General features: G+C 61.5%; 1 protein-coding gene across 1 annotated transcript; it reads right to left on the bottom strand.

The window, feature by feature from the left end:
• Positions 1–19,169: 19,169 nt before the first annotated feature.
• On the bottom strand, positions 19,170–65,705 carry LOC142823508 (DNA (cytosine-5)-methyltransferase 3A-like). The gene is given in 18 exon segments (XM_075914575.1): positions 19,170–26,001; positions 26,742–26,860; positions 28,332–28,401; positions 31,135–31,220; positions 53,991–54,139; positions 54,237–54,327; positions 56,390–56,535; positions 58,825–58,909; positions 60,005–60,126; positions 60,129–60,187; positions 60,927–61,039; positions 61,576–61,604; positions 61,607–61,654; positions 63,413–63,457; positions 64,681–64,758; positions 64,761–64,829; positions 65,027–65,183; positions 65,519–65,705. Coding segments are annotated over 18 exon segments (1,641 nt in total). The 5' UTR covers positions 65,552–65,705; the 3' UTR covers positions 19,170–25,859.
• Between the last annotated feature and the right edge of the window lie 9 nt (positions 65,706–65,714).

Below are 65,714 nucleotides of genomic sequence, written 5' to 3'. Positions count from 1 at the left end.
CCAGAGCCCCCTCTTCCCCATCTCCCCCTCCCCCCCAGAGCCTCTCCTTCCCCTCCACCCCCCCAGAGCCTCCTCTTCCCCATCTCCCCCTCCCCCCCAGAGCCTCTCCTTCCCCTCCACCCCCCCAGAGCCTCCTCTTCCCCCACCTCCCCCTCCCCCCCAGAGCCCCCCTTCCCCTCTGTGTCCCCCAACCTCCCCTTAGCCCCTCCTGTGTGCCAGGCACCCCTCTTTGCCCCCCCTTTCCTCCGCCCCTTCACCCCAACCCTCCCCTTCGCCCCACCGCTCCCTTCCTCCCGCCCCTTCACCCCAACCCTCCCCTTCGCCCCACCGCTCCCTTCCTCCCGCCCCTTCACCCCAACCCTCCCCTTCGCCCCACCGCTCCCTTCCTCCCGCCCCTTCACCCCAACCCTCCCCTTCGCCCCACCGCTCCCTTCCTCCCGCCCCTTCACCCCAACCCTCCCCTTCGCCCCACCGCTCCCTTCTCCCGCCCCTTCACCTCCAAAAGAACTCGAGTGGGAAATGTGGAACTACTACCTGGTTTGTAACCTGTCCTTTAATCGGCTCTGTACCCAATGACTGGAAGGTGGTGCAGCGGGTTGACTCACTTTCACCTGGGGTGGCTTGTGGGGAAGTGACCGGCTGCTCCGACGCCGACGCGCCCCCTTTGGGTGAGGTATTCTCTTCACGGCACTGCCCTCCAGCAGTGACACTCCGGTCTTGATCTGCACCCCCTTCCAGGGGTTCCTCCTCCGCTCCTCCTCCAGGGTCCTCCCTACTCCCTAGGGCCCCCAGTTCTTCTCCCACTCCGCCTGCCCGGTTGCTTCCTGCAACCCTGCCTTGCGGACTTATGGCCTGGGGCTTCCCTGGCTCAAACTCTCCCAGCCTACTGCAGCTGCCTCCTTGCAGCCCAGCCTTTAGGGCTGCCTCCATGGGAGCCCCACCCTCCATGACTGCCTCCTTGCAGTCCTGGGCCTCAGGCCAGGTAGCCTGGGTTTGCTAGGCTGAAGCCTCCCTCACTGCAGGCAGGCAGGTCCCTCTCCTCCTCCCAGGAGCTGCTCTATATGGCCTCCAGCTGGGCCCTCCTTAGCTGCCTCAGCTGGGCTTCCTCCTGACTCCATGTGTTGTGCTTAAAAGAAGCACTCGGGATCTTTTTCAGGGGATAAGGCAACCTGCCACATTTATTGATCATCCATAGATCAATCAATACTTATATGCATATGATACATCACACTTATGCACTCTCCCACACGCAAGCACACTCCCTCTTGTGGTTACCAAAAGTTGCTCCCCCTAACTGCACTGGCCAGGTGAGTTAGATGGGGGAGGGGGGGAGCCGGGCTTCTGCCAATCCGGATCGATGCTCCCATGTTGACAAGAGGAAAACCCGGGGTCCCTCTACAAGATGCCTATTTATCCCTCTCATGCAGCCAATTAGTCATCACCTTGCCTTTCCTAATGCTGCTTCAGAGAGAGTTCTTCCAAGGGCGGGCACTTGCTGCTTGACTCCCAAGGTGTCTGTATATCCAGTCTTCTTAATGAACTCACTTTACAGGTATTGTCTTCGATCTAGCTCCCAGACCTTCTCCACCCTTGCAACTGCTGCTGGAGGTGCTCATCTTTCATTCTCCATTCACACCTCATTCATTTCAATAGGACAATCAAGGAAAGGGGAGAGCTTAAAAGACATTTTTTCTTACAAGATCTATATATCTTAATACAAAGTTATAGGAGAAATGTTACAGATTCTATAAGAACACTTAAAGATCTTGTCCTTTTAGATATATCTTAATACAAAGTTATGAGAGTGATAATATTACAGGGATTTATTCACACAGGTCTCAGCCCCTTAAAGGGCCAGTAGAGAGCAACGCCCTGCCACAGTAGCTAATGTGACATCAATATTTAATAAGGGCTCCAGAGGTGATCCTAGCAATTACAGCCAATAAGTCTAACATGAGTACCGAGCAAATTAGTTGAAACTATAGTTAAGAACAAAATCATCAGACACACAGATGGACATAATTTGGTGGGGGAAAGTCAGCATGGTTTCTGTAAAGGGAAATCATGTCTTACTAATCTACTAGGCTGCGTCTAGACTGGCATGATTTTCTGGAAATGCTTTTAACAGAAAAGTTTTCCGTTAAAAGCATTTTCGGAAAAGAGCGTCTAGATTGGCACGGACGCTTTTCCGCAAAAGCACTTTTTGCGGAAAAGTGTCCATGGCCAATCTAGACGCGCTTTTGCTCAAAAAAGCCCCGATCGCCATTTTTGCGATCGGGGCTTTTTTGTGCAAAACAAATCTCAGCTGTCTACACTGGCCCTTTTGCACAAAACTTTTGCGCAAAAGGGATTTTTGCCCGAACGGGAGCAGCATAGTATTTCCGCAAAAAGCACTGATTTCTTACAGTAGGAAGTCACTGCTTTTGAGGAAATTCAAGCAGCCAGTGTAGACAGCTGGCAAGTTTTTCCGGAAAAGCAGCTGATTTTCTGGAAAAACTGGCCAGTCTAGACACAGCCCTAGAGTTCTTTGAGAGGGTCAGCAAACGTGGAGAAGGGAGATTTAGTGGATCTAGTGTAGTTAGATTTCCAGAAAGCCTTGGACAAGGTCCCTCCTCAAAAGCTCTTACGTAAAGTAAGTTGTCAAGAGGGAAGGTCCTGTCATCGACTGAAAACTGGTTAAAAGACAAAGGGATTGGAATAAATGGTGAGTTTTCAGAATGGAGAGAGGTAACTAGTGGGGTCCTGGAGGGGTCCATACTGGGACCCATCCTATTCAACTTATTTATAAATGCTCTGGAGAAAGGGGTAAAGAGTGAGGTGACAAAATTTGCAGATGATACTGAAGATAGTTAAGACCAAAGCAGACTGTGAAGAGCTTCAAAAGGATCTCTCATAACTAGGACTAGACAACAAAATGGCAGATGAATGTTAATGTTGATAAATGTAAAGTAATGTGCATTGGAAAACATAATCCCAACTGTAAATACAATATCATGGGGATTAAATTAGCTGTTACCACTCGAGAGAGAGATTTTGGCGTCATTGTGGACAGTTTCCCAAAAAGCCACTCACTGTGCAGTGGCAGTGAAAAAAAGCAAACAGAGAATATCTTATTGCCTCTGTATAACTCGATGATACGCCCATATCTTAAATCCTATGTACTCTACATGACAAATTGGAGAAGATCCAGGGAAGAGCAACAAAAATGATTAGAAAACATGAGCTATAAGGAAGACTGAAAGAATTGGGCTTGTTTAGTTTGGACAAGGGAAGACTGAGGGTATGTCTACACTACCCTCCTAGTTCGAACTAGGAGGGTAATGTATGCATACCGCACTTGCTAATGAAGCCCGGGATTTGAATTTCCCGGGCTTCATTAGCATAAGCGGGGAGCCGCCATTTTTAAATCCCCGCTGCTTCGAACCCCGTGTAGCGCGGCTACACGGGGCTCGAACTAGGTAGTTCGGACTAGGGTGCCTATTCCGAACTACCGGTACACCTCGTTTCACGAGGAGTAACGGTAGTTCGGAATAGGACCCTAGTCCGAACTACCTAGTTCGAGCCCCGTGTAGCCGCGCTACACGGGGTTCGAAGCAGCGGGGATTTAAAAATGGCGGCTCCCCGCTTATGCTAATGAAGCCCGGGAAATTCAAATCCCGGGCTTCATTAGCAAGTGCGGTATGCATACATTACCCCGCTAGTTCGAACTAGCGGGGTAGTGTAGACATACCCTGAGAGGGGACAAGAGTCTCTAAAAGGGTATGTCTACACTAGTCCCCTAGTTTGAACTAGGGTGGCTAATGTAGGTATTCGAACTTGCAAATGAAGCCCGGGATTTAAATATCCTGGGCTTCATTTGCATGTTCCCGGGCGCCACCATTTTTAAATGCCTGGTAGCTTGAACTATCTGCCCGCGGCTACACGCGGCATGGGCTAGGTAGTTTGAATTAACACTCTTAATTCGAATTACCATTACTCCTCATTGCAGGAGGAGTAACAGTAGTTCGAATTAAGAGTGTAGCCGCAGGCAGGTAGTTCAAGCTACTGGGCATTTAAAAATGGCGGCGCCCGGGAACATTCAAATGAAGCCTGGGATATTTAAATCCCGGGCTTCATTTGCGAGTTTGAATGACTACATTAGCCACCCTAGTTTGAACTAGGGTGGCTAGTGTAGCCATACCCAAAGAGACAAGGAAGAAGGAGAAAAATTGTTCTCCTTGGCCTCTGAGGATAGGACAAGAAGCAATGGGCTTAAACTGCAGCTAAGGAGGTTTAGGTTGGACATTAGGAAAAAGTTCCTACCAGTCAGGGTGGTCAAACACTAGAATAAGTTGCCTGGGGAGGTTATGGAATCTCCATTTCTAGGGATATTTAAGAGCAAGGTAGACCTCCATTTGGTCTTCAGATCTGCTCCTGACCCCAGATGCGGCCTCACAGGGAATCACGAGCCAGGAAGAACTGTGGACCCATCCGGATGTAGGATGTGCACCAAGGACTCTTCTTGCTCGCGATTGAAACACGGCAAGCAGCGTGCACAGACCACTAACAGGGTGGGGTGTGGGGAACATTAGTGACCAGGAGGGAGACGGCGTCAAGGGGCGGGGGAGAGGCCCCCCCACCCTGGACTCAGTCACACTGTGTCCTGCTGTATTGGTCTCCCGAAAGATGTCAGGGGGATTCAAGTTCCCCATGAGAAGCAGGGCCTGCAATCTGAAAGCTTCTCTCAGTTGTCTGAAGAAAGCCTTGTCTACCTCATCCACCTGATCCGGTCTATAGCAGACACCAACCACAACATCACCCCTGTTGCTTCCACCTCTAAACTTAACCCATAGACTCTCAACAGGCTTTTCTCTAGTTTGAACTAGGATTGCAAATGTAGGCGACCAAAATTGCTAATGAAGCAGGGATTTAAATATCCTGTGCTTTGTTAGCATGATCTCACTGGCGCATTACTCTGCTCAACAGCTGTTTTGAAAGTGAAAGTGCGCACTGGGACGCGTTAGTTCAAACCAAACCCTTTGTTTTGAACTAACGTTACTCCAATTTCTGTGAGGAAGTACCCTTACAGAAATGCAACTCTTCCTCCTTTTCTCCCCCGCCTGTTCTTCCTGAACAGTCCATACCCTCCCATGACAGTGCTCCAGTCATGCGAGTCATCCCACCAAGTCTCCATTAGTCCAATCAAATCATAGTTCTTTGACTGGGCCAGGGCTTCTAATTCTTCCTGTTTGTTTCCCAGGCTTCTTGCGTTCATGTACAAACACCTTAGATAACCAGCTGATCGCCCTGCCTTATTGATTCGAATCAGGGGTCCCCCTTTGTTGCTCGTTCCTCCTTGTGTTTCTTCCCATTATCCCACTTCCCTCAGGGCTTTGGTCACCGTCTCCCAACAATCCTAGTTTAAAGCCCTCCTCACTAGGTTTGCAAGGCTGCCCGCGAAGATGCTCCTTCCTCTCTTGGTTAAGTGAATCCCATCTCTTCCTAACAATCCTTGTGCCCGGAACAGAGTCCCATGGCTGAAGAAACCAAAGCCCTCTCTGCGACACCACCTGCGCAACCATGCATTGACTTCCTCAATTCGATGATCCCTACCTGGACCTTTTCCTTCAACAGGGAGGATGGACAAGAACACCACTTGCGCTTCAAATTCCTCGATCCTTCTTTCCAATGCTACATAATCTGCAGTGACCCAGTCTAGGTCATTCTTGGCCGTATCGTTAGTTCCTACATGGAGAAGCAGGAAGGGTAGCGATCCAAAGGTTTGATCAATTTGGGAAGACTCTCAGTCATATCCTGAACGCGAGCTCCCGGTAAGCAGCACACTTCTCGAGATTGCAGGTCTGGATGGCAGATGGGCAACTCAGTCCCCCTTAGGAGGGAGTCCCCGACCACCACCACCCGTCTTCTTTTGGGGGTGGTGGCCATGGAACCCTCATCCCTAGGACTGCACATCCCATGCCTTCCAGTAGATGGTGTTCCCTTCTGATTTCTTCCCTGAGAGGTCCCTTCCAAAGCATTCCCCACCACAGTGCCTGTGCAGAGAGCCTGAAAGCGATTACTTACCTCTATAGGGATGGGGGATACCTGAGTTGGCTGCTTTCTTCTTCTAGAGGTTACATGCTGCCAGTTCTCTTCCTTGTCCTGTGCTGCCCTGACTGGCTCTTCAGCCTGTTGTGCCTGCAGGATTAAATGCTGCCTTCTATCGAGGAAGTCTTCATCCTCTCTGATAGAACGTAGGGTCTCAAGTTCTCTAATGTTTGCACTTAGTGCAGATAATACCCCTTCTTTCTTCTAGGAGGAAGACACACATGGCACAGTAAGAGAGATGTAGCCGTGTTAGTCTAGTCTAGCTGAAACAAAAGACAGGCCTATGCAGCACTTTAAAGACTAACAAGATGGTTTATTAGGTGATGAGCTTTCGTGGGCCAGACCCACTTCCTCACATCAAATTGTGGAAGAAAATTGGCATGACCATATATACCAAAGGGATACAATCAAAAAAAGTGAACACATATAAAAAGGACAAATCAAATTTCAGAACAGAGGGGGGATGAGGTGGGGAGGTTAATGTCTGTGAGCTCATGATATTAGAGGTGATAATTGGGGAAGCTATCTTTGTAATGGGTAAAGTAATTAGCATCTTTGTTGAGACCCAGGCGTAAAGTGTCAAATTTAAGCATGAATGACAGTTCAGAGGTTTCTCTTTGAAGTCTTGTGTTAAAACGTCTTTGAAGCAGGATGCAGGTAATTAAGTTGTTGAGACAATGCCCTTTCTGGTTGAAATGGCAAGAAACTTTTTTCTTTGTGATACTGTCTCATCTCTGTTGTGTGGCATTGATTCTTTGGCGAAGTGTCTGAGACGTTTGTCCAATGTACATAGCAGAAGGACACTGTCGGCACATGATGGCATAAATTATATTTCTGGATGAGCAGGAATATGTGTTCTTGATCTTATAACTCACTTGGTTAGGTCCAATAATGGTATCAGCAGAGTGAATATGAGGACAAAGCTGGCAACGGGGTTTGTTGCAAGGGAAGTTTCCAGGGTTGGTATTAGTGTGGTATGTCCTGTGGTTGTTGGTAAGAATCATCCTGAGGTTAGGTGGTTGTCTATAGGAGACTATGGGGCTGTCTCCCAAAGCCTCTTGGAGTTTAGTATCCTGTTCCAGTATAGGTTGTGGTTTATTGATAATGTATTGGATGGGTTTAAGTTGGGGGTTGTAGGTGATGACAAGTGGTGTTCTATTGTTGGTTTTCTTGGGTCTGTCTTGAAGTAGATGGTTTCTAGGTATTCGTCTGGCTCTTTCAATTTGTTTTTTTATTTCTCTGGGTGGGCAGTGGAGGTTTATAAATGCTTGGTAGAGATCCTGAAGTTTCTGGTCTCTGTCAGTGGGATTAGAGCAGATGCGGTTGTATCGAAGAGCTTGGCTATAGATGATGAATTGTATGGTGTGTTCTGGATGGGAGCTGGAAGCATGTAGGTAACTGTATGAGTCGGTGGGTTTTCTGTAGAGAGTGGTGTCTAACTTTCCATTGCTGATTAGTACTGTGGTATCCAGGAAATGGATCTCTCGTGTAGAATGGTCCAGGCTGAGATTGATCGTAGAATCATAGAATCATAGAACTGGAAGAGACCTCAGAAGGTCATCAAGTCCAGCCCCCTGCTCTAGGCAGGACCAATTCCAACTAAATCAACCCGGCCAGGGCTTTGTCAAGCCGAGACTTAAACACCTCTAGGGATGGAGAATCCACTACTTCCCTAGGGAACCCATCCCAGTGCTTCACCACCCTCCTAGTGAAATAGTTTTTCCTAATATCCAACCTGGACCTCTCCCACCACAACTTGAGACCATTGCTCCTTGTTCTGCCATCTGTCACTACTGAGAACAGCCTCTCTCCAGCCTCTTTGGAACCTCCCTTCAGGAAGTTGAAGGCTGCTCTCAAATCCCCCCTCACTCTTCGCTTCTGCAGACTAAATAGACCCAAGTCCCTCAGCCTCTCCTCATAAGTCATATGCTCCAGCCCCCTAATCATTTTGGTTGCCCTCCGCTGGACCCTCTCCAATGCGTCCACATCCTTTTTGTAGTGGGGGGCCCAGAACTGGACACAATACTCCAGATGCGGCCTCACCAGAGCCGAATAAAGGGGAATGATGACATCTCTGGATCTGCTGGCAATGCTCCTCTTAATGCCCCCTCATATGCCATTAGCCTTCTTGGCTACAAGGGCGCCCTGTTGACTCATATCCAGCTTCTCATGCACTGTAATCCCCAGGTCCTTTTCTGCAGAACTACTACTTAACTGGTTGGTCCCCAGCTTGTAACAATGCTTGGGATTCTTCCGTCCCAAGTGCAGGACTCTACACTTGTCCTTGTTGAACCTCGTGAGATTTCTAGTGGCCCAATCCTCCAATTTGTCTAAGTCAGGGTATGTCTACACTACAGCGCTAATTCGAACTAACTTAGTTCGAATTAGTTAATTCGAACTAAGCTAATTCGAACTAACGCATCTAGAACTAAAAACTAGTTCGAATTAGCATTTTGCTAATTCGAACTAGCATGTCCACATTAAGTGGACCCTGAACCGGGGTTAAGGATGGCCGGAAGCAGTGCCGGCAGGGTATCAGATGAGGACTTAGAGCGTGGAGCTGCTGTCTCAGGCTAGCCGAGGGCTGTACTTAAAGGGACCCGACCCCCACCCCGGACAGACAGTTCTCAGGGGTGCCCCGCTTGCAAAGCAGTCCTGGCTTGGAGTGCCCTGAGTGCCCATACTGGGCACATCACAGCACTCAGCCATCAGACCGGCTGCACTTGCCGCAGGCTGCCATCTGGAGAGAGGGGGCAATTGGGGGGCTGCAGGAGAGCTTCCACCCCCAGAAGCCCACAGAGCCAGCTCAGTCCTCCCCATCGGGGGCTCGTACCCCATTCCTCCCTCACCTCCTTCCACTTACCCTTCCCTAGCCTCCCTTCCTGATGTACAAAATAAAGGACACGTGTGTTCAAAAATAGAATCTCTCGTTATTGAACAAAACGGGGAGACTGGGAAAAGGAGGTGGGAGAGGGGAAGGCAACTAAAATGATCAGAGGTTTGGAACAGGTCCCATATGAAGAGAGGCTAAAGAGACTGGGACTTTTCAATTTAGAAAAGAGGAGACTGAGGGGGGATAGCATAGAGGTCTATAAAAGCATGAGTGGGGTGGAGAGGGTGCATCAAGAAAAGTTCTTCATTAGTTCCCATAAAGAAGGACTAGAGGACACCAAAGGAAAGGAATGGGTAGCAGGCTTCAAACTAGTAACAGAAAGTTGTTCTTCACAAAGCAAAGAGTCAACCTGTGGAACTCCTTGCTGCAGGAGGCTGTGAAGGCTAGAACTAGAACAGAGTTTAAAGAGAAGTGAGATAAAGTGATGGAGGTTGGGTCCATGGAGTGGTATTAGCCAGGAGGTAGGAGTAGTGTCCCTGCCCAAGGTTTGTGGAAGGCTGGAGAGGGATGGCACGCGACAAATGGCTTGGTCACTGTCTTTGGTCCATCCCCTCCAGGGTCCCTAGGGTTGGCCGCTGTCGGCAGACAGGCTACTGGGCTAGATGGACCTTTGGTCTGACCCAGGACGGCCATTGTAAGCTCAGGGCTCAGGGTCGGGGGTCTTATTGGACCACCCTGATTTTCATGCACACCTGCTCCTGGGTTGCCAGGCTGGCAGCTCTCCTGCCCTAGACGGCCACTTCCCTGTGCCTAGTGCGGAGGTCGTGGACAAGGTCCACGATGTCCGCACTTGCCCAGGAAGGTGCCCGCCTCTTGCGGTCCCGGGCAAGCTCCCGGGAGCCGCCGGCCTGGTCCCAGGAAGAGGGGGAGGGCTGGGGGGCATTGGGTGGCTGGCTCGAGCCGTGCCAGGTGCAGGGTCTGCTAGCGTGGTGCTGGCAGGCTTGCACCTGGCACGGGCATCGTAGCCAGCCCGTGCCCCTTTAAGGGGTCTGGGTTCCGGGAGGGGAGCAATAGAGTTTCCCTGGTGTTGGCCAGAGTGGCCACCAGGGAAAGCTGGGGAGGGCTAGCCTCCCACTAGTTCGAATTAAGGGGCTACACACCCCTTAATTCGAATGAGTAAGTTCGAACTAGGCTTAGTCCTCGTAGAATGAGATTTACCTAGTTCGAACTAAGCGCTTTGCTAGTTCGAATTAAGTTCGAACTAGCGGATCGCTAGTGTAGCGCCTATCAAAGTTAATTCGAACTAATGTCTGTTAGTTCGAATTAACTTTGTAGTGTAGACATACCCTCATTCTGTACCCTATCTCTGCCCTTAAGCGTATCTACCTCTCCCCCCAGCTTAGTGTCATCTCCCCCCAGCTTAGTGTCATGGTAGGGTATAGGTTTTTAAAATCTCTATGGAATACCTCCAGTGTTTCTTGGCCATGGGTCCAGATCATAAAGATGTCATCGATGTAGCGTAAGTAGAGAAGGGGTAAAAGGGGACGGGAGTTGAGGAAACGTTGTTCTAAGTCAGCCATAAAGATGTTAGCGTACTGTGGGGCCGTGGAGGTACCCATGGCTCTGCCGCTGATCTGGAGGTATAAGTTGTCCTCAGACTGGAAATAATTGTGAGTGAGAACAAAGTTACATAGGTCTGCTACCAGATTGGCAGTGGTGTCCTCTGGGATAGTGTTTCTAATTGCTTGTAATCCATCTTGTAATGTGGGATGTTGGTGTAGAGATCTTCTACATCGATGGTAGCAAGGATGGCGTTATCAGGGAGGTTATCAATGTTTTGTAGTTTTCTCAGGAAGTCAGTGGTATCTCAGAGATAGCTGGGAGTGTTGGTCGCGTAGGGTTTGAGAAGAAAGTCTACATAGCTGGATATTCCAGTGGTGAGCATGCCGATACCTGAGATGATGGAGCGTCCGGGGTGTCCAGGTTTATGGATTTTGGGAAGCAGATAGAACAATCTGGTCGAGGTTCAGAATGTGTTTCTGTGTGGACAAAGCTGGCCTTTTTATACGTGTTCACTTTTTTTGATTGTATCCCTTTGGTATATATGGTTATGCCAATTTTCTTCCACAATTTGAGCTGAGGAAGTGGGTCTGGCCCACAAAAGCTCATCACCTAATAAACCATCTGGTTAGTCTTTAAAATGCTGCATAGTCCTGTCTTTTGTTTCAAACATGGCACATGCTGTGCAGGTAACAACAGCAGAGTGATCACCATCCATCCCTGCCTTCCCTCGGAGAGATTCCTCAGTTGTTATTCGGTGCCTCCCAGAAGGGCAGGCGTGTAGTGAAAAGATTGTAAAGAATGGTGAGTGTATCTCGCCCCCTTCCCAACTCCCTCTCCAGACTCCCTGTGAGCAGCCCCTGTTCACAAGCTCCCTGGTCGCTGGCTCCCTCCTGAATAAAGCCCTGGACTGCCTGATAGCCCCTGCCCCTGATTAAGGCTCAATCAATGAGCAGAGGCTTCTAGATGGCAAACTCTGATTAGAAGCTCACAGCACACACTCGGGGGGGAGGCAAAGGGGGGGGGGAATGGAAGAAAAAAACCCCAAACAGCCAAACACAAGCTCAGCACACAGCAAGATAACCCCAAACACACACTGCCGACAGACCACGTCCCTCAAGGGTCCTGTATCAGCTTCCTCCTTCACCTGGAGAACTCCCTCTCCAAACTCCAAACTCCTTGTTTGCGGTGGGTCGTTGGCCCTGACCCGCTTACTGTTGGCAGGGCTGCCAGCCAGCTCAGCACTGCTCTACGGGAGGCCGCCCCCAGCAGCAGGGGACGGAGATTACAAAGGCGGCAACTTTTTACAGACCAAGCAAGACAGCCAAGGCACAGTCCTTCATCTCGGCGCGCCGTGCGTCCTCTACAGAGGACGGTCCCTGCGCGGCGGCACCGTTAGCAGCTTTCCAGGCTGCCAGGAGGAAGGGGAGCAGACATAGAATCATAGAATCATAGAATAATAGGACTGGAAGGGACCTCAAGAGGTCATCGAGTCCAGCCCCCCGCCCTCAAGGCAGGATCAAGCTCCGTCTACACCATCCCTGACAGATGTCTATCTAACCTGTTCTTAAATATCTCCAGAGAGGGAGATTCCACCACCTCCCTTGGCAATTTATTCCAATATTTGACCACCCTGACAGTTAGGAATTTTTTCCTAATGTCCAATCTAAACCTCCCCTGCTGCACTTTAAGCCCATTACTCCTTGTCCTGTCCTCAGAAACCAAGAGGAACAAATTTTCTCCTTCCTCCTTGTGACACCCTTTTAGATATTTGAAAACCGCTATCATGTCCCCCCCTTAATCTTCTTTTTTCCAAACTAAACAAGCCCAGTTCATGAAGCCTGGCTTCATAGGTCATGTTCTCTAAACCTTTAATCATTCTTGTCGCTCTTCTCTGTACCCTTTCCAATTTCTCCACATCTTTCTTGAAATGTGGCGCCCAGAACTGGACACAGTACTCCAGCTGAGGCCTAACTAGTGCAGAGTAGAGCGGCAGAATGACTTCACGAGTTTTGCTTACAACACACCTGTTGATACAACCTAGAATCATATTTGCTTTTTTTGCAACAGCATCACACTGTTGACTCATATTCAACTTGTGGTCCACTATGACCCCTAGATCCCTTTCCGCCATGCTCCTTCCTAGACAGTCGCTTCCCATCTTGTATGTATGGAACGGATTGTTCCTTCCTAAGTGGAGCACTTTGCATTTCTCTTTATTAAACCTCATCCTGTTTACCTCCGACCATTTCTCTAACTTGCTAAGGTCATTCTGAATTATGTCCCTATCCTCCAAAGAAGTCGCAACCCCACCCAGTTTGGTATCATCTGCAAACTTAATAAGCGTACTCTCTATCCCAATATCTACATCATTGATGAAGATATTGAACAGTATGGGTCCCAAAACAGACCCTTGAGGAACTCCACTTGTTATCCCTTTCCAGCAGGATTTAGAACCGTTAACAACCACTCTCTGACTACGGTTATCCAGCCAATTATGCACCCACCTTATCGTGGCCCTATCTAAGTTATATTTGCCTAGTTTATCAATAAGAATATCATGCGAGACCGTATCAAATGCCTTACTAAAGTCTAGGTATATGACATCCACCGCTTCTCCCTTATCCACAAGGCTCGTTATCTTATCAAAGAAAGCTATCAGATTAGTTTGGCATGACTTGTTCTTCACAAACCCATGCTGGCTATTCCCTATCACTTTATTACCTTCCAAGTGTTTGCATAGGATTTCCTTAATTACCTGCTCCATTATCTTCCCTGGGACAGACGTTAAACTGACCGGTCTGTAGTTTCCTGGGTTGTTCTTATTCCCCTTTTTATAGATGGGCACAATATTTGCCCTTTTCCAGTCTTCTGGAATCTCCCCTGTCTGCCATGATTTTTCAAAGATCATAGCTAAAGGCTCAGATACCTCCTCTATCAGCTCCTTGAGTATCCTGGGATGCATTTCATCAGGACCTGGTGACTTGCTGACATCTAACTTTCCTAAGTGATTTTTAACTTGTTCTTTGTGTATCCTATCTTCTAAACTTACCCTCTCTCTGCTTGTATTCACTACGTTAGGCATGTCCAAAGGACGGCCCCTCCCACTATTGTCCTGCCTTCCCGGCCCCGCCCGGGTGCTCATCTCCCAGCAGAGCTCTGCCTGCAGCCTCCCTTCGTCGCCTCAGCCCCCGGTGGGGAATCCATGTCGGCGAAGGTCTTCCCCACGGACACCTGAATCCGCTCGCCTCAGGGCCCAGATGGACGGTGTGGCCGGCCGAGAGCTGCAGGCCAGCCCGAGGGCTCTGCTGCTGGGGGATTTTCAGTGATGCCCGCTGGGTGTGGGTCCCCGAGACAATTCAACTCAAGGCCTTTCCGTCCCCGGGCGGGCAAGCCGGGTGCGTGCAGCCGTCCCTAGGGAGAGGTCTGGGCGTCCGTTCGCTGGGCCCCAGATGGACATTCACTGCTGCTGGCACGGGCCTGCCTCAGAGGGGCCCCGCAGCGGGCCGGGAGCACGGCGTGACTCTAATGGAGCGGAACGGCCCGTGTCCAGGATTCTCGTGGCCGGAAGCAATTGGAGCCCAGGCCTCCGGCAGACAGCAAGGCGGCTAGCAAAGGAGCTGCGTGGGAAGGGGCACAGCTCACCGCTGGCTCCAACGGGCTCCAGGCCGCTCCTCGGGCCTTGTCCGGCCCATTGCGGTGGCTCGGGAGGCTGCAGCCACGGAACGCCACGCACAGCAGCGGGGGCAGCCACTGAACGGGCCACAGGGACTGACGCAGACACCGGCACCTGCAGGGCTGGAGGAGCCACGGCCTGGCCTCTCCCGGCGAGTCGGGGGTTCCCCAATCCTGCAGCAGCACGCACAGACTCCAGTAGAACAGGGGGGTTATTGCCCCTTCAGGGTACAGCCCAGCACAGACGGGATCTGGTTACAGGAATTAGGGCCAGGATGCCCCAGACCCCTTGAGATGGGTCCCTGGGCCCCTACAACCCCAGCCCTCTCCTCAGTCTCTCTCCTTCATGGCTGCAACTTAGCCTCACTCTCCCTGCTTCCCCCGACAGCCACTGCCCCTTCTCTGGAAACCTCCTTGGTCTCCACCCCCCTCCCTTTGTCTCTCCCTGGGAGGCTGAGCCTGGGTGTCTGGGTTAATCCACATTTGGGAGAGTCAGTGAGAATCTCCCCTCCCAGCGCAGGGGCCCCGGGTCACAGAGCAGACACCCCCACTGCGTCACACTTGTGCCCAGGGCGCCCAGACCTACAAGATCTTCACCAAGCATTCTGTAAACCACGATACCCACACGAGGAAGTGAGGAGACAGATCGACAGAGCCAGACATGTACCCAGAAGCCTCCTGCTACGGGACAAGCCCAAGAAAGAAACCAACAGAACACCACTGGCCATCACCTACAGTCCTCAGCTAAAACCTCTCCAACGCATCATCAGTGATCTACAACCCATCCTGGACAATGATCCCTCGCTTTCACAGGCCTTGGGCAGCAGGCCGGTCCTCGCCCACAGACAACCCGCCAACCTGAAGCATATTCTCACCAGCAACTATGCACCGCACCATAATAACTCGAACTCAGGAACCAATCCTTGCAACAAACCTCGGTGCCAACTCTGCCCACATATATACACCAGCAACACCATCACAGGACCTAACCAGATCCGCCATACCATCACTGGTCCATTCGCCTGCTCATCTACTAACGTAATATATGCCATCATGTGCCAACAATGCCCCACTGCTATATACATCGGCCAAACTGGACAGTCCCTACCTAAAAGAATCAATGGACACAAATCAGATATTAGGAATGGCAACATACAAAAACCTGTAGGGGAACACTTCAATCTCCCTGGACACACAATTGCAGATCTAAAAGGAGCCATCCTGCAGCAAAAAAACTTCAGGACCAGACTTCAAAGAGAAACTGCTGAGCTACAGATCTGAGGAAGTGGGTCTGGCCCACGAAAGCTCATCATCTAATAAACCATCTTGTTAGTCTTTAAAGTGCTACATTGTCCTGCATTTTAGTTCATCTTCAAGTTTGACACAATCAACTCAGGATTAAACAAAGACTGTGAATGGCTCGCTAACTACAAAAGCAGCTTCTCCTCCCTTGGAATTCACACCTCCAGATCAGCTACTAGAAGTGGGCCTCATCCTCCTTGATTGGATCCACCTCGTCATCTCCAGCCTGATCCTGGCCTGCATATTTATACCTGCCTCTGGATATTTCCTGCCTCCAGTCGAGCGGTGGGGGGGCACCGGCCATAGCTGGTGAGGAAGAGGATGTCTCCGCCGGGGGAAGGGCTCTGCCAGCTGCAGATTTCTTCCTCCTGGCCCTGTTGTCCGGCGGCTGCCCCATGCGCCCCTCGTGGTGTGGCACAAACATCAGAGCAGCCCAATGGGCCGGCCAGCCCAGCTGTTCCACGACCTTGGGAAGCAACCTCTGGGCAGACTCTGTCCTGCCACCCCAGGGAGCCTTACGTCCAGGATCACAGCAACACCCGGGGCCTGGCCAAAGGCCGGTCACTCACCGCAGCTCGCCTGCGCCCAGCAGGGCCAGAGGGGATCCAGGTGAGTCTGTTTCAGCAACCAGGAGAAGTCTGGTGACGCCTCAGGGACTGATCCACTTGTCTGGGAACCCGTGGTGGTTTGCTGGAGCCCGTTTCTGAGTCTGCAGGCTCAGCCCAGCCCCGCGCAGGGGCGCATCACAACGGGGCGGCCACGCTCAGAGCGGGCGCGTCGCAACGGGGCGGCCACGCTCAGAGCGGGCGCGTCGCAACGGGGCGGCCACGCTCAGAGCGGGCGCGTCGCAATGGGGCGGCCACGCTCAGAGCGGGCGCGTCGCAACGGGGCGGCCACGCTCAGAGCGGGCGCGTCGCAACGGGGCGGCCACGCTCAGAGCGGGCGCGTCGAACGGGGCGGCCACGCTCAGAGCGGGCGCGTCGCAACGGGGCGGCCACGCTCAGAGCGGGCGCGTCGCAACGGGGCGGCCACGCTCAGAGCGGGCGCGTCGCAACGGGGCGGCCACGCTCAGAGCGGGCGCGTCGCAACGGGGCGGCCACGCTCAGAACGGGCGCGTGGCAACGGGGCGGCCACGCTCAGAACGGGCGCGTCGCAACGGGGCGGCCACGCTCAGAGCGGGCGCGTCGCAACGGGGCGGCCACGCTCAGAGCGGGCGCGTCGCCACGGGGCGGCCACGCTCAGAGCGGGCGCGTCGCAACGGGGCGGCCACGCTCAGAACGGGCGCGTCGCAACGGGGCGGCCACGCTCAGAGCGGGCGCGTCGCAACGGGGTGGCCACGCTCAGAGCGGGCGCGTCGCAACGGGGCGGCCACGCTCAGAGCGGGCGCGTCGCAACGGGGCGGCCACGCTCAGAGCGGGCGCGTCGCAACGGGGCGGCCACGCTCAGAGCGCCTCTCTGGGCAGCCAGTTCGTGGTACCAGCCCCTCCCACCTGGAGTCGCAGATGCCTTTAATGCATCGGCTGGGCCATTACCTCGCCCTGGGGCACAGCCACTGGGCAGGCGGCTGGTCCTAAGCCCCTGCTGACATGGCGTTAGGGTGAGCCGGGCTAGCTGCCTTCCATGCTCCGCCGACCCATCCGCTGCCGAGACCAAGCCCTGGCGTGAGCCTGCCCCACTTGCCAGCGGCACACCCATGCGGGAGGGGTCTGGCCCATGTGCTTTCAGCCCCAGAGGCTCAGGGACACCCCGAGCCGTGGAGGTGCCCCCGTCTAGCCTGGCTACGGGCCACTGTCCACCAGGATCTGAGCTAGGGCTGGTCTCCTGCTACGGCCTGGGCTTCTGCACCAGCCCCCTCTGGGCTGTCTGAAACTTGCTGCCTGTGCCCAGGACGGGGCCCGGTGCTGGAGTTAGGGGAAGAGCAAACAGTCCTCGTCCCCCCCTTCATGGACGTGCAGGGCCCTGGCCTGTCCTGCCGGGCGGGGTGATCCGGCCTTGCTTGGTACCCGTCTCAGCCCTGTCCTGGGTGGCACCGTCCGGCTCGGCCCATTCCCTCCGGGGCTGCAGAGGCTCCGAGCTGGTCCCTGCTGGGCTGGCTCAGCCTTACGGCCAGGTCCCCCCACCCCGTCCAGGGCACCCAGCCCGGCCTCACAGACAGGGCTGCCATGGAGGGGGGGCTCTCGCTCTCCACGCCCCCTCCTGCCTTCAGCGTGTGCAGGGGCTGCAGGGAACGCTGCCAGCCTGGGCCCGAGGGCGGCTCCGGGCAGGCTGGGCTCTGGCAGGCACGGACCAGCCTGTTGGGAGCCAGGCGGTGCCCTCTCTCCGGGTCTGGGGTGCCACGTTGCTCTGCCTCTGCCCCAGTGTGCGTGGCCCAGTGCCGGGGCAGGGCATGCCAGCAGGAGGGGGCAGGGCGCTGGGCCGATGCTGTGGGTACCTGGGGGCAGGGCTTGCTTTGCTCCCCTCCAGGACCTGTCCGGGCCAGACCTACCCCCACCCAGGCCCTCATGCCCCAGGTCTCCCATCCCAGGGGCCGGACCTGACCCCGCCTCTGCCCCCCCCACCTTATAGGGTTCTTTCCCATCCAAGCTAGGCTGTTTGCTTAAGCTCCCATTTGCTGCGGGCGGGGGGGGGGGTGCTCACAGGCTGGCTGAGCCCCCGGTGCCAGGGGACCCTCACATCTTCAGGAGACGTGTGGAGAGCAAAGGCGCCCCAGGCCAACCCGTGCCAGCGAGGGCGCCCTGGCAGACAGACACGCGGAGGCCGGGTGGCGCTAGCCCGGGCGGAAAGCGCCTGTGGGGGGCAGAGCCCCACGCCGCGGGAGGGCAGCGCCGGCCGTGCGCCGCGGAAGCACGACCAAGGCAGACGGACCCGGTGACGAGGAACCTCCAATCACTGAGCAGCTCGCAGGGCGGCCGGATTCCCCAGCCCTGCCCATGGCTCAGGCCAGCCGGGAGGGCCACGCAGGGCTCCCTGGCATGCTGGGAGAGGTGGCACCTGCCAAGTCCGGCGCCGGCACCTAGGAGAGCAGCCGCCCTGGCACAGGCTGGGGCCGCATGCGACCTACCTGCCCTCTGCAATGGGGGGCAGGATAACCCCCACCCCTCCCCCTTCCTCCGCACCAGGCTGAGCTCCGATGCCGAGACCGGCTGCAGCCCCGCTGCTGGGGGCCCTTTCTGTGCCGCACCCCCAGTCCTGCGCCCCATGGCCGGGGCAGGGCATCGCCCCAGTGCTGGCTGCAGGAGGCCCCACCTCCGGGAGGTGGCACATGCCCCAGAGTGCGCCAGCAGCGGCTCTGGGACCCTGGCAAGGGGCCAGCCAGGTGCTGCACCGGGGCCAGGTTCCCCTCCTAGTCGAATGCCCGAAGGCCTCTTCCCATGCCAGGGTCTGCAGCAAGTGCCACGAGGGGGAGGGGCAGAGCAGGGCCCTGCTGTCTGCCCCTGACCAGCAGGCTGAGGGACTGGAGCCCGGGCACTGGCCGGCCCAGCGGGTGCCCACTGGCAGCAGCCTGCTCCCACCCCACGGGCTCAGCTGGGCTTGGTGGGGCAGGGCCGGGGAGCAGCGCCAGTGTCCCTGCTCAGCCTCGCACAAGCCGGCACTGCAGCTGCTGGGGTGTGCGGGCTGTCGCGCCAGCGGGCGGGGCCAGACCGGGCGGCCCAGCCGTGCCGAGGACCGGCGCCCGGCGGCGCGAGGCGGCGACACAAAGCACAGGAGCGCGGTTCTCTTTTCTCTTTTTTTTTTTCTTTTTTTTGCACAAAAACAGTACATTTATTCAAGTGTTCTCCAGCACAAGTACATTAGAAAGGAGCTTTTCTGTCGCAGATTCTTCTGGGCACCAAAGAAAAAAGAAACGGGATGAAGGCGAAACGGACAGACTTCCTACATCTGCTGCACGCATTGACCTTTTTAATTAGTTCATAACAGCTATGTCACGAGCAATACTTACACAGAGATACAACAGAACACCAGGGCGGGGGGCACAGGGCCCGCCCGCCAGGCCGCAGAACCATACTGTGAAATGTACATTATTTATTGTCAATAAATATAGAAGCGACCCTAAAAAACCAAAGAACAGTGGCTGAAGGATGCTAGAACCAGAAACCATAATAATCATAATCATAAAAAAGGAAAGAAACAAAAACCAACCCTGGGGCGAAAGGGGGTGTTAGCTGCATGGAATGTAGACTAGGGAAGTTCTAGCGCAGGGACAGAAGCCAAATCATGGGGACCAGTAAACGTTATTACCAAATTCTCTACAGAGTTTATTCTTCAGTATGAATAAATGATTTCCCACAAATAGTTAAGCATCAGCTACTTCAATGCCTAGGCTAAAACACATGAAATCTCTCATTTAGTTTTCAAGTACAAAGTTAAAATGCCTTTTGTTTTTTTAATAATAATATATAAGAGTAAAATAATAGTGCTCTTTGAAACTCCACAAGAAAACAAAACAAACAGTCATTGTCCAGACAGCAGACTTAATTTAACAATATAGATTTTTAATAAAATGTTTTAGCACCTTGTTTGTCACCTACGCCCTCGGCGGATTTTAAGGAATTTAGGCTTTTTTTTTCGATCTAGGGCTGTGCAACAAAATTTGCTTTTTGCTTTTGTTAAAAAAACGTGTGTTGGGTATTTTAAAAACCTCAATTCTGCCCGTCTGGGTCCCGAGGCTACGGGCTGGGAACCGGTGGCTTGTGTCAGGCGGCCACCTGGGAGACAGAGACCGGGGAATCTGAAACACAAACTGCCTGAAACCGCTGCCCACGGGCCAATCCCAGAGTTTCCAGTTTGTGGAGCAACAGAACCGGCTCTGCCACGGGGGCCCCTGCACCCCATCCCGGCCGCTCCCCCACGGTCCCACCAGCCTCCCTCGCAGCCGGGGGGTTCCTGGGAGAGGCGGTGCTGGGCTCAGAGCGCAGGGCAGGCGGGCAGGAGCCTGGACCCACATCCTGCCACCTTTACAAAAACGTAAAGATCCACGAGCCAGTGCTGCTAACGCGGCGCCGCTCAGCCGGCAGCACCCGCCACTCCCAGCGCCCCCCGGCAACGCTTTGCTGGCTCCTGGGCGCAGACGGCCCCTCCCCCAGTGTTCATGCACAGTTATCGGGGTTCACAGATTCCCCATGTAGCACCAGTCACATGGTAGAGAGACTAGGGGGACAGCAGAGCCCGGTGAGCCGTGCCGGGCCCGCTCTGCCTCTCGGGGGCAGCCGCTGCCCCCGCTGGCAAAGGAAAACCGCAGTGTGAGGAAGAGGCTCAAACGCCCTCCCCAGCGAGCCGCAGAGAAGAGCAAACCGCACGAGACCCCAGTCCCCTGGGGAGCTGCCATGGGCGAGCCCACGGGGCGGGGCAGGGCGCGCAGGGGCAGCTGCTGGAAGAGCTGGACCTGCTGTGACAATAGCAAGCACCCACATGCAGGCCGGTAGCTGTCCCTTCCTGCAGCCGGCGGGCGCCCTGCCCTGCCCCGCGCAGCAGGAGGTCAGGCCCTGAGAGACCCTGGCACCATTCACAGTTACAAGAGCGAGACAGCGAGAGGGGGCGAGCCTGGTGCCCAGCCCCCTGCGCCTTAGCACCAAGCCCTGCGGTTTTCCTTCACCAGCTGGCCCCGGGATTCTACCGCCCTTTGCCCCGAGGGTCCAGGGGCCTGTGGCAGAAAGGGCCAGGCAGGCACAGACCCGCCCCGCTCAGGGGCCCCTGGAGCCCAGGGCTGCCCCGGCCACAGGATGCCTGCACTGCAGAGCCAGCGCTGCCGTGGGCGTGGGGGGCTGCGCCGAGACCCCAAGTCCTTAGCAGCCTCGGCTGGGTCCCTTCCCGCGGGCCAGCAGCCTCTGGGAGCAGGGCTGGCAGCCCGGGGAGCCCCCTCAGCCCACAGCCTGCTTGGCCGGGCCTGCCCCTGCAGCATCCGGATGCAGGGCACAGGAGCTGCAGGGCCACCCCCTGCCGGAGCTGGAACAAGCCCACGTTACCCGGCCGGGGGTGGGGGTGGCAGGCCTGAGGGGGGCTGGGCAGGCAGGGACCTCGCTTCCTGGGGTACTTTCTAGTCCGGTCAGGAGGGGCGTGGGGCTGACACACCAGCCCCTGCCCTTCTGTCTCTGGCAGGGGAGAGGGCAGGCTACCTTGGCCCCCCAGCACCGGCGCGACCACCCCACTGTGCCCATGTCTATGGCTTTGAAGGGGGCTGACCCCTATGCTGTGGGGCACGGGCACTCCCTGGCGGCCTGCTGCTCGTCCCTCCCGCTGGCTATGCTAGCGCCGCCAGAGACCCCCCTGGAACGGGACTGGGCGCGGCTGCACAAGGGAGGGCGGGGCCGCAGTGCTGGGAGCCTGCCCCACTCCCCCAGCGCCTCTAGGGCCCAGCAGCTGGCTGGCGGGGCAGGGGGTGCAGAATGGCCCTGAAGGGAAACGTGAGAATTCGGGGCAGGGCTGCGACCCACATGTTCCTTTCTCTGGGTGTGTGGGGCACTGCCACGTGCGTGGGGTGTCGGGAGGGCGGGGCAGCAGCCGTGCGCTCCGGGACGGGGCTGGCTTTTCCTCCCGGTCCCAGACGGTCAGGGAGCGAGGGGAAAGTTCTTGCAGGCCGAGGGAGCCTCTCACACCTGGCTGGTGACGGGAGGGAGCAGAGGAGCAAATCAGGCAACGCGAGACTTTCCCCTCGCTCCCTGACCATCCAGGGACTGGGAGGAAAAGCCAGCCCGGTCCTGGAGCGCACGGCTGCTGCCCTCGCCCTTGCTTGGGTGTGGGCGCGTGTGCAGGCTCGTCTGGAGGCCACTGTCCGCGTGTGCGCAGACGGGTGTACGCATTCCCGTGTGGATGCATGTTCCTAGCCACGTGTTCCTGCTGCCCATGTGTGCTTAGCTGTGTGCGTTCTCACTCTCCGTGCGTGCACGCAGGAGCGTGTGTGTGTTCCCAGCCCGTGCACGCACACAGCGGTGTGTGTGTGCATTCCTGCCATCTGTGTGTGCTCAGCCAGGTGCATTCCCATTGTCCGTGCATGCGCACAGGGGTGTGTGTGCGTTCCCACTGTCCATGCTTGTGCACAGGGGTGTGTGTGTGCGTTCCCACTGTCCATGCTTGTGCACAGGGGTATGTGTGTGCGTTCCCACTGTCCATGCTTGTGCACAGGGGTGTGTGTGCGCGTTCCCACTGTCCGTGTGTGCGCACAGGGGTGTGTGTGCGTTCCTACTGTCCGTGCGTGCGCACAGGGGTGTGTGTGCATTCCTACTGTCCGTGCGTGCGCACAGGTTTGTGTGTATGCGTTCCCACTGTCCGTGCTTGTGCACAGGGGTGTGTGTATGCGTTCCCACTGTCCATGCTTGTGCACAGGGGTGTGTGTGTGCGTTCCCACTGTCCATGCTTGTGCACAGGGGTGTGTGTGCGCGTTCCCACTGTCTATGCTTGTGCACAGGGGTGTGTGTATGCGTTCCCACTGTCTATGTTTGTGCACAGGGGTGTGTGTATGCGTTCCCACTGTCTATGCTTGTGCACAGGGGTGTGTGTATGCGTTCCCACTGTCTATGCTTGTGCACAGGGGTGTGTGTGTGTGCGTTCCCACTGTCTATGCTTGTGCACAGGTGTTGCCTTCCTTGTCTGGGCAAGTCCATGTTCTGCAGGGGAAGGGCGGTTCCAGCAGCCGTGTGAGCATGGTCATTGTCTGTCTGTCGGGATGGGCAGTGTCCCTCTGTCTGTGTGTATCTCCCCACTGCCTGCAGGGTGCCGTGCGCTGGCCTGGCTCTGGGGTCTCCCTGTGGGAGGGGACTCAGCGGGTGGTGCAGAGGGGGAGGCCTGAGGGAGCCGTGTGGGGCCCACTGCAGGGACTGGCTGGCAGAGTACTGCACGTCCCAGCTCCACGGCTGGCGGGGCCACAGCGGCTGGGTGCAGCGGGGCGCTCACACTGCGGCCCCGGCCTTGGCAGGAGCCTGGACCTACAATCCCTGGCCTCAGTCGTGACTCCCCGCAAGTCAGCACCCAACAGCAGGGTAGGGAAAGCAGCCCCTCCCCCGTCACTGCGCGGCAAGCAGCCCCTCCCCCGTCACTGCGCGGCAAGCAGCCCCTCCCCCGTCACTGCGTGGCAAGCAGTGCACTCCCCAGCCACAGCGCATCAAGCTGCCCCTTCCCTGTCACTGCGCAGCAAGCAGCCCCTCCCCCGTCACTGCGCAGCAAGCAGCCCCTCCCCCATCACTGCGTGGCAAGCAGTGCACTCCCCAGCCACAGCGCATCAAGCTGCCCCTTCCCTGTCACTGCGTGGCAAGCAGCCCCTCCCCCATCACTGCGCAGCAAGCAGTGCACTCCCCAGCCACAGCGCATCAAGCTGCCCCTTCCCTGTCACTGCGTGGCAAGCAGCCCCTCCCCCGTCACTGCGCAGCAAGCTGGTGCTGCAGCCTCCCACCCTGGGCAGCAATTAGCTGTAGACAAGGCCCAGGGGCTTTCAAAAGGGTGCAGCACGGGGCGGGTCAATGCGCAGTGCGGGGGCAGGGCTTAGGGGACGGGGCTTAGGGGGCAGGTCAATGTGCAGTGCGGGGGGCGGGGCTTAGGGGTGGGTCAATGCGCAGTGTGGGGGCAGGGCTTGGGGGGGCGGGTCAATGCGCAGTGCGGGGGCGTGGCTTAGGGGGCGGGTCAATGCGCAGTGTGGGGGCGGGGCTTAGGGGGCGGGTCAATGCGCAGTGTGGGGGCAGGGCTTAGGGGGCAGGTCAATGCGCAGTGCGGGGGCGGGGCTTAGGGGGCGGGTCAATGCGCAGTGTGGGGGCGGGGCTTAGGGGGCGGGTCAATGCGCAGTGCGGGGGCAGGGCTTGGGGGGGCGGGTCAATGCGCAGTGCGGGGGCGGAGCTTAGGGGGCGGGTCAATGCGCAGTGCGGGGGCGGGGCTTAGGGGGCGGGTCAATGCGCAGTGCGGGGGTGGGTCATGTGCAGTGGAGGCTGCTCTGCGGGGAAGCGGCCTGGCTCTGCTAGGACTTCCCCCACCTCCGGGGGCCTGCCAGTGGGATCCCCAGTCTAGCTCTCTCCCCACGGCCATGCGCTCTCTGGCCGGACGGGGCAGTGGCTGGTGGGAAGCGACAGCCCAGCTGCAGTTTGATCAAGTGGTAAAAAAGAGAATTCACAGCATCCCAGCCAGCCCCCTGGGGGTCAGAGCGGGAGGGGCCACGCCCCGGGGAGCCGAGCGGAGCTGGGCCCTGCCCCCGGCCTGGAGGAGCAGCGCGGGGGCGGCCGCTACAGGGGAAGGGAGCTGGCCACCCGCCCTCGGCATGGCCCTAGTCGCGTTCTTCATTCTGCAACAGAGACAAGAGAATCCCAGCGTCTCCGCCTAACCCCGCAGCCGGGCGTCGGGCGGGGACCCGACCCACCGCTCGGCCGGCGCCGCGCCCCCAGCCTGGCCGGGGAGGGGACCCCTCGGGACGCAACCCCAAGGTGACGTACGCAGAAAAGCACCAGTACGGCTGGGTTGGTTCGTCTCCAGCGAGGGCGGGGGCAGCCCGGGCCACTTCTCCTCCGGGCGGGGAAGAGGCCTCCCTTGTAGAAAAGAAAAGGTTATTGCATGCCGTGGGACGGAGACGCCTCCTGCCCTCCCCCCGCTGCCCGGGGGCGGGGGGCAGGACCTCCCCGCTCCAGCACTGAGTCGGAAAGCCCTGGCACGTAAGGCAACGTGGAAGCTGATGTTTTGACTCACCCCGCTGTTGAAAAGCACCATTATGAAGTCAGGTTGTACAGTAGTAACAGTACCTTTTATATATATATCTATCTATCTCTCATCTCTATCATATATATATAAACTGTAAACAAGAGGTAACAGCGGCTTAGAACTGCTTTCTTCAAGGTTTCCTGTGTGGTAGGCACCCGAAATACTGTAGAAAAGTGTGTGGTGTGGTGTGTGCTCTCGGCTTCCCTGCAGGCTGGCTTGGCAGCGCCAGGGCTGGTGCTGGCAGAAGTACGTAAGGCTCGGTGCTGGACGTGAGGCGCAGGCTGGGCGAGGCCTGCGCTGGGCTCCTACGCTCGCCAGACAGACGCCTCGAGCTCAGAGCGACGGGCCGGCAGCCCCTTCCTTTGCGTTCCCCTCTAGGCCTGGGATCTGCCCTCCGGCGGGGCCGGGGTGCGCTCACCAGCTCGGGAAGCTCTCGCCTCTCGCAGCTAACAGGAAAACCCATCCAGAAAAGAGCGGAAAATTAAAAGGGCACCAAAACCAAACCAAAAAACCAAAAAACCAAACCGGTCTGTTTGTAAAGAGGCTAAAAGCTGAACGTTGGAGACTCAGGAGGGGAGCGAGCCCTGGCGCGGGGGAGGCGCGGTGGGTTCCCTTCGGGTTTATTCCTTTCTCTCTTCCGGGTGCTGATTTTTCTCTTGTTCCACATTTTCACTTCTCTTCTCACGGGTGGTTGTATTTCTGGATTCGCTGCACTTCAGTTCCTGGGTGCCGCTTACACGCAGGCAAAGTATTCCTTCAGGGGGGCGAAGAGATGGCGGATCACCGGCACGCTCCAAGATCTGCCGAGCAGTCTCTGCCGGGCCAGGCGGCTCATGTTGGAGACATCCGTGTAATGCACCGGGAAGCCAAAGACCCTGCGTGGAAAGGAGGGGACCAGGAGAGCACAGGTTAGCGGGTGTCCTGCCCCAGGAAGCCGTGGGCAGGCGGCGGGCCCGGCTTTGAAGGCGACGCATGCACGGGTGCTGCGTGCGTGTCCGGGGGCTCGGCAGCCAGCTGGAGAAAGGCAGGACGGAGCCTCGGAGCGAGTCACGGTGGGCGGGCAAAGCGCTCGGCCGGGCTGAGACTCGGCTTGGTAACTGCCAACAGCTCCCGCGCGGAAACTCAGCCACTACCCAGCCCCCCCCCCCACGTCCTCCAGCCCCCCCGCGTCCTCCAGCGCAGCCCCCGGCTGCTAACCAGCCCCCCCCGCGTCCTCCAGCACAGCCCCCGGCCGCTAACCAGCCCCCCTGCGTCCTCCAGCGCCGCCCCCGGCCGCTAACCAGCCCCCCCCGCGTCCTCCAGCACAGCCCCCGGCCGCTAACCAGCCCCCCCCGCGTCCTCCAGCGCCGCCCCCGGCCGCTAACCAGCCCCCCCCGCGTCCTCCAGCGCCGCCCCCGGCCGTTAACCAGCCCCCCCGCGTCCTCCAGCACAGCCCCCGGCCGCTAACCAGCCCCCCCCGCGTCCTCCAGCGCCGCCCCCGGCCGTTAACCAGCCCCCCCGCGTCCTCCAGCACAGCCCCCGGCCGCTAACCAGCCCCCCCCGCGTCCTCCAGCGCCGCCCCCGGCCGTTAACCAGCCCCCCCCGCGTCCTCCAGCGCCGCCCCCGGCCGCGGTACCTCTCCATCTCTGTGCACCAGAGGATGTCCTCCTTCTCGTTCATGAAGACGGGGAAGTGCTGGTCCTTGCCCTGCTTGATGGAGTTGGAGCGAGTGGTGATAGTTCGCACTTTGCTGAACTGCAAGAGACAAAGCCGAGTGCCCTGAGCTCACTGGAGCCGCCGCGATTCCTCGCCAGGCTCGCAGGGCAACCCCCATGAGCGGCCTCAGGCCCAGACCCCACTGCTGGGCCCTCGGCGGGGCTTGGGTGGGGCCCCACATCTGGCCTGGCCTCTTGGCTGCAGCCGGGCTGGTCTGTCCCTCCCTGCCCCGCTCACGAGGCGTCTCAATCGTCAGTCGCTTGCCGTGGCCCTGCCTGCAGCTGGGCGGGTGGGGCTGGGTCGCCAGGCCCGCTGGGGTGGCTGTGGGACCCTGGCAGGCAGAACAGGACCCTCTCTCGGGCCAGCCCACAGGCTGGGGCAGCAAAGGGGTCGGCCCTTCCCTCCCCAGCAACGGCTCGCCCCTCCAAGCTGCCCAGCTTCACCCTCTGCGCAGCCCTCGGGCCCGGGCCCAGCGCCAGCACCGCCCAGCCACCCCGCCCTGCCCTACCCCGCCGCCCCGTGCAGCCACCCCGCCCCGCCCCGCCCTGCGCAGCCGCCCTGCCCCGCCGCCCCGTGCAGCCACCCCGCCCTGCCCTACCCCGCCGCCCCGTGCAGCCACCCCGCCCCGCCCTGCGCAGCCGCCCCGCCCTGCCCTACCCCGCCGCCCCGTGCAGCCACCCCGCCCCGCCCCGCCCCGCCGCCCCGTGCAGCCACCCCGCCCCGCCCCGCCCTGCCCCGTGCAGCCACCCCGCCCCGCCCTGCCCTGCGCAGCCGCCCCGCCCCGCCCTGCCCCGCCGCCCCGTGCAGCCACCCCGCCCCGCCCCGCCCTGCGCAGCCGCCCCGTGCAGCCACCCCGCCCCGCCCTGCGCAGCCGCCCCGCCCTGCCCTACCCCGCCGCCCCGTGCAGCCACCCCGCCCCGCCCCGCCCCGCCGCCCCGTGCAGCCACCCCGCCCCGCCCCGCCCTGCCCCATGCAGCCACCCCGCCCCGCCCTGCCCTGCGCAGCCGCCCCGCCCCGCCCTGCCCCGCCGCCCCGTGCAGCCACCCCGCCCCGCCCCGCCCTGCGCAGCCGCCCCGTGCAGCCACCCCGCCCCGCCCCGCCCTGCCCCGCCGCCCCGCCCTGCCCCGCCCCGCCCCGCCCTGCCCCGTGCAGCCACCCCACCCCGCCCCGCCCTGCCCCGCCGCCCCGTGCAGCCACCCCGCCCCGCCCCGCCCTGCCCCGTGCAGCCACCCCGCCCTGCCCTACCCCGCCGCCCCGTGCAGCCACCCACCCCGCCCCGCCCCACCCTGCCCTACCCCGCCCCGCGCAGCCGCCCCATGGAGCCCCGCCCCACAGAGCCGCCCACCAGATGCACAAATGCACAGGCCCAGTCTCCTTGTGCAGGGATTCCTGACCGTTCCCAGTGTGAGCACCCGGCCGGCCCCCTCTGCCGGCCTCACTGGGCCTGGGCTGCCCCCTTGCTGGGCCTGCCCCCCGCTGAGCATGGCCGAGGCCCCCGGCTCAGGCTGACCTTGGCTATCCTGCCATGCTCCAGGCACTCCTGGAGTTCCAGCTTATCGTTCACTGTAGACGCCAGCGGCCTAGGAGACAAAAGGGCAGGGAGCATTAGCCCCACCCCTGGCCAGTGCTGCCCCCCGCCTCCGTCCCCACCGCTCCCCCCACGCCCAGGGAACCTCCGGGACACCCCTACTCCAGACACATGGGGGGGGGGACAGCTCATGGACTAATCCACTAATGGGAGGGGGAGCTGAGGGAGCAGCTCATGGACTGACCCATTACCCATGGGGGAAGGGGGAGCAGCTCAAGGACTGATCCATTACGCATTAGAAGAGGGGGAGCAGTTCAAGGACTGATCCATTGCCCATTGGAAGAGGGGGAGCAGTTCAAGGACCGATCCATTACGCATTAGAAGAGGGGGAGCAGTTCAAGGACCGATCCATTACCCATTGGAAGAGGGGGAGCAGTTCAAGGACCGATCCATTACCCATTGGAAGAGGGGGAGCAGTTCAAGGACCGATCCATTACGCATTAGAAGAGGGGGAGCAGTTCAAGGACCGATCCATTACCCATTGGAAGAGGGGGAGCAGTTCAAGGACCGATCCATTATGCATTAGAAGAGGGGGAGCAGTTCAAGGACCGATCCATTACCCATTGGAAGAGGGGGAGCAGTTCAAGGACCGATCCATTATGCATTAGAAGAGGGGGAGCAGTTCAAGGACCGATCCATTACCCATTGGAAGAGGGGGAGCAGTTCAAGGACCGATCCATTATGCATTAGAAGAGGGGGAGCAGTACAAGGACCGATCCATTACCCATTGGAAGAGGGGGAGCAGTTCAAGGACCGATCCATTACCCATTAGAAGAGGGGGAGCAGTTCAAGGACCAATAGGGTTGCCAGATGGTTTCAACAGAAATACCGGACACACATGACATGACATCACGATCTACATCCCATTGTACTTAGAAAACACAGGACAGTTACATTGTCTCATTTCTATTCTCTCCCTTTGTTTCCCAGACAGGAAGATCCAATACTGGACTGTCCGGTTCAAAACCAGACACCTGGCAACCCTAAGGACCGATTCATTACAGAGCGGGGGAGGGAATAGCTCATGGATTGATCCATTACCGGGGAGGGGGGAGAGGGAGAGCAGCTCATGGATCAATCCATTACCCCTGAGGAGAGGGGGAGCAGCTCCTGAACAGATTGGAGAGGAGGAAGCAGCTCATGGACCAATCCATTATTGATGAAAAGAGGGGAAGCAGCTCATGGACCAATCCATTAGCAGAGGAGGGAGAGAACAGATGAAGTATCTCATGATTTGATCTGTTAACAATGGAACAGCTCCAGGGTCAATCCATGAGCGGGGGTGGATGGAGCACACAGTGCACTGATCCATTAGGAATGGGGGAGGGGGAGAAGCAGCTCCTGGACTAATCTCTTAGCAAAGGGGGAAGGGAACCCAGCCGCTCACGGACCGATCCATTTGTAATGGGGGGGGGGGAGGAAGCCGAGCAGTTTGGGACTGAATGAAGGGAGGCAGCAGAGCAGCTCACGGACTGATCCATTAGTAATGGGGGGGGGGAGGAAGCCGAGCAGTTAGGGACTGAATGAAGGGAGGCAGCAGAGCAGCTCACGGACTGATCCATTAGTAATGGGGGGGGGGAGGAAGCCGAGCAGTTTGGGACTGAATGAAGGGAGGCAGCAGAGCAGCTCACGGACCGATCCATTAGTAATGGAGGAGGGGGAAGCCGAGCAGTTTGGGACTGACAATGAAGGGAGGCAGCAGAGCAGCTCACGGACTGATCCATTAGCAATGGGGGGGGGGGGGGAGGAAGCCGAGCAGTTTGGGACTGGCAATGAAGGGAGGCAGCAGAGCAGCTCACGGACCGATCCATTAGCAATGGGGAGGGGGGGAAGCTGAGCAGTTTGGGAGTGGCAATAAAGGGAGGCAGCAGAGCAGCTCACGGACTGATCCATTAGCAATGGGGGGGCAGGGAGCAGCCCCAGAGCCATGTGGAGAATTGCCAGGTGATTCGGCGGTGCCAGGACCAGGAGCCGGTTAGAGGCTGCGCCCCCCGGACCAGAACACAGCTGCTTCAGGGCCATGGCTCCCAGCCTGGGGAGCTGTGGCATGTCCCCTGCTGTGTCCCTGCTCAGAACGGAGCCAGCAAACCCCACAATCTCCCCCAAGCCCTGCTAACGCGTCTGCCCTCCCCCTGCACTGGGAAACTGAGGCAAGGGGGAGGGAGTCCACAGGGCTCAAATGGGGAGCTGATGGCCAGCCTGGCAGAGAACCCAGGAGTCCTGCCTCCTCGGCCTGGGCTCAGGCGTTAGACCTCAGGGACTTGCACAGGCCCATGTGTGCTCTGCCTGTGGAGCAACGGGGCCGGATGCCAAGGGCCATGGGGCACAGTGAAGGTTCCTCAGGGCTGAGCTGGCGGCAGCGGAGCCCGGGACTCTGTCTCCTCGTAGGGATAGACTTAAGGCTGGAGACCAGAAGCGTAGAGCTCCACAGGCCGCTCATCAGAGCACGTGTGCGTGTGAAATCTACCGCCCACCTGCCCCACCCCTGGCGGCCTTGCCGTGCACTGTTTGGGGCATGCAGAGGTGACCCCGCCCCGTCATGCCTCCGCCAGCAGCAAACAGTGGGCAGCAGGCTGCTTGCTCAGAGGCTGGAAGGCTTCAAGGGCGGGCTGGACGAGGCGGGATTAAAATGATATTTGATGGGAAGCCCCCGGCACCTGCTCCACTGACATGCAAGAAGCAAACGGCCCAAAACTCGGGGTTCTCTCACCATGCTCTCACCAACCTGTTCATACCGGGAAGGTTACCCCAGAAGTACCGGGCCCTGTGCGCTGCAGACACCTCTTTGGCATCAATCATCACGGGGTTGGACTGCAAACAAGAAAGAAAGTCGTAAAGTCATACAACAGTCCCAAAGCACAAATGTACTCCAACATGGCCCCGTTACAGTGCGGGAACACTGCACCACAACTCCCCACACAGTCCGACAGTGCGGGAACACTGCACCACAACTCCCCACACAGTCCGACAGTGCGGGAACACTGCACCACAACTCCCCACACAGTCCGACAGTGCGGGAACACTGCACCACAACTCCCAACACAGCCCCTGACAGTGCGGGAACACTGCACCACAATTCCCCACACAGCACCTGACAGTGCGGGAACACTGCACCACAACTCCCCACACAGTCCGACAGTGCGGGAACACTGCACCACAACTCCCCACACAGCTCGACAGTGCGGGAACACTACACCACAACTCCCCACACAGTCCGACAGTGCGGGAACACTGCACCACAACTCCCCACACAGTCCGACAGTGCGGGAACACTGCACCACAACTCCCCACACAGCTCGACAGTGCGGGAACACTACACCACAACTCCCCACACAGTCCGACAGTGCGGGAACACTGCACCACAACTCCCCACACAGCTCGACAGTGCGGGAACACTACACCACAACTCCCCACACAGTCCGACAGTGCGGGAACACTGCACCACAACTCCCCACACAGTCCGACAGTGCGGGAACACTGCACCACAACTCCCCACACAGTCCGACAGTGCGGGAACACTGCACCACAACTCCCCACACAGCCTGACAGTGCGGGAACACTGCACCACAACTCCCCACTCAGCCCCTGACAGTGCGGGAACACTGCACCACAACTCCCCACACAGCCCGACAGTGCGGGAACACTGCACCACAACTCCCCACACAGTCCGACAGTGCGGGAACACTACACCACAACTCCCCACTCAGCCCCTGACAGTGCGGGAACACTACACCACAACTCCCCACTCAGCCCCTGACAGTGCGGGAACACTGCACCACAACTCCCCACACAGTCCGACAGTGCGGGAACACTGCACCACAACTCCCCACACAGTCCGACAGTGCAGGAACACTGCACCACAACTCCCCACTCAGCCCCTGACAGTGCGGGAACACTGCACCACAACTCCCCATACAGCCCGACAGTGCAGGAACACTGCACCACAACTCCCCACTCAGCCCCTGACAGTGCGGGAACACTGCACCACAACTCCCCACACAGCCCCTGACAGTGCGGGAACACTGCTCCACAACTCCCCACACAGCTCGACAGTGCGGGAACACTGCACCACAACTCCCCACACAGTCCGACAGTGCGGGAACACTGCACCACAACTCCCAACACAGCCCGACAGTGCGGGAACACTGCACCACAACTCCCCACACAGTCCGACAGTGCGGGAACACTGCACCACAACTCCCCACACAGTCCGACAGTGCGGGAACACTGCACCACAACTCCCCACACAGCTCGACAGTGCGGGAACACTACACCACAACTCCCCACTCAGCCCCTGACAGTGCGGGAACACTGCACCACAACTCCCCACACAGCCCGACAGTGCGGGAACACTGCACCACAACTCCCCACACAGTCCGACAGTGCGGGAACACTGCATCACAACTCCCCACTCAGCCCCTGACAGTGCGGGAACACTACACCACAACTCCTCACACAGCCCGACAGTCCGGGAACACTGCACCACAACTCCCCACACAGTCCGACAGTGCGGGAACACTGCACCACAACTCCCCACACAGCTCGACACTGCGGGAACACTGCACCACAACTCCCCACACAGTCCGACAGTGCGGGAACACTGCACCACAACTCCCCACACAGTCCGACAGTGCGGGAACACTGCACCACAACTCCCCACACAGTCCGACAGTGCGGGAACACTGCACCACAACTCCCCACACAGTCCGACAGTGCGGGAACACTGCACCACAACTCCCAACACAGCCCCTGACAGTGCGGGAACACTGCACCACAACTCCCCACACAGCCCGACAGTGCGGGAACACTGCACCACAACTCCCCACACAGCCCGACAGTGCGGGAACACTGCACCACAACTCCCCACTCAGCCCCTGACAGTGCGGGAACACTGCACCACAACTCCCCACACAGCCCGACAGTGCGGGAACACTGCACCACAACTCCCCACACAGTCCGACAGTGCGGGAACACTGCACCACAACTCCCCACACAGCTCGACAGTGCGGAAACACTACACCACAACTCCCCACTCAGCCCCTGACAGTGCGGGAACACTGCACCACAACTCCCCACTCAGCCCCTGACAGTGCGGGAACACTGCACCACAACTCCCCACTCAGCCCCTGACAGTGCGGGAACACTACACCACAACTCCCCACACAGCCCCTGACAGTGCGGGAACACTACACCACAACTCCCCACACAGCCCGACAGTGCGGGAACACTGCACCACAACTCCCAACACAGCCCCTGACAGTGCGGGAACACTGCACCACAACTCCTCACACAGCCCGACAGTGCGGGAACACTGCACCACAACTCCCCACACAGCCCGACAGTGCGGGAACACTGCACCACAACTCCCAACACAGCCCCTGACAGTGCGGGAACACTGCACCACAACTCCCCACACAGCCCGACTGTGCGGGAACACTGCACCACAACTCCCCACTCAGCCCGACAGTGCGGGAACACTGCACAACAACTTCCCACACAGCCCGACAGTGCGGGAACACTACACAACAACTCCCCACACAGCCCGACAGTGCGGGAACACTGCACCACAACTCCCCACTCAGCCCCTGACAGTGCGGGAACACTGCACCACAATTCCCCACACAGCCCGACAGTGCGGGAACACTGCACCACAGCTCCCCATACAGCCCGACAGTGCGGGAACACTGCACCACAACTCCCCATACAGCCCGACAGTGCGGGAACACTGCACCACAACTTCCCACTCAGCCCCTGACAGTGCGGGAACACTGCACCACAACTCCCCATACAGCCCGACAGTGCGGGAACACTGCACCACAACTCCCCATACAACCCGACAGTGCGGGAACACTGCACCACAACTCCCCACACAGCCCGACAGTGCGGGAACACTACACCACAACTCCCCACTCAGCCCCTGATAGTGCGGGAACATTGCACCACAACTCCCCACTCAGCCCCTGACAGTGCGGGAACACTGCACCACAACTCCCCACACAGCCCGACGGTGCGGGAACACTGCACCACAATTCCTCACACAGCCCGACAGTGCGGGAACATTGCACCACAACTCCCCACACAGCCCCTGACAGTGCGGGAACACTGCACCACAACTCCCCACACAGCCCGACGGTGCGGGAACACTGCACCACAATTCCCCACACAGCCCGACAGTGCGGGAACACTGCACCACAACTCCCCACTAAGCCCGTGACAGTGCGGGAACACTGCACCACAACTCCCCACACAGCCCCTGACAGTGCGGGAACACTGCACCACAACTCCCCACACAGCCCGACAGTGCGGGAACACTGCGCCACAACTCCCAACACAGCCCGACAGTGCGGGAACACTGCACCACAACTCGTGACACAGCTCGACAGTGCGGTAACACTGCACCACAACTCCCAACACAGCCCTGTGACACTATGGGAACATTGCACCAAACTCCCAACACAGCCCGACAGTGCGGGAAGACTGCATCACAACTCCCCACACAGCCCTGTGACACTGTGGGAGCACTGTATCACAACTCCCCACACACCCTGTGACACTATGGGAACATTGCACCACAACTCCCCACACAGCCCGACAGTGCGGGAACACTGCACCACAACTCCCCACACAGCCCGACAGTGCGGGAACACTGCACCAGAACTCCCGACACAGCTCGACAGTGCGGGAACACTGCACCACAGCTCCCCACACACCCTGTGACACTGTGGGAACATTGCACCAAACTCCCAACACAGCCCGACAGTGCAGGAAGACTGCATCACAACTCCCCACACAGCCCTGTGACACTGTGGGAACATTGCACCACAACTCCCCACACAGCCCGACAGTGCGGGAACACTGCACCACAACTCCCGACACAGCCCGACAGTGCGGGAACACTGCACCACAACTCCCCATACAGCCCGACAGTGCGGGAACACTACACCACAACTCCCCAAACAGCCCGACAGTGCGGGAACACTGCACCACAACTCCCCACACAGGCCCTGACAGTGCGGGAACACTGCATCACAACTCCCCACACAGCCCTGTGACACTGTGGGAACATTGCACCACAACTCCCCATACAGCCTGACAATGCGGGAACACTGCACCACAACTCCCCACACAGCCCGACACTGCGGGAACACTGCACCACAACTCCCAACACAGCCCGACACTGCGGGAACACTGCACTACAACTCCCCACGCAGCCCCTGACAGTGCGGGAACACTGCACCACAACTCCCCACACAGCACCTGACAGTGCGGGAACATTGCACCACAACTCCCCACACAGCCCCTGACAGTGCGGGAACACTGCACCACAACTCCCAACACAGCCCCTGACAGTGCGGGAACACTGCTCCACAACTCCCCACACAGCCTCTGACAGTGCGGGAACATTGCACCAAACTCCCAACACAGCCCAACAGTGCGGGAACACTGCACCACAACTCCCCACACAGCCCGACAGTGCGGGAACACTGCACCACAACTCCCCACACAGCCCGACAGTGCGGGAACACTACACCACAACTCCCCACTCAGCCTGACAGTGCGGGAACACTGCACCACAACTCCCCACACAGCCCGACAGTGCGGGAACACTGCACCACAACTCCCCACACAGTCCGACAGTGCAGGAACACTACACCACAACTCCCCACTCAGCCTGACAGTGCGGGAACACTACACCACAACTCCCCACTCAGCCTGACAGTGCGGGAACACTACACCACAACTCCCCACTCAGCCTGACAGTGCGGGAACACTGCATCACAACTCCCCACACAGCCCTGTGACACTGTGGGAACACTGCACCACAACTCCCCACACAGCCCGACAGTGCGGGAACACTGCACCACAACTCCCCATACAGCCCGACAGTGCAGGAACACTGCACCACAACTCCCAACACAGCCCCTGACAGTGCGGGAACACTGCACCACAACTCCCCACACAGCCCCTGACAGTGCGGGAACACAGCTCCACAACTCCCCACTCAGCCCCTGACAGTGCGGGAACACTGCACCACAACTCCTAACACAGCACCTGACAGTGCGGGAACACTGCATCACAACTCCCCACACAGTCCCTGACAGTGCGGGAACACTGCACCACAACTCCCCACACAGCCCGACAGTGTGGGAACACTGCACCACAACTCCCCACTCAGCCCCTGACAGTGCGGGAACACTGCACCACAACTCCCCACACAGCCCGACAGTGCGGGAACACTGCACCACAACTCCCCACTCAGCCCCTGACAGTGCGGGAACACTACACCACAACTCCCCACACAGCCCCTGACAGTGCGGGAACACTGCACCACAACTCCCCACTCAGCCCCTGACAGTGCGGGAACACTACACCACAACTCCCCACACAGCCCCTGACAGTGCGGGAACACTGCACCACAACTCCCGACACAGCCCCTGACAGTGCGGGAACACTACACCACAACTCCCCACTCAGCCCCTGACAGTGCGGGAGCACTGCATCACAACTCCCCACACAGCCCCTGACAGTGCGGGAACACTGCACCACAACTCCCCACACAGCCCGACAGTGCGGGAACACTGCACCACAACTCCCCACACAGCTCGACAGTGCGGGAACACTGCGCCACAACTCCCAACACAGCACCTGACAGTGCGGGAACACTGCACCACAACTCCCCACTCAGCCCCTGACAGTGCGGGAACACTGCACCACAACTCCCCACACAGCCTGACAGTGCGGGAACACTGCACCACAACTCCCGACACAGCCCCTGACAGTGCAGGAACACTGCACCACAACTCCCCACTCAGCCCCTGACAGTGCGGGAACACTGCACCACAACTCCCCACTCAGCCCCTGACAGTGCGGGAACATTGCACCACAACTCCCCACACAGCCCGACAGTGCGGGAACACTGCACCACAACTCCCCACACAGCCCCTGACAGTGCGGGAACACTGCACCACAACTCCCCACTCAGCCCCTGACAGTGCGGGAACACTACACCACAACTCCCCACACAGCCCCTGACAGTGCGGGAACACTGCACCACAACTCCCAACACAGCCCCTGACAGTGCGGGAACACTGCACCACAACTCCCGACACAGCACCTGACAGTGCGGGAACACTACACCACAACTCCCCACTCAGCCCCTGACAGTGCGGGAGCACTGCATCACAACTCCCCACACAGCCCCTGACAGTGCGGGAACACTGCACCACAACTCCCCACACAGCCCGACAGTGCGGGAACACTGCACCACAACTCCCCACACAGCTCGACAGTGCGGGAACACTGCGCCACAACTCCCAACACAGCACCTGACAGTGCGGGAACACTGCACCACAACTCCCCACTCAGCCCCTGACAGTGCGGGAACACTGCACCACAACTCCCCACTCAGCCCCTGACAGTGCGGGAACATTGCACCACAACTCCCCACACAGCCCGACAGTGCGGGAACACTGCACCACAACTCCCCACACAGCCCCTGACAGTGCGGGAACACTGCACCACAACTCTTCACACAGCCCGACAGTGCAGGAACAGTGCACCACAACTCCCCACACAGCCCGACAGTGCGGGAACACTGCACCACAACTCCCCACACAGCCCGACAGTGCAGGAACAGTGCACCACAACTCCCCACACAGCCTGACACTGCGGGAACACTGCACCACAACTCCCAACACAGCACCTGACAGTACGGGAACACTGCATCACAACTCCCCACACAGTCCCTGACAGTGCGGGAACACTGCACCACAACTCCCCACACAGCCCGACAGTGCGGGAACACTGCACCACAACTCCCGACACAGCCCGACAGTGCGGGAACACTGCACCACAACTCCCCACACAGCCCGACAGTGCGGGAACACTGCACCACAACTCCCGACACAGCTCGACAGTGCGGGAACACTGCACCACACCTCCCCACACAGCCCGACAGTGCGGGAACACTGCACCACACCTCCCCACACAGCCCGACAGTGCGGGAACACTGCACCACAACTCCCGACACAGCTCGACAGTGCGGGAACACTGCACCACAACTCCCCACACAGCTCGACAGTGCGGGAACACTGCGCCACAACTCCCCACACAGCCCGACAGTGCGGGAACACTGCACCACACCTCCCCACACAGCCCGACAGTGCGGGAACACTGCACCACAACTCCCGACACAGCTCAACAGTGCGGGAACACTGCACCACAACTCCCCACACAGCCCGACAGTGCGGGAACACTGCACCACAACTCCCGACACAGCTCAACAGTGCGGGAACACTGCACCACAACTCCCCACACAGCCCTGTGACAGTGTGGGCACAAAGCATCACAACTCCCCACACACTCTGTGACACTGTGGGAACATTGCACCAAACTCCCAACACAGCCCGACAGTGCAGGAAGACTGCATCACAACTCCCCACACAGCCCTGTGACAGTGTGGGAACAAAGCATCACAACCCCCAACACAGCTCTGGGACAGTGCGGGAATACTACATCACAAGTCCCAACACAGACCTATGAAAGTGTGGGAACACTGCATTGTAGCGCCTTGCACCGGCGAGCTCAGAGAAGAGCCCCGCACCCTGCCACTGCGGGTCCTGCACCATGACCTGCCTCTCCTGGGACAACCCCGAAGACAGTAGCCAAGAGCTGCACCTCGTGGCCACAAACGAGGTAACCGCCCTGGTGGCTCGGTCTAGAACGTCCCTTTGCTGCTGCTTCGCCCTCCTCCAGGATGGCGGCAAACGCGAGGGTCAGGCCCTGGGAAAGGACCTCACAGAACTTAGAATCATAGAGCCCCGGGGTGGGCAGAGACCTCAGGAGGCAGCAAGTCCAGCCCCGGCCCAAGGCAGGACCAACCCAACTCAATCAGCCCAGCCAGGCCCTTGTCCAGCTGGGACTGAAACACCCCTAGGGATGGAGACTCCCCTCTCCCCAGGGAACCCAGCCTTCAGCTCCCTGCTGGGGGTTCCAGAGGGGCTGGAGAGAGGCTGGTCTCAGTGGTAGGTGGCAGAAGGAGGAGCAATGGGCTCAAGTTACAGTTGGGGTTGCCAGATGGTTTCGACAGAAATCCCGGACACACTTGACATTCCTTCACAATCTACATCCCATCTTATGTAGAAAATACCGGACATTGATATTTTCTCATTTTGTTTCCCCCACAGAAAGCTCAAATACTGGACTGTCCAGTTCAAAACGGGACACCTGGCCACCCTAGTTACAGCGGGGGAGGTCTAGGTCGGAAATTAGAAGGCAGCGTTTGATCCTTCAAGCACAGCAGGCAGAAGAGCCAGAGAGGGCAGTACGTGACCAAGAGGAGAACTGGCAGCATGTAACTTCTAGAAGGGGAAAAAGGCCAGCACGGGAATCCCCCGATGCTATAGAGGTAAGTAATCGCTTTCAAGCTCTCTCCACAGGCTCTGCAGTGCTGAAAGCTCTGGAAGGGACCTCGCAAGGAAGAAACCCGAAGGGAGCACCATCTACTGGAAGGCATGGGATGCGTAGTCCTAGGGATGGGGGTTCCACGGCCACCACCCCCAAAAGGAAACGACGGGTGGTGGTGGTCGGGGACTCCCTCCTAAGAGGGACTGAGCCATCCCTCTGCCGTCCGGACCTGGAATCTCGAGAGGTGTGCTGCTTACCGGGAGCTCGCATTCAGGATGTCACTGAGAGGCTTACCAAGCTGATCAAACCTTCGGATCGCTACCCCTTCCTGCTTCTCCACGTGGGAACTAGTGATATGGCCAAGAATGACCTTCAGCGTGTTACTGCGGATTATGTAGCGCTGGGAAGAAGGATCCAAGAATTTGGAGCGCAAGTGGTGTTCTCCTCCATCCTCCCTGTTGAAGGGAAAGGACTGGGCAGGGATTGTCGAATTGAGGACGTCAATGCGTGGTTGCGCAGGTGGTGTCGCAGAGAGGGCTTTGGTTTCTTCGACCATGGGACTCTGCCCGGGCACAAGGATTGTTAGGAAGAGATGGGATCCACCTAACGAAGAGAGGAAGGAGCATCTTCGTGGGTAGGCTTGCAAACCTAGTGAGGAGGGCTTTAAACTTGGTTCGTCGGGGTACGGTGACCAAAACCCTGAGGGGAGTGGGAAAGTCAGATACCGGGAAGAAATGCAGAGAGGAACGAACAAGAAAGGAGGACCCCTGCTTCGAATGGAGAAGATAGGGCGATCAACTGGTTATCTGAGGTGTTTGTACACTAATGCGAGAAGCCTGGGCAACAAACAGGAAGAACTGGAGGCCCTGGCCCAGTCCAAGAAATATGATTTAATTGGGATAACAGAGACTTGGTGGAATGACTCGCATGACTGGAGCGCTGTCATGGAAGGGTATAGACTGTTCAGGAACAACAGGCAGGGGAGAAAAGGAGGAGGAGTTGCACTATATGTAAGAGAGCACTATGATTGCTCTGAACTCCAGTATAAAGAGGGAGAAAAACCTGTTGAGAGTCTATGGTTTAAGTTTAAAGGAACAAACAACAGCAGTGACGTTGTGGTTGGTGTCTGCTACAGGCCACCGAACCAGGTGGATGAGGTAGATGAGGCTTTCTTCGGACAACTGAGCGAAGCTTCCAGATCGCAGGCCCTGGTTCTTGTGGGGGACTTTAATCACCCTGACATCTGTTGGGAGACCAATACGGCAGGACACAGGGAATCAAGGAAGTTTTTGGCGAATGTTGGGGAGAACTTCTTAGTACAAGTGCTGAAGGATCCAACCAGGGGCCATGTAGCCAGACAAGAACCCCCCTGTAACATCCATTTTTGCTTGCCTGGAGCACACAGGGCACACAGAGCAGGAAGCCTTGAACAGAAGGCCCAGATATGCAGGCTGCTGTGACCCTGAATGGCTGTAAACAGAGATACGCCAATTGCTGACCAAGAGGCTGCCAAGGAGTGCCCTTGACTGAAACCCATATTGATACGAACGCACAGGCGCCAGCGGGGGGAGGAATCTCTCGCCCAGTAAAAAAAATGTCCAGTACTCACAATTTAGTTCTCTCTCTTGCAAGTGTAAATTAAGTTGAAACTTGCTTGTAAGAACTGGCGCCACAAAAACAGACCAGTACAATTTGGCATCTTAGATAAGAAAAAGGATACGGGCCCCTAGGAGTATAAAGATGGGTCCGGCAGCACATTTACTCCGAGTGTCAATCTACCATCTATCTGCTGGCCAGGTCAGGTGTTTGACCTCCCGAGGTTCCACAGGGACGCCCACCTCGTATTCGTCTTTCCTAGGAATTGAGGGGCCAGCCCTGGCTTGACCTGCTGGAGTCGAGAGGCACAGAAGGGGGTAAAAATTGTACCTGGATGTGTCCTTTGTCTTAAGTGTACACATAGACTTAGAGCTCTTTAAAGATTAAGCTGTCACTTGGTATCATTATTTCTATTTCTATCTTTATTTTCTTTGTAACCATTTTTAAGATCTATATTTGCTAGCAGTTAAGAAATAGAGCAATAGCCATTGTAACCATATGATTTATAAGCCTTTTTAATAAACCTGTAAGGCTGTGTCCAGACTCAGGGGTTTTTTCGAAAAAAGTAGCCTTTTTTCGAAAAAACTTCCCCTGCGTCCAGACTCAAGCCGCGTTCTTTCGAAATTAATTCGAAAGAATGCGGCTTTTCTTTCGATGGCGGTAAACCTCAATTTACGAGGAAGAACGCCTTCTTTCGAAAGTTCCTCTTTCGAAAGAAGGTGTTCTTCAATGTAAATAGGGCTTCTTTGAAAGAGAGCATCCAGACTCACTGGATGCTTTCTTTCGAAAAAGCAAGCCGCTTTTTCGAAATTTCTCCGTGCAGTCTAGACGCTCTCTTTCGAAAGAGGCTTGCAGTCTAGACATAGCCTAACTGTTTAAGTTTTAACCTGACTCCTTCAGTTGCTGTAACAGAACCAAGCACAATTGAAAAGAACTTCAGCCGGTCATAAGGGACAGGTATAGGAAGAGCTTGGGCGTTTTGGATCGTGTCACTCCCAGGTGACAGATCCGTTGGGGCATCTCTCAGTCTTCCCTAGACTGCCCACTGCGAAGGGATCCTGTATCCTAGCAGTTGAAATCTGAGACGTAATAAGCTCTTCCTATAAACTCTGGGGTGTCTGTCAGCCTGTTGGCTGCCCTCCGCGACGGGACCTGGGTCCTAGCGGTAAAGGCATGGACATTAAACTTCTCGGGGTGCCTGTCAGTCTCTCCTCGACTGCCCATTGTGACGGGGCCTTGTGTCCCAGCAGTTAAAGACTCGGGTGTAACACACACGCACACGCTGCCCTGACTATCAGCTGACAGGCTGTGCACAGCTTAACCTTCTGCTCACAAACAGGGAGGAACTAGTAGGGGAAGCAGAGGTGGGTGACGACCTGGGAAGCAGTGATCATGAGATGGTAGATTTCAGGATCCTGACCAAAGGAAGAAAAGAGAGTAGTAAAATACACACCTTGGACTTCAAAAAAGCAGATTTTGACTCCCTCAGAGACCTGATGGGCAGAATCCCCTGGGATGTTAACATGAAGGGGAAAGGAGTCCAGGACAGCTGGCAGTATTTTAAAGAAGCCTTATTGAAGGCACAGAATGAAACCATCCCGACACGTAGCAGGAGAGGCAAACATGGTAGGAGACCGGACTGGCTTACAGGGGAAATCCTTGGTGAACTTAAGCACAAAAAGGAAGCTTACAAAGAGTGGAAACTTGGACAAATGACCAGGGAGGGGTTTAAAGGTCTAGCTCGAGAATGCCGGGGGGTTATCAGGAAGGCGAAAGCGCAAATGGAATTGCGACTGGCTAAGGATGTGAAGGATACAAGAAAGGTTTCTACAGGCATGTTAACAAGAAGAAGGTGATCAGAGAGGGTGTGCGGTCCCTACTGGATGAAGGAGGTAACCTAGTGACAGATGAATGGGGAAAGCTGAAGTACTCAATGCTTTCTTTGCCTCTGTATTCACGGACAAGGTTGGCTCCCCAACTAATGCGCCAAGTGACGCAAGATGGGAAGAAGATGAACAGCCCGTGGTGGGTAAAGAACAGGTTAGGAACTATTTAGAAAAGCTAAACGTACACAAATCCATGGGTCCGGATTTAGTGCATCCGAGGGTACTGAGGGAGTTGGCAAATGTCATTGTGGAGCCTTTGGCCATTATCTTTGAAAAGTTGTGGAGATCGGGAGAAATCCCGGATGACTGGAAAAAGGCAAATGTAGTGCCCATCTTCAAAAAAGGGAAGAAGGACGATCCAGGGAACTATAGGCCGGTCAGTCTTACCTTGGTTCCTGGAAAAATCATGGAAGGGATCCTTAAGGAATCCATTTTGAGGCACTTGGATGAGAGGAAAGTGATCAGGAATAGTCAGCATGGATTCACAAAGGGCAAGTCGTGCTTGACTAATCTGATTAGCTTCTATGATGAGGTAACTGGCTCGGTGGACATGGGGAAGTTAGTGGATGTGATATACCTTGACTTTAGCAAGGCTTTTGATATGGTCTCCCACAATATTCTTGCCAGCAAGTTAAGGGAATGTGGATTGGATAAAGGGACGGTAAGATGGATAGAAATCTGGCTAGAAGGCCGGGCCCAGCGGGTAGTGATCAACGGCTCGATGTCAGGATGGGGGTCGGTTTCTAGCGGAGTGCCCCAAGGTTCGGTTCTAGGGCCAGTTTTGTTCAATATCTTTATGACTGACCTGGATGAGGGGATGGATTGCACCATCAGCAAGTTCACAGATGACGCTAAGCTGGGGGGAGAGGTAGATACGCTTAAGGGCAGAGATAGGGTCCAGAGTGACTTAGACAAATTGGAGGATTGGGCCACAAGAAATCTGATGAGGTTCAACAAGCACAAGTGTAGAGTCCTGCACTTGGGACGGAAGAATCCCAAACATTGTTACAGGCTGGGGACCGACTGGCTAAGTAGCAGTTCTGCAGAAAAGGACCTGGGGGTTACAGTGGATGAGAAGCTGGAGATGAGTCACCAGGGTGCCCTTGTAGCCAAGAAGGCTAATGGCATATTAGGGTGCATTAAGAGGAGCATTGCCAGCAGATCCAGAGATGTCATTATTCCCCTTTATTCGGCTCTGGTGAGGCCACATCTGGAGTATTGTGTCCAGTTCTGGGCCCCCCACTACAAAAAGGATGTGGACGCATTGGAGAGGGTCCAGCGGAGGGCAACCAAAATGATGAGGGGGCTGGTGCATATGACTTATGAGGAGAGGCTGAGGGACTTGGGTCTGTTTAGTCTGCAGAAGCGAAGAGTGGGGGGGGATTTGAGAGCAGCCTTCAACTTCCTGAAGGGAGGTTCCAAAGAGGCTGGCGAGAGGCTGTTCTCAGTAGTGACAGATGCAGAACAAGGAGCAATGGTCTCAAGTTGTGGTGGGAGAGGTCCAGGTTGGATATTAGGAAAAACTATTTCACTAGGAGTGTGGGGAAGCGCTGGGCTGGGTTCCCTAGGGAAGTAGTGGAGTCTCCATCCCTAGAGGTGTTTCAGTCTCGGCTTGACAAAGCCCTGGCCGGGTTGATTGAGTTGGGATTGGTCCTGTCTAGAGCAGGGGGCTGGACTTGACCTTCTGAGGTCTCTTCCAGTTCTATGATTCTATAAGTGCCTCAAAATGGATTTCTTGAGGATCCCTCCATTATTTTTCCAGGGACTGAGGTGAGGCTGACTGGTCTGTAGTTCCCTCGATCGTCCTTCTTCCCTTTTTTAAAGACGGGCCCTACATTTGCCTTTTTCCAGTCATCCAGAATCTCTCCCGATCCCCACGAGTTTTCAAAGCTAATGGCCAAAGGCTCCGCAATGACATCAGCCAACTGCCATCAATTAAAACGGTCCCTCACAGCAGGGCGTGGCGAGTGGCTCTGGGGCGGGCACATGGCCTGAACCAGGCCCCTCCCGGGAGCGGAGCCCCACGCTGGGAAGCCCCTTTCTCTGGATGCTCCTTGCTGGATGGGGGGCCAGCAGCACTCGCGAAGGGCGAGGCTTTCCACGGAACCTCGGCCAGCTACGGAGCGTGAGGACCGGAGGGCTGCTAGGAACCGCAGGGCTCTTGCGAGGCAAGACGAGGCGCGCCAACCAGCCCACCGGTGGCAGCTAACAAACGGGCACACAAGCCAGCTCTCAGGAGGCCCCATGGCAAACCCTACGGATACCGCGACTCTCCGGTGTGCACGTGGGCGTGTGCTCACTTACGACGAGCTCGACATGGGCCAGTGCGCGGAGAAACACGCTCCAGCCCGGCGACCGACACAGCTCCACGGCAGCGCTCCGACACCGCGCCCGGCCCCCACGGACACATCCACGGCAGCGCTCCGACACCGCGCCCGGCGACCGACACAGCTCCACGGCAGCGCTCCGACACCGCGCCCGGCGACCGACACAGCTCCACGGCAGCGCTCCGACACCGCGCCCGGCGACCGACACAGCTCCACGGCAGCGCTCCGACACCGCGCCCGGCCCCCACGGACACATCCACGGCAGCGCTCCGACACCGCGCCCGGCGACCGACACAGCTCCACGGCAGCGCTCCGACACCGCGCCCGGCGACCGACACAGCTCCACGGCAGCGCTCCGACACCGCGCCCGGCGACCGACACAGCTCCACGGCAGCGCTCCGACACCGCGCCCGGCCCCCACGGACACATCCACGGCAGCGCTCCGACACCGCGCCCGGCCCCCACGGACACATCCACAGCAGCGCTCCGACACCGCGCCCGGCCCCCACGGACACATCCACGGCAGCGCTCCGACACCGCGCCCGGCGACCGACACAGCTCCACGGCAGCGCTACGACACCGCGCCCGGCCCCCACGGACACATCCACGGCAGCGCTCCGACACCGCGCCCGGCCCCCACGGACACATCCACGGCAGCGCTCCGACACTGCGCCCGGCCCCCACGGACACATCCACGGCAGCGCTCCGACACCGCGCCCGGCCCCCACGGACACATCCACGGCAGCGCTCCGACACCGCGCCCGGCGACCGACACAGCTCCACGGCAGCGCTCCGACACCGCGCCCGGCCCCCACGGACACATCCACGGCAGCGCTCCGACACCGCGCCCGGCCCCCACGGACACATCCACGGCAGCGCTCCGACACCGCGCCCGGCCCCCACAGACACATCCACGGCAGCGCTCCGACACCGCGCCCGGCCCCCACGGACACATCCACGGCAGCGCTCCGACACCGCGCCCGGCCCCCACGGACACATCCACGGCAGCGCTCCGACACCGCGCCCGGCCCCCACGGACACATCCACGGCAGCGCTCCGACACCGCGCCCGGCCCCCACGGACACATCCACGGCAGCGCTCCGACACCGCGCCCGGCCCCCACGGACACATCCACGGCAGCGCTCCGACACCGCGCCCGGCCCCCACGGACACATCCACGGCGGCGCTCCGACACCGCGCCCGGCCCCCACGGACACATCCACGGCAGCGCTCCGACACCGCGCCCGGCCCCCACGGACACATCCACGGCAGCGCTCCGACACCGCGCCCGGCCCCCACGGACACATCCACGGCAGCGCTCCGACACCGCGCCCGGCCCCCACGGACACATCCACGGCAGCGCTCCGACACCGCGCCCGGCCCCCACGGACACATCCACGGTTGCTCTGTGACACTGCATACCAGCTCCAACAGACTTATCCAGGGCAGTGTTGTGAAACTGCATCCTGCCTCCCCCCCCCACACACACACATGTCCACGGCAGTGCTGAGACCCTGCGTCCTGGCACCTAAAGACATCCGGCCTCCAGGGAGACATCCATGGCAGTGCAGTGATACTGCATCCTGCCCCCACCAACACATCCAGGGAAGTGCTGTGACACTGCTGGAACATGACACGGCAACCCATATGACAGCCCCATGACAGTTCCAACAGTGCATCCCAGCCCGACACAGCGGTATCACAGTCCCACCAACATGCATCAGAGACTCCAACACTGCTCAATAACAGTGCCACAGCACAACAGAACGCAGCTCCGACACCGCTGTGACACTGCACCCTGCCACAAAACGCAGCTCCGACACTGCTGACACTGCACCCTGCCACAAAACGCAGCTCCGACACTGCTGTGACACTGCACCGCAGCACAACAGAACGCAGCTCCGACACTGCTGTGACACTGCACCGCAGCACAACAGAACGCAGCTCCGACACTGCTGTGACACTGCACCGCAGCACAACAGAACGCAGCTCCGACACTGCTGTGACACTGCACCGCAGCACAACAGAACGCAGCTCCTCGACACTGCTGTGACATTGCACCGCAGCACAACAGAACGCAGCTCCGACACTGCTGTGACACTGCACCGCAGCACAACAGAACGCAGCTCCGACACCGCTGTGACACTGCACCGCAGCACAACAGAACGCAGCTCCGACACTGCTGTGACACTGCACCCCAGCACAACAAAACGCAGCTCCGACACCGCTGTGACACTGCACCGCAGCACAACAGAACGCAGCTCCGACACTGCTGTGACACTGCACCGCAGCACAACAGAACGCAGCTCCGACACTGCTGTGACACTGCACCGCAGCACAACAGAACGCAGCTCCGACACTGCTGTGACACTGCACCCCAGCACAACAAAACGCAGCTCCGACACCGCTGTGACACTGCACCGCAGCACAACAGAACGCAGCTCCGACACTGCTGTGACACTGCACCCCAGCACAACAAAACGCAGCTCCGACACTGCTGTGACACTGCACCCCAGCACAACAGAACGCAGCTCCGACACCGCTGTGACACTGCACCGCAGCACAACAGAACGCAGCTCCTCGACACCGCTGTGACATTGCACCGCAGCACAACAGAACGCAGCTCTGATACTGCTGTGACACTGCACCGCAGCACAACAGAACGCAGCTCCGACACTGCTGTGACACTGCACCGCAGCACAACAGAACGCAGCTCCGATACTGCTGTGACACTGCACCGCAGCACAACAGAACGCAGCTCCGACACTGCTGTGACACTGCACCCCAGCACAACAGAATGCAGCTCCGACAGTGCTGTGACACTGCACCGCAGCACAACAGAACGCAGCTCCGATACTGCTGTGACACTGCACCGCAGCACAACAGAACGCAGCTCCGACACTGCTGTGACACTGCATCGCAGCACAACAGAACGCAGCTCCGACACTGCTGTGACACTGCACCGCAGCACAACAGAACGCAGCTCCGACACCGCTGTGACACTGCACCGCAGCACAACAGAACGCAGCTCCGACACCGCTGTGACACTGCACCCTGCCACAAAACGCAGCTGCGACACTGCTGTGACACTGCACCGCAGCACAACAGAACGCAGCTCCGACACCGCTGTGACACTGCACTGCAGCACAACAGAATGCAGCTCCGACACTGCTATGACACTGCACCGCAGCACAACAGAACGCAGCTCTGACACTGCTGTGACACTGCACTGCAGCACAACAGAATGCAGCTCCGACACCGCTGTGACACTGCACCGCAGCACAACAGAACGCAGCTCCGACACCGCTGTGACACTGCACCGCAGCACAACAGAACGCAGCTCCGACACCGCTATGACACTGCACCGCAGCACAACAGAACGCAGCTCTGACACTGCTGTGACACTGCACTGCAGCACAACAGAACGCAGCTCCAACACCGCTGTGACACTGCACCCTGCCACAAAACGCAGCTCCGACACTGCTGTGACACTGCACCCTGCCACAAAACGCAGCTCCGACACCGCTGTGACACTGCACCCTGCCACAAAACGCAGCTCCGACACTGCTGTGACACTGCACCCTGCCACAAAACGCAGCTGCGACACTGCTGTGACACTGCACTGCAGCACAACAGAACGCAGCTCCGACACCGCTGTGACACTGCACCGCAGCACAACAGAACGCAGCTCCGACACTGCTGTGACACTGCACCGCAGCACAACAGAACGCAGCTCCGACACTGCTGTGACACTGCACCGCAGCACAACAGAACGCAGCTCCTCGACACCGCTGTGACATTGCACCGCAGCACAACAGAACGCAGCTCCGATACTGCTGTGACACTGCACCGCAGCACAACAGAACGCAGCTCCGACACTGCTGTGACACTGCACCCCAGCACAACAGAATGCAGCTCCGACACTGCTGTGACACTGCACCGCAGCACAACAGAATGCAGCTCCGACACTGCTGTGACACTGCACCCCAGCACAACAGAACGCAGCTCCGATACTGCTGTGACACTGCACCGCAGCACAACAGAACGCAGCTCCGACACTGCTGTGACACTGCACCCCAGCACAACAGAATGCAGCTCCGACACTGCTGTGACACTGCACCGCAGCACAACAGAACGCAGCTCCGACACTGCTGTGACACTGCACCCCAGCACAACAGAACGCAGCTCCGACACCGCTGTGACACTGCACCGCAGCACAACAGAACGCAGCTCCGACACCGCTGTGACACTGCACCCTGCCACAAAACGCAGCTCCGACACTGCTGTGACACTGCACCGCAGCACAACAGAACGCAGCTCCGACACCGCTGTGACACTGCACCGCAGCACAACAGAACGCAGCTCCGACACCGCTGTGACACTGCACCGCAGCACAACAGAACGCAGCTCCGACACTGCTGTGACACTGCACCCCAGCACAACAAAACGCAGCTCCGACACTGCTGTGATACTGCACCGCAGCACAACAGAACGCAGCTCCGACACTGCTGTGACACTGCACCCCAGCACAACAGAACGCAGCTCCGACACCGCTGTGACACTGCACCGCAGCACAACAGAACGCAGCTCCGACACTGCTGTGACACTGCACCGCAGCACAACAGAACGCAGCTCCTCGACACCGCTGTGACATTGCACCGCAGCACAACAGAACGCAGCTCTGATACTGCTGTGACACTGCACCGCAGCACAACAGAACGCAGCTCCGACACTGCTGTGACACTGCACCGCAGCACAACAGAACGCAGCTCCTCGACACCGCTGTGACATTGCACCGCAGCACAACAGAACGCAGCTCTGATACTGCTGTGACACTGCACCGCAGCACAACAGAACGCAGCTCCGACACTGCTGTGACACTGCACCCCAGCACAACAGAACGCAGCTCCGACACTGCTGTGACACTGCATCGCAGCACAACAGAACGCAGCTCCGACACTGCTGTGACACTGCACCGCAGCACAACAGAACGCAGCTCCGACACTGCTGTGACACTGCACCGCAGCACAACAGAACGCAGCTCCGACACCGCTGTGACACTGCACCCCAGCACAACAAAACGCAGCTCCGACACCGCTGTGACACTGCACCGCAGCACAACAGAACGCAGCTCCGACACTGCTGTGACACTGCACCCCAGCACAACAAAACGCAGCTCCGACACTGCTGTGACACTGCACCCCAGCACAACAGAACGCAGCTCCGACACCGCTGTGACACTGCACCGCAGCACAACAGAACGCAGCTCCTCGACACCGCTGTGACATTGCACCGCAGCACAACAGAACGCAGCTCTGATACTGCTGTGACACTGCACCGCAGCACAACAGAACGCAGCTCCTCGACACCGCTGTGACATTGCACCGCAGCACAACAGAACGCAGCTCCGATACTGCTGTGACACTGCACCGCAGCACAACAGAACGCAGCTCCGACACTGCTGTGACACTGCACCCCAGCACAACAGAATGCAGCTCCGACACTGCTGTGACACTGCACCGCAGCACAACAGAACGCAGCTCCGATACTGCTGTGACACTGCACCGCAGCACAACAGAACGCAGCTCCGACACTGCTGTGACACTGCACCGCAGCACAACAGAACGCAGCTCCGACACCGCTGTGACACTGCACCGCAGCACAACAGAACGCAGCTCCGACACTGCTGTGACACTGCATCGCAGCACAACAGAACGCAGCTCCGACACCGCTGTGACACTGCACCGCAGCACAACAGAACGCAGCTCCGACACCGCTGTGACACTGCACCGCAGCACAACAGAACGCAGCTCCGACACTGCTGTGACACTGCACCGCAGCACAACAGAACGCAGCTCCGACACCGCTGTGACACTGCACCGCAGCACAACAGAACGCAGCTCCGACACTGCTGTGACACTGCACCCCAGCACAACAAAACGCAGCTCCGACACCGCTGTGACTCTGCACCGCAGCACAACAGAACGCAGCTCCGACACTGCTGTGACACTGCACCCCAGCACAACAAAACGCAGCTCCGACACTGCTGTGACACTGCACCGCAGCACAACAGAACGCAGCTCCGACACTGCTGTGACACTGCACCCCGCCACAAAACACAACTCCGTGACACTGCACCCTAGCCCATGTCACAGCTCCACGACACTGCTGCAATATGGCATCCCAACCCCTCACCACAGACCCGAGTGTCCCGTCACAGTGCATCAAAGCCGGCAACACAGCTGCATTGCAGTGCTGTAACACTGCGTGCCAGCACCCAACACTGCTTCATGACAGCACTCCAGCACTGCATGCCAGCCCCCTAAATAGGTCCATGACAGCCCAGTCATCTGCACCAGTCCATGACATCACTGCAACACTCCGTAACAGCCCACCAAACACTCCATAACAGTACTGCAACTCTGCATGTGAACCCCTAACACAGCTCCACAACAGTGCTACAACACTGCATCACAACCCTCCCCCAATCTGACGGTGCTGTAGCACTGCATGAACCCAGAGCACAACAGTGCTGTAATATGGCATTACAAACCCCAACACAACTGCAACACTGCTTAACAGCCCCCAACACAGCTCCACAACTCTGCAACCCAGCCCGACACAGCTCCACAACACGGCATCCCAGCCCCCGACACAAGTGTATAACAGTGCTGCAACACTGCATCGTGGCTCGGTGATAAAGCTGTAAATGCCGAGTTGTGGTGCTCAGGTCCATCCCGGCAGCAGTGCGCACACGTTGCGAGCACGGCCACTGGTATATCGGGGCGCCTGCCCTTGCACCTCGTCAGATCCTTCATGCTGGCAACTCCCCTGGAGGGGCGGGCGGGCCTGGGCGCAGACACTCGCAGCGAGAGGGCACTGCCCAGGCATGGCGGCCAGGTCTCCCCCCCAATTCCGCCCGCTCCAGGGATTCCCCCAAGAACGCACTGGAGGGGCCTCCCCGCGAGGCAGGTCCGAGGTGGGACGCTCCCCACTGGGACCTGCATGTGCCGATGCCCATCTCAGCTCCTTTCCACCGGTGCCGGTTCTCGGCCCTCGGCCTCCCGCACTGTGGCCGGGGCATCGCTCACCACGTTCCCAGCGCTGCCAGGGGCCAAGGGCTGACTCCAGCAGGGAGCTTCAGCTGAGAGATTTCACACCTGCTGAACTGGCGGCTTTCACCCGGGCACCAAGAACGAGGGGCTCCAGGCTGGGGGCAGCTGGGTGCTGGGGCAGGACGAGGGGTGCAGGCCCCGGGCGGGGCTCGCTGCAGGTAGGCAGGCTGTAAGGCGCAGTGGCTGAGGTGCAGGTACGGCCGCCGTGCCAACAGCAGCATGTTCTGGCCGCCTGAGTGTGAGGCGAGTGTGTGAGCAGAGCCCCAGCTCCGGCCCTGCAGGTACCCGGGATCAGGACCCGCGTCACGGATGCCGCTGAGGAGGCTCGAGGTGCCAAGCAGGGCGCTGCCCTGGGCCTGGGATCGGTGCCCCCCAGAGGAGCGAGATGCTGGTCGGTGTCTACCCAACCCCTCAGCTCTGGCAGCCCCAGAGCCTCTGGCGCGGCTGGGCGCCTCCACGGCTCACCCTAGGTGGGCCGGACCCCAAGGGCCCTTCCCCGGGGCAGGTCGCTCTCTCTGGGGCTTTCCAGGGGACGGGCCCGGCTGGCGCTTCTTTCCCAAGCATGGCGTCGGTACGGACAAGGCATCAGCCCCTGCAGCCTGGGGTTGAGCGTTCGAGTCCCGCGCTCCCAGGGGTGCTGGGTGGTGGTGCTGCCAGCCAGGCCTGACACCTGGCTAGAGATGGTGGGTGCCTGGGCCCATGGTGCCTCTCTGGGGCAATCCTGGCAGGGGAGGTGCTCGGTGCTGGGTCAGGCTCCAAAGAAGGGCAAAGTGCCACCCCCGTTGGTCTCTCTCCTTCGCAGGTCTGACAGGCCAGCTCTTGCCCTGCCCGTGGCGGGCCCGTCAGGCAGCTGCTGTGCGGGTCTCTTCCCGGCGCAGTGTGGCCGGGGCCCAGGCGGGAAGCCCTGCGGTGCAGGATGGGCTCACCCAACTAAGTCAGCTGGGGGGGGGGGGGTTGTGTCCAGCTTTGGCCCCTTCAGGCAGGTTTCTCCTTCCTCGTTTCGTCCCTGGAGCCCTAGTGGGCGTGCTCCTCCGGGGCCCAGGTGGGCAGGGTCAGCCCGCAGGCCCTCCCCCCCCCACATCCTCGGGGTCTGCGGGCAGCACAACCAGACATGGGTCACCGCCCCAGGGAGACACCCACCGTTGGGCCCACCCTGCTGGCCTCACACACGGGGCAGGTAGCAGCCTATGGAAGCGCCCCCAGGCCCAAAGCCAGACCCTGCTGGGGCGGGCCGGCCTGCCATGTCCTCACCTCTAGGAAGCGTGAAATGTCCCGCTTGTCGCTCACGCCCATGGCCACCACGTTCTCGAAGAGCCAGAAGAAGGGCCGGTCGTCGCCCTCCTTGGGCCGGGCTTCATGGAGAAGGCGGTAGAACTCGAAGAAGAGCCGCCCGGTGCCCTCTGGGCGCAGGAAGAGAGAAGAGACGCGGGTGAGCTGCGGGTGCCCGCCTCAGCCTCGCCTGGGGAGGGGAGAGCGTAGCCCAGCCTGCACACCCACCGTAAAGCCCCTTCCTGGCAGGGTTGACAATGGAGAGGTCGTTGCATGGGCTTCCTCCAATCACCAGGTCAAAAGGGCCCCATTCCTGTATCTGCAACACAGAGACACGCCAGTGAGAGGCCATGGGGCAGCAAAAGTGGGGAGCCCCCCCCCCCCCGGGCATGCAGCAGCGGTGGGGAAACCGAGGCTGGGGTGCTCACTCCGGCTCTGGGGAGCCCCCCGGGCATGCGGCGGTGGGGAAACTGAGGCTGGGGTGCTCACTCTGGCTCTGGGGAGCCCCCCGGGCATGCGGCGGTGGGGAAACCGAGGCTGGGGTGCTCACTCTGGCTCTGGGGAGCCCCCCGGGCATGCGGCGGTGGGGGAAACCGAGGCTGGGGTGCTCGCTCCGGCTCTGGGGACCCCCCGGACATGGAGCAGCGGTGGGGAAACCGAGGCTGGGGTGCTCATTCCGGCTCTGGGGAGCCCCCCCGGGCATGCGGCGGTGGGGAAACCGAGGCTGGGGTGCTCACTCCGGCTCTGGGGAGCCCCCCCGGGCATGCGGCGGTGGGGGAAACCGAGGCTGGGGTGCTCATTCCGGCTCTGGGGAGCCGCCCCGGGCATGCGGCGGTGGGGGAAACTGAGGCTGGGGTGCTCACTCTGGCTCTGGGGAGCCCCCCCAGGCATGCGGCGGTGGGGGAAACCGAGGCTGGGGTGCTCACTCTGGCTCTGGGGAGCCCCCCGGGCATGTGGCGGTGGGGAAACCGAGGCTGGGGTGCTCACTCTGGCTCTGGGGAGCCCCCCGGGCATGTGGCGGTGGGGAAACCGAGGCTGGGGTGCTCACTCTGGCTCTGGGGAGCCCCCCCGGGCATGTGGCGGTGGGGAAACCGAGGCTGGGGTGCTCACTCTGGCTCTGGGGAGCCCCCCCGGGCATGCGGCGGTGGGGAAACCGAGGCTGGGGTGCTCACTCTGGCTCTGGGGAGCCCCCCCGGGCATGCGGCGGTGGGGAAACCGAGGCTGGGGTGCTCACTCTGGCTCTGGGGAGCCCCCCCGGGCATGCAGCGGTGGGGAAACCGAGGCTGGGGTGCTCACTCCGGCTCTGGGGAGCCCCCCGGGCATGCGGCGGTGGGGAAACCGAGGCTGGGGTGCTCACTCCGGCTCTGGGGAGCCCCCCGGGCATGCGGGCGGTGGGGAAACCGAGGCTGGGGTGCTCACTCCGGCTCTGGGGAGCCCCCCGGGCATGCGGCGGTGGGGAAACTGAGGCTGGGGTGCTCGCTCCGGCTCTGGGGAGCCCCCCCCCCGGACATGGAGCAGCGGTGGGGAAACCGAGGCTGGGGTGCTCACTCCGGCTCTGGGGAGCCCCCCGGGCATGCGGCGGTGGGGAAACCGAGGCTGGGGTGCTACTCCGGCTCTGGGTGAGCCCCCCCGGGCATTTGGCGGTGGGGAAACCGAGGCTGGGGTGCTCACTCCGGCTCTGGGGAGCCCCCCCAGGCATGTGGCGGTGGGGAAACCGAGGCTGGGGGGGGGCACAGTTTACAAAGATGTTGAAAAGCCACAGGGAGCAAAGAAGAGCCACCAAAAGACTCCAGGGCCGGGAACGTGCCCCTCCCGCGAGACTGGGGCGCCCGAGCGAGAGCCTGGGAGGTACCCGGCTGAGGACGGCCCGGGGACGGGAGGCAGGAAGGCCGACCCGTGAGGAACGACTGACCCTGTCCCGGTGCCCAGGGAGGCGCTGGGCTCCCCGCTGTGGGCTGCCCTCCGGGAGAGGCGCTAGCAGAGCCTGGGGGACCGGCTCAGGCGGGGTGGGGGGGCTGGTGGCAGTGCTGGGACGGGTGGGGTGTCCCCCGACTCAAGGAGCTGCCCGGGCCTGTTCCAGCCCCCACGGGGGACGACCGGAGAGCCCCGTCCCCGTCCCCGAGGCAGGGCTGGAGTCCTGAGAGCTCCACTTCCGGAGGCTTGGCAGACGTGGCCCAGCAGGCGAGCGAGATGCCCCCTGGCCCCTGCCCCCCCCACTTGGTGATTAGCTCGAGGGCGCTGGGGGCTGCCCAGACACCCGCTCTGGCCACTGGGCAGCTCTGTCTGGGTCCCAGGCCAGTCCCCACACCCGGCCCCCACGGCTCTTCCGACCTCCAGCTCCGGGGCTCTGGGAGGGGGGCGGGGGCAGCAGCCTCACGTACGTGTTTCTGGGTGACGTTGCGGACGTCGCCGACGTACATGATCTTGCCCTGGTGTCTCACCATCCCCACGGTGATGGAGTCTTCGCACACCTCCGACGCGATGTATCGATCCACCTGGATGCCCAGGTCCTTCAGCACCAGCAGGCCTGCCGGAGACAGACGGGTCATGCCCGGAGCAACCGGGAGGGCAGGCGCCGGTCCCCAGGCACACGTAGCCGAGCTGCTTAGAGCCCGGCGGGGGGACGCAAGCTCTGGCCAGGGCCCGCTGCGCGAAGGGACAAGCGTCCCCGGAGCGCCCTGTGCTCACTCTGCTCTGTGCGGTGGGCGCGATTCTACGGCCTGTGTGCCTCAGTTTCCCTGGGCACTGCCGCACTGCCTGCGTGAGGGGGAGGCCGGGCAGGGCTCAACGGGGGCGTGTCCCTCGCTCAGCGCCGGAGCACCGGGCGACAGCAGGGAACGCCTGGGGCCAGGAACTGGACAGAGGAGGGGGTGGGGCCAGTTGCTGGGTGAGCTAGTTTTCAGCTGGCTCAGGGAGAGGGGAGCCCAGCTGGCCTGGGGGGCTGGGCAGGGGCCCTGGCTCTGCCCCCCTCCCCCCATCCCCCAGCTGCACTGAGTCCCTGTCAATGATTGAACCTTCCGTTCTACCTGCCGCCTGAGAATCCCCTCTGGCTGCAGGTGGGGCAGGGCCGGGGGGCTCCTCGCCCCCGTGACACCCGGCCCTGGGGCAGGCTGCTGGAGGGGTCCCCCCCAGGCCCGGGGACTCTGGGCTCCTGGACAAGGGCGGGGTGGCGGCGTCTCAGCGCCGTGCAGAGCCCACAGGGAAGGGCCCGCGCAGCCGCTCCGGAGCTCTGAGCCCGGCTCTAGGTGCAGGCCTGAGCTCCCCGGGGCGAGGCCGGCGTGGCGGGGGGGGGCTGGGCTCGCCGGGGCAGGTGGGGTTCTCGCTGCCTGGCCAGACCCGCCCCACACACCCGGCGGGGCCCTGCTGCAGGGACAGCGCTGCCCATTGGGCCAGGCTGCGGCCCCCGCCCCCCGGCCTGTGGGCCCAGACCCCCGCCCCCCAGCCCCCAGCCCCCCCGCCCTGTGGGCCCAGACCCCCGCCCCCCGCCCCACCCGGCCCCAGACCCCCGCCCCCCCAGCCCCAGCCCCCCGCCTGTGGGCCCAGACCCCCCGCCCCCCCGCCCCCCCCGGCCCCAGACCCCCGCCCCCCAGCCCCAGCCCCCCGCCTGTGGGCCCAGACCCCCGCCCCCCGCCCCCCCAGCCCCAGCACCCCGCTGTGGGGCCCAGACCCCCCGCCCCCCCGCCCCCCGGCCCCAGACCCCCGCCCCCCAGCCCCTGCCCCCCGCCTGTGGGCCCAGACCCCCGCCCCCACGGCCCCCGCCCCCCCAGCCTGCGGCCCCCGCCCCCCGCCCCCCGGCCCCAGACCCCCGCCCCCCAGCCTGTGGGCCCAGACCCCCGCCCCCCAGCCTGTGGGCCCAGACCCCCGCCCCCCGGCCCCAGACCCCCGCCTGTGGGCCCAGACCCCCGCCCCCCGGCCCCAGACCCCCGCCTGTGGGCCCAGACCCCGCCCCCGGCCTCTAGGCCCAGACCCCCACCCCCCGGCTCCGCTGCCTGCGGGCCCAGACCCCAACCCCGCCCTGCCCCCCGGCTCCGCTGCCTGCGGGCCCAGACCCCCGCCCTGCCCCCCGGCTCCGCTGCCTGCGGGCCCAGACCCCCGCCCTGCCCCCCGGCTCCGCTGCCTGCGGCCCAGACCCCCGCCCTGCCCCCCGGCTCCGCTGCCTGCGGGCCCAGACCCCAACCCCGCCCTGCCCCCCGGCTCCGCTGCCTGCGGGCCCAGACCCCCGCCCTGCCCCCCGGCTCCGCTGCCTGCGGGCCCAGACCCCCGCCCTGCCCCCCGGCTCCGCTGCCTGCGGGCCCAGACCCCAACCCTGCCCCCCGGCTCCGCTGCCTGCGGGCCCAGACCCCCGCCCTGCCCCCCGGCTCCGCTGCCTGCGGGCCCAGACCCCAACCCTGCCCCCCGGCTCCGCTGCCTGCGGGCCCAGACCCCCGCCCCGCCCCGGCTCCGCTGCCTGCGGGCCCAGACCCCCGCCCTGCCCCCCCGGCTCCGCTGCCTGCGGGCCCAGACCCCCGCCCTGCCCCCCGGCTCCGCTGTCTGCGGGCCCAGACCCCCGCCCTGCCCCGGCTCCGCTGCCTGCGGGCCCAGACCCCCACCCTGCCCCCCGGCTCCGCTGCCTGCGAGCCCCAGATCCCCACCCTGCCCCCCGGCTCCGCTGCCTGCGGGCCCAGACCCCCGCCCCGCCCCCGGCTCCGCTGCCTGCGGGCCCAGACCCCCCGCCCTGCCCCCGGCTCCGCTGCCTGCGGGCCCAGACCCCCGCCCCGCCCCCGGCTCCGCTGCCTGCGGGCCCAGACCCCCGCCCCGCCCCGGCTCCGCTGCCCACCTGTGGCAATGCCGTCGAAGAGCGAGAGCACGCGGGATGGGTTTCCTCTTCTCGGCCGGGACGGGCGGTAGACCTTGGGCGGGTCCTGAAACGCAGCAGCAGCGTGAGGCCAGGGGCGGGAAACGGGGCAGGCGGGCACCGGGGCGGGGCCCCAGCTCTTACCGGGGCTCCTGGGGCTCGCAGGGCAGGGGAACGGGGATTGGAGCCGGGGCGGGGGAGCCCCAGCAGGCACCTGCAGTCCCACAGCGCACGGCCCCAGGCCGGATCCACCCTGACATGACCTGGCAGCCCAGCTGGGCGAGCTCAGCCCCAGCCCCACGGGCAGCAGGCGCAGGGCGGGGCACAGTAGGGGCTGGGTGGGGGCAAGTAGGGGTGGGGGGGTGGAGTAGGGGCGAGGGGGGGGCCAGTAGGGGTTGGGGGGGTGAGTAGGGGCGGAGGGGGGAATACGGATTGGGGGGGTGAGTAGGGGCGGGGGGCCGGCAAGTAGGGGGAAGGGGGGCAAGTAGTGGTTGGGGGGGGCGAGTAGGGGCGGGGGGGAGTAAGCACGGGGCAGGGGGCGAGTAGGAGCGGGGGGGCGAGTAGGGACGGGGGGGTGATTAGGGGTGGGAGCAGGGGGCGAGTAGGAGCAGGGGCGAGTAGGCACGGGACAGGGGGCGAGTAGGGGCGGGGCAGGGGACGAGTAGGGGCGGGGCAGGGGGCGAGTAGGGGCGGGGGGGCGAGTAGGGGCGGGGCAGGGGACAAGTAGGGGCAGGGGGGCGAGTAGGCGCGGGGCAGGGGGCGAGTAGGGGCGGGGCAGGGGGCACGTAGGAGCAGGGGGGTGAGTAGGCGCGGGGCAGGGGGCAAGTAGGGGCGGGGGGCGAGTAGGAGCGGTGGGGCGAGTAGGGGGCGGGGCAGGGGGCGAGTAGGGGGCGGGGCAGGGGGCATGTAGGAGCGGGGGGGCGAGTAAGGGCGGGGCAGGGGGCGAGTAGGGGCGGGGGCGAGTAGGGGCGGGGCGGGGGGCGAGTAGGGGCGGGGCAGGGGGCGAGTAGGGGCGGGGGGGCGAGTAGGCGCGGGGCAGGGGGGCACGTAGGAGCGGGGGGGCGAGTAGAGGCGGGGGGGGGCAGCAGGGCGCCAGGGGCGGTGCCTCAGGCAAGCTTCCAAGCCTGAGCCCGGGGCCCCGGCAGCCCTGCCACATACTCACAAATTCCTGGTCGTGGTTGTTGGCGAAGAACATCTGGAGGCGCGAGGGCCAGTCGTCCCTCCGCCGCAGCAGCCCGTACGTGCCCTTGTGGCCACACATGTAGCAGTTCCAGGGGTCCTCCTGATCGCCGCCTGGGCGGCCCCGGGGCCCACCAGCAGGTCCACGCACTCCACGCAGAAGCACCTGAGACCGCGGGGAACAGACACGTCAGCCTGAGACCGCAGGGAGAACACGCGCCGGCCAGCCCACGGCCGCCCCTCCCCCCACAGCGGAAGGCCACGGCCGCCCCTCCCCCCGCAGCGGGAAGGCCACGGCCGCCCCTCCCCCCGCAGCGGGAAGGCCACGGCCGCCCCTCCCCCCCGCAGCGGGAAGGCCACGGCCGCCCTCCCCCCGCAGCGGGAAGGCCACGGCCGCCCCTCCCCCCGCAGCGGGAAGGCCACGAGGTGCTCCTCCCTCCAACAGCGGGAAGGCACGACCGTCCCTCCCCCCACAGCGGGAAGGCCACGGCCGCCCCTCGCCCCGCAGCGGGAAGGCCACGGCCGCCCCTTCCTCCAGCAGCGGGAAGGCCACGGCCGCCCCTTCCTCCAGCAGCGGGAAGGCCACGGCCGCCCCTTCCTCCCCCCGCAGCGGGAAGGCCACGGCCGCCCCCCTCCCCCCGCAGCGGGAAGGCCACGGCCGCCCCTCCCCCCGCAGCGGGAAGGCCACGGCCGCCACTCCCCCAGCAGCGGGAACGCCACGGCCGCCCCTCCCCCAGTAGCGGGAACGCCACGGCCGCCCCTCCCCCCGCAGCGGGAAGGCCACGGCCCCCTCCCCCCCGCAGCGGGAAGGCCACAAGGCGCTCCTCCCCAGGTGGCCCCCCAAATGCAGGGGCAGGACCCCGGCGGCCCTGGCCACGGGCCCTGGGGCAGGCAGCATGGCCCACCTGCAGCAGTTGTTGTTGCCGCACATGAGGACCTCGCGCCCGCCGCAGCAGATGGTGCAGTAGGACTGGTAGCCGTCGTCGTCGTACTGGTAGGCGCACTCCAGGAAGCAGTTCTGGGGCACGAGAGGGGCGTGAATGCGGCGCCCCCGGCCGGCCCGCCCCAGGGCTCGCGGCTAGGCCCAGCCCGGGGCCCGAGCGGTGGCCGGGGGAGCTGGGCTCCATCTCGGGCCCGGCGCAGGCCGGCCTAGCAGCGACCGCCCTGGCCCCAGAGCGCCGGCGGCTCCCTGCGGAGCGAGCCAGCCCGTGGGCTGCCGGGTAAAGCCGGCGCAGCGAGGAGCGAAGGAGCCACCGTTCCACGCGGGTGTCTCCGGGGTCAGCGAGGAGCCGGCCTGGGGCGCTCGGACCCCGACCCTGCAGCCTGGAGCCGCCCTCGGCCTGCCCCGATGGCCGTGGAGACGCGTGTGTGCGCGGCCCATCGGCCCGTCAGCCTCCCGGCTCCGGCTCCGGGCGCGAACCTCGCGCCGTGGGGCCTGCCTGCCGGAGGCCTCGCTGCTCGGCTTTCGCCCTCAGTGCGGAACTGGCGACTCCACGCGCCCCTCGGGCTGCTCACGTCCAGAGGGGGCGGGCGGGGCAGCCTCCCCCCCCGTACCTTGCAATTTTGGCACATCCCGCCGATGAGAGAGGGTGCTCCAGGGAGACGTTGAGGCTGCCACAGGAAATGCAGATGTCTGGGGAGGGGAGAGGACAGGCAAGGGTGTTCCAACGGGGCGTCTCAGCCTGAGCTCCCGCCCCCCCGGAACCGGCCCCACAGGCCCCCGAGCCTCCCGGGCCTGCTCACGCCTGCGGCCCACGAGCCCCCCCCACGGCCAGGTGGGTCCGGCACGGCCCTGGCGACAGGCTGGTGGGCCGAGCACGTCCCGTCCAGCGCAGGCAGCCCCGCGCCCCGGTGCCCCGCCCTCAGCCGGGCTCGCAGGCAGGGAGACGCCAGGCGGGAGCCCCGCCCAGGGGAGTGCCCGCGGCGCGTCCCTCTGGCACCATCGCTTCCCGGCGCTCGTTCCGCCCGGCTCGGCCCCGCCACGGCCCCCGGCAGCCGGGACCGCTCCCTGGCGGGCGCTCACACACAGGGCCCCCAACGGGCCGCACCTCTCGCTGCAGGGCGCCGCGCCAGCAGGGTCCCCATGCTGTGCCCAGGGGAGTCCCTGCCCGGCCCCGGGGGCCAAGGCAGGGCGCTGAGTCCCCTGGGGTGGGGGCCAAGGGGGGGGGCGCTGAGTCCCTGGGGTGGGGGCCAAGGGGGGGGGCGCTGAGTCCCTGGGGTGGGGGCCAAGGGGGGGCGCTGAGTCCCTGGGGTGGGACCAAGGGGGGGCGCTGAGTCCATGGGGTGGGGGCCAAGAGGGGGGTGCTGGAGTCCATGGGGTGGGGGCCAAGGAGGGGCGCTGAGTCCCTGGGGTGGGGGCCAAGGGGGGGGTGCTGGAGTCCATGGGGTGGGGGCCAAGGAGGGGCGCTGAGTCCCTGGGGTGGGGGCCAAGGGGGGGGCGCTGGAGTCCCTGGGGTGGGGGCCAAGGGGGGGCGCTGAGTCCATGGGGTGGGGGCCAAGGGGGGGGCACTGAGTCCCTGGGGTGGGGGCCAAGGGGAGGGCGCTGAGTCCCTGGGGTGGGGGCCAAGGGGGGGGCACTGAGTCCCTGGGGTGGGGGCCAAGGGGGGGGTGCTGGAGTCCATGGGGTGGGGGCCAAGGAGGGGCGCTGAGTCCCTGGGGTGGGGGCCAAGGGGGGGGCGCTGGAGTCCCTGGGGTGGGGGCCAAGGGGAGGGCGCTGAGTCCCTGGGGTGGGGGCCAAGGGGGGGGCACTGAGTCCCTGGGGTGGGGGGCCAAGGGGGGCGCTGAGTCCCTGGGGTGGGGGCCAAGGGGGGGGGCGCTGAGTCCCTGGGGTGGGGGCCGGGGGGGCGCTGAGTCCCTGGGGTGGGGGCCAAGGGGGGGGCGCTGAGTCCCTGGGGTGGGGGCCAAGGGGGGGGCGCTGAGTCCCTGGGGTGGGGGCCAAGGGGGGGGCGCTGAGTCCCTGGGGTGGGGGGCCAAGGGGGGGGGCGCTGAGTCCCTGGGGTGGGAGTCAAGGGGGGCGCTGAGTCCCTGGGGTGGGGGCCAAGGGGGGGGCGCTGAGTCCCTGGGGTGGGGGCCGGGGGGGCGCTGAGTCCCTGGGGTGGGGGCCGGGGGGGGCGCTGAGTCCCTGGGGTGGGGGCCGGGGGGGCGCTGAGTCCCTGGGGTGGGGGCCGGGGGGGCTGGGCTCTCCTGTGCGCGGTGGCGCTGCGGGCCGTTCCCTGCGGGCCCGGGTCCATGCGCACGGCTCCGCGAGGCAGCGCCTGCCACGCACCCTCTGCCACCAGCCTGGCCCCCCCGCCGGAGCAGGGCTTCCGAGCAGGCCAGCGCAGAGCCCCACCCCGCTGGGAACGCCACCCGAGCGCCCACCCCCTCCGCCGGGCGCCTCCCACACACGCACCTTCAATGTTCCTGCACTTCTGGCGAACCTCATAGACCAGCCGCTCTGGGGGCGAAGGAGAGGTCAGGCGGGGCCGAGGCGCTCGGAGCCAGGGCTTCCCCAGGGCCCGAGGCCTCGCCCCACAGCAGCCGCGAAATGGGGCCGGGAGGGATTCCAGGGTCTGGGCACAGGGCAATGAGAGACGGGCAGCGCTGCCCAGGGAGGAGCCAGAGGGGCAGGTTCGCCGAGGCAGGCGGCTCCGGGCCGGAAGAGATGGGGGGGGGGTCAGAGCGAGGAGCCAGAGGGGCAGGTTCGCCAAGGCAGGCGGCTCCGGGCCGGGGGAGACGGGGGGGGGGGTCAGGGCGAGGAGCCAGAGGGGCAGGTTCGCCGAGGCAGGCGGCTCCGGGCCAGGGGAGACGGGGGGGGGGTCAGGGCGAGGAGCCAGAGGGGCAGGTTCGCCGAGGCAGGCGGCTCCGGGCCGGGGGAGACGGGGGGGGGGTCAGGGCGAGGAGCCAGAGGGGCAGGTTTGCCGAGGCAGGCGGCTCCGGGCCGGGGGAGATGGGGGGGGGGGGGTCAGGGCGAGGAGCCAGAGGGGCAGGTTCGCCGAGGCAGGCGGCTCCGGGCCGGGGGAGACGGGGGGGGGGGGGGGTCAGGGCGAGGAGCCAGAGGGGCAGGTTCGCCGAGGCAGGCGGCTCCGGGCCGGGGAGACGGGGGGGGGGTCAGGGCGAGGAGCCAGAGGGGCAGGTTCGCCGAGGCAGGCGGCTCCGGGCCGGGGGAGACGGGGGGGGGGGTCAGGGCGAGGAGCCAGAGGGGCAGGTTCGCCGAGGCAGGCGGCTCCGGGCCGGGGGAGACGGGGGGGGGGTCAGGGCGAGGAGCCAGAGGGGGCAGGTTCGCCGAGGCAGGCGGCTCCGGGCCGGGGGAGACGGGGGGGGGGGTCTCAGGGTGGTTCCTGGGCAGAGAGGCCATGGCTCTGCCTAGTCCTGCCCTCTGGGGAGAGGGCTGCTGGGCCCCTGGCTGCTCACAGAGCCAGGGCTGCCTCCGAGGGCCCGGCGCCCCCGCACCCGGCTCGCTCTCACCTGCCCTGTGTGGCGGGGGGCAGAGGAGCTCCCTGGGGTCCTTCCTTCTCCCCTCCGGGCCCTGGCAGCCCTCGGGGCTCACTCGGCTCCAGGGGCAGCCCCTGCCCTGCCCACAGCGGGGGCGCCGGAGACGCCTGGCTCGGGGCTGGCGGCGCAGCCCGGGTCTCGGGCGGGGGCGGGGTCCCCAGGGCGAGCCCCGCGGCAGGCCGCTACCTCGGGTGCGCTCGTCTATGATCTCCTTGATCTTGGGCTTCTCGGCCGTGCTCTTCCTCGGCTTCTTGGCGGGCGGGGCGGGGCATACGCGGCGGCTTCCGGCTCCACCCACATCTCGGTGTAGACTTCCTTGTAGGGGTTCCGCTCCTCTGCGCCAAGGGGAGGGGCCGCGTCAGGACCGCCGGCGGGGGAGGGCTCCGGACGCCACCTGCGACCGGCAAAGGGCTGCCGGCAGCCGAGCTCCAGGGCCGGCCCCGAGTGGGGTGTGGGGCGGCCGTGGCCAGCCCCGGAGCGCGCAGCGAGCCCACGGCGGGGCCCGCTCCACCCCACCCCACACGCCCGTCACCTTCTGGCGGCTCCAGGCCCTTGGGGCCAGACGGCTGGAAGCTCCCCTGCGCCCACTCGATCATCTGCTTGTTCTGGATCTCCACCGCCTTGGACGTGTCTGTCTCGTCGTTCTCCGGGCACGCCGGGAAGATCTTCCCCGCCCGGCTGCTGGCCACCTGCGCAGCGAGCCAGGGGTCAGCCAGTCGCCCGCAGCCCGGCCGGCTCCGGGACACGGGGAGCCGCCTGCCACCTGGCCCCGCCCTCGGCAGAGCTGGGCCCGGCCCCGACGCCGCCCTGACCGGAGGAGGCACCGCGGCGCCCCCGAGCCCCTCTGGAGAGGAAGCAGCTGCCAAGACGCCGGGCTGCCTCCAGGAGCCGTGGCACGGCCCAGCTGAATGCACCCGACCCAGGCCCGGCTCCCCGACCAGGGGTCCCTCTGGCTCTGTCGGCCTCCCCATGCACAACCTGCAGCGCCCGCCGCCCGCCCCACCCCCGCCAGCTGGGCACGCACCTGCAGGACCTCGTAGATGGCTTTGCGGTACATCGGCTGCTTGCTGTAGGTGGCCTGGTGGAAGGCGCTGGAGAAGGAGCTGAGGGGCAGGAGCTTCTCCACGCAGACCTGGGGGAGCAGAGAAGGGGGGCCGTGAGGGGCGCACCCCCCCAGGGCACTGCCAGCCCCCCGGGCGCTGCCACTTACCACGGAAAAC

Source organism: Pelodiscus sinensis, unplaced genomic scaffold (genome assembly GCF_049634645.1).
Source record: "Pelodiscus sinensis isolate JC-2024 unplaced genomic scaffold, ASM4963464v1 ctg104, whole genome shotgun sequence".
Classification (NCBI taxonomy): Eukaryota; Metazoa; Chordata; order Testudines; family Trionychidae; genus Pelodiscus; species Pelodiscus sinensis.
The sequence above is the reverse complement of the archived record's forward strand: the minus strand, read 5'-3'. Positions and strand labels throughout refer to the sequence as shown.